The 72,089-nt window shown below is 44.7% G+C and overlaps 1 long non-coding RNA gene across 1 annotated transcript; it reads right to left on the reverse strand.

The window, feature by feature from the left end:
- Positions 1-13,170: 13,170 nt before the first annotated feature.
- On the reverse strand, positions 13,171-22,529 carry LOC123100126 (uncharacterized). Its single transcript, XR_006448358.1, has 4 exons — positions 21,911-22,529; positions 21,588-21,801; positions 20,881-20,978; positions 13,171-13,600 (listed from the first exon to the last, which is right to left on the reverse strand). It is a non-coding gene; the product is annotated as an uncharacterized lncRNA (long non-coding RNA).
- Between the last annotated feature and the right edge of the window lie 49,560 nt (positions 22,530-72,089).

Genomic DNA, 72,089 nt, shown 5'->3' on the forward strand with positions numbered 1-72,089 from the left:
AGATATGAAAGATTCTAGAGAACAAAGGAGAAGTGCTTGTGTTTTGAGGTTTGTGCATTATGCTTAAGTTCAACCATGGAGTCTTCTAGATTGTACATGTGGCAGAATCTGGTGGAATGTAGATGATATCCAACGGCTAGTAGTGCCCGGATTTTCCATCTCTGTACCGTCGGATTGGCTTCATCTGATGACCAACTTTCAAAGTTATTTACACACTATATAGGGGTATAGATATAGATGTGTCCCATGCTAGACCAAATAAAGTTTGAGCGCATGCGTGGGACGACCCCCCCCCCCCCCCGCGTGACCGTGGGCTCGCGCGGTGATAGTTGTGCATTGGAATTTTGAACATCACAGACCGCCCTTTTCACCGATATATATTTGGGCCACATACTGGTGTGGCTGTCTTCTGACCCTCTCTAACGTTATGTTTTGCTGCAAAGACTCTGATGACGCTCAACGGACACGGGTATAATATCTTAATCGTGTGCGATACAAGTGCGCTGTGAATCACCACGCCTGCGCAAGCGCGAGCAAAGGTGGAGGTACTGGCTCAACCGTGTGCGATGCAAGTGCGCTGTAAAATCATCACGACCACGCATGCACAAGCAAAGGGCGGAGGTACTGGCTTAACCGTGTGCAATGCAAGTGCGTTGTAAAACCACCACCTGTGCAAGCTAAAGGCGGGTAAGTTTATTTGGAAATTAGGACGAACCGTGTGTGATAGACCAGCTAGCTAGAAATATAAAAACAAACTACCCGCCTTGAGCGTTGCAAAAATTGGCGGTTCCGCGCCACATTTCCTTATTATCATACACGCATATTGTTATTGGACCATGCGCGATCTTGGGCACTCCCGCCCCGCATCAATTCCTTTACCCAAATTTTAGTAGCCGCCGTACTTCAACCGTCGCCCACACTCCTCCAGCACCAACCTTATATTAAAATTGCAGTAGCCGAGGCATTTGAACCGTCGCCCTCCCTCGTCCACCACCATCTCCACCCACGATTACTAAAATTTTCAGTAGCCGCGGCGTATCCTCAAACACCCCCTCCATAGCCCCCCACCCGCCCCTCCCCCCTCGAATCCTAGCTCGCGGCCACCGCCGGCGCTGCCACTAACCCCTGCCGGTCTGCCCATTCCTCCTAGATTAGATAATAAAGTTCAGGTTACGCAGCGATTCCCATACCGTCGCCCCACTCCCCTGAGTTTTTAGATGAGGCCTGCGGTGTCCCTCCCCGCCAGATCCACATCACCTGCTCCAGAATGTCGCAGCCTAAGCTTGACCACGTATCCCGGGGAGCCCGACGAGCGTTTGGCCAAGAAGAGGTTTATCATGGCCTTTCCGGCGGACGTTGGCGAGGTGGCCGCTGTTCGCCCCGACCTGTCGATCCCGGAGCAACACGTCGCCGCGGAAGCCAGCAAAGATGGTGACTACATTGCCATGTCGAAGGCTTCATGTCAGCGGGCCAGCGTATTACTGTATCTCAGGAAAGCTGGCTACGACATCAAGCTCGTCCACAGCGACGGCTTCATGCGGGCCATTCATAGGTTAAGTGGTCCATCCCCAACCCCTCTGGTTCAACCGCCGTTGATCTCTTCGACGGCCCTGCCGCTGATCTCCTTCGCCAAGCGGTCAAGGATTTACGAGATTTATACGCCATCGACCCCACTTTGTCATTTCTGAAGGACACGTTCTACGGCGGCGGCTTGGGATCCTCAATTGCCAAGTCAGATCTCATCGACCATGAACGCGACCACGAGGAGGGCACCCACGAAGGTTCTTCCAAGGTGAAACAACCCATATGTGACATCAGAGAGCGCACCATGGGTCTGTGCTCTTCCAACTGGAAGGATCCCGTCCATGAAATGTGAGGCAACATTCTATCAGCAAATCTTCCCTTTTCTAGCTTGCCAAACCGTACCCTTTGTTGTAGTAGCATTTGACGTGCGGTGCTTTAACTGTGCCTTGTTTAATTATTTCAGTTATGCAAAAATGATTGTTCAATAGGGCTATGTGATGTTTAAGTATGAATTTTCCACTTAAGTTTCACGAATGGCTATATTTGATTGTTTATAGTGAGTAGATGCCTTGTTTATCTGTATTTGGTTGTTAGGTTGGTTGGAGTGAGCATTTTTTCAGTTATTGAGCAGATGCCTTGTTTATATGTATTTGGTTCTTAGTTTGGTTGCAGTGATCATTTGTCCAGTTATCAAGCAGATGCCTTGTTTATCTGTATTTGGTTGTTAGGTTGCTTTTTAGCATTTGTCCAGTTATCAAGCAGATGCCTTGTTTATCTGTATCTGCTTGCTAGATTGGTAGCAGTGAGCATTTGTCCAGTTTTCAAGTATATGCCTTGTTTATGTGTATTTGCTTGTTAGGTTGGTTGCAGTGAGACTCTGTCCAGTTTTCAATGGCTATATTTGGTTGTTATACTGGTCATTTATGCCTTGTTTATTTCAGTCATTCACAATGGGTTGTTCATTATGTGCAAGTCAGAACTGTGCCGCTCGACTACATCAATACCAGTTTGAATGGCTATATTTGGTTCCAGTTATTCCTGGTGTAGTTAACACATGCCCTTTATTTCAGTTTTACACATTTATCCAGTGTGATGTTTAAGCATTACCTATGTTCTATTCATTTTCAACAATACCAGTTTGAATTGCAATATTTGATGGCTGTTAAGCCTGCTGTAGGTAACATTGCCTTCCATTTTATATCTGCTTTAACAACATGCTGAAACCAACACATTCAAGCTATCATTTTGAGATGATGTTGTTTACCTTTGCTATATTTGTTTCATGTTAAGGTTGTTATACTTATCATGCCTTTCCACTACTTATGCAGGACAACAACGGGAGTGGCCACCATTTTCCGCTGAGGTTAGCTTCATCCCTCGGCTTGTACTCCCCCCGGCGTTCCATAATGTAGTGCATATAGATCCAGGCCTGGACACTTGTTAGCTTCTAATATTGACTTGTTGCTTGTAGGTACATATGCCCTTGGCAAGGATCCACGCATCGACCCTTTTTGCGTATGGGGCAATGAGATATTCATGAACAAGCATCAAGTGAGGAAACTTATAAGGATTATTAGCAAAAAGATATGAATGGTGGCAAGAAAATTATTTTTTATGCTCTATTCAACACAACAGTGAGCTGTAGGATGGTAACTACAAACTCTGCAGCCTTCTCTTTTTACTGCCCATAATGAGTTGTTAGACAACAATGTCTGAATCTTTTTCGTTCGCAGTGGTTCCCGAAGCAGTTCACACAAGATTACCTCACAAAGTACATGATTGGTGGACACGCAATGAAGGTTAAAGTATTTCATCTAGACTACAATGAGCATCGAGAAGTCGTCATGAAGGCAGTGAAGGATGGGCGGGCAGCCATCACAAGGGGTTGGCCTAGAGTCGTGCGCGCATTACGCATGGAGGAGGGCACAATATCGGCACTCCGCTTCACCTTCTCCAGCGACCAGAATATCTTTCGCCTCTCTCTTTACAGTCTTTAGTACAACTGTGGTTCATCATTCTTTACTTGGTGCTTCTGTAGTTCTTCAGTATATGCACCTGTGCATCGAATTATGCATTCGTGGTTGAACCTATATTTGTAATAAACATGGTTGAATATGAAATAAGTGATTGCCTACTTTCAAATTCAAAACATGTGATTTTTAAATTAGGGATTAATTAGGGATCACACTGCACACGGTTTGCGAAAGCGAAACTTCTGCGATAGACGTGGAGATTAGAAACGTTTCTAGGATCCACTACGTGTGCGATCAATCTCCACTTCACACACGACATCCTCTTGAAAACTGTTTGTGTTAGGCCACCTTGCGCAAACGTTTACCACATAAAAACTGTGTGTGATGGACAACCTTTGCCACACAGTTTCTTCTACGCACTGTGTGTGATGCATTCAATAATGCAAACGATAAAATTCTTAATATCATGTGCAATGGCAACGCTATCACAAATGATTTAACGGGGAAAATTGTGTGTGATGTACCCGTGAACGGAAACGTTTTCCTTGGAGCAACTGTGTAGGATGTACATACAAACGGAAACGTTCAGCGGGGATTGACTGTGTGGGATGTACTTGCGACCGGAAACAATTTCACATGTATAATTGTATTTTTTAGCTCTACTATACGTATTTCCGTATTTGAGTGCTCGCCGGTTTCACACGACCTCGTTTCGCCGAGCATGTGTGCCAGGAGGGAATATCCCCGACGGTTTCTGGGTCGTGTGGGAAGGACCCCCTATCGCCATCACTCACTTGGCGACGGTTTCGAACGCCGTCGCGGAAAGGGGTTAAAAACCGTTTATATAGCACCAACGCGTACCAGTGCTTGTGGATGGCTGGTGGCCCCCCACTGGTGCTTTCTTCACCCAGTATTTTTTATTAATTCCAAAATGACTCTCAATGAAGTTTCATGACTTTTGGAGTTGTGCAGAATAGGTCTCTAATATTTGCTACTTTTCCAGCTCAGAATTCAAGCTGACTAAACCTTAAAAAATAAGAGAGAAAAGGCATAAGTATTGTGATATAATGTGTAATAACAATCCATAACACAATAAATATCAATATAAAAGCATGATGCAAAATGGACGTATTAACTCCCCCAAGCTTAGATCTCGCTTGTCCTCCAGCGAAAGCCGATATCGAAAAATATGTCCACATGTTTAGAGATAGAGGTGTCGATAAAATAAAATACAGACATGAGGGCATCATGATCATCTTTAGAACAGCAACATATATTGTCATATAATTTCTTATGCTAAAGTAACAATTCATTCACAAGGTAAAGTATGAATCGGAAACTTCATTGAAAACTAACAGATTATGATCTCAGTCATTGAAGCAATTGCAATTTATCATAACATCGAAAAGATTCAATTTAAGATCTTTTCAGCAAGTCCACATACTCAACTATCATTTAGTGTTTCACAATTGCTAACACTCACGCTATACTTATGGGTTAAAAGCCTCAGTCGGACACAGGGAAAGATAGGGGCTTATAATTTTTCCTCCCAATCTTTTACCTCAAGGGTAATTTCAACAATAATACTTTACGATAACCTACATCCAAGTGGATATATATATCTGGATCTTTCTCCAACACATAGCGCTTGCCAAAAGGAAAAAGTGTAAAAAGGAAAGGTGAAGATCACCATGACTCTTGTATAAGGGTAGAAGATAAAATTAAAAGATAGTCCCTTCGCAGAGGGAAGCAGAGGTTGTCATGCACTTTTATGGTTGGATGCACAAAATCTTAATGCAAAAGAACGTCACTTTATATTGCCGCTTGTGATAAAGAACTTTATTATGCAGTCCTTCTCTTTTATTTCTTCCATATCACAAGTTCGTATAAATCTTATTTTCTTCACACTAATAGATCATACATTTAGAGAGAAATTTTTATTGCTTGCACCGATGACAACTTACTTGAAGGATCTTACTCAATCCATAGGTAGGTATGGTGGACTCTCATGGCAAAACTGGTTTTAAGGGATATTTGGATGCACAAGTAGTATCTCTACTTGGTGCAAAGAATTTGGCTAGCATAAGAGGGAAAAGCAAGCTCAACACGTTGGAGGATATATGACAATATAACTTCTATTCGGATATAGGAAAACATAACCCATTATGTTGTCTTCCTTGTTCAACATCAACTTTTTTGCATGTCATATTTTAATGAGTGCTCACAATTACAAAAGATGTCCAAGATAGTATATTTATATGTGAAACCTCTCTTTCTTTATTACTTCCTATTAATTGCAACAATAACCAAAACTATGTTTGTCAACTCTCAACAAATTTTATTCATCATACTCTTTATATGTGAAGCCATTACTCTCCATAAGATCATTGCATGATCTTTTTATTTCTTTTTGTTCTTTCTCTTATTTTATTCCCTCAAGATCATGGCAAGAAAGAAAAGCCCTCAACTCAAAACTACTCTTTATAATATATATCTCATGGACTCGATTACATAGATAGATCTCAAAGCTAGATCATACTAAAATTTTATTCTACTAGATCAAGATATAACCAAAAGGATCAAACTAAGTGTATTTAGATCTCTTTCTTTGGCGGTGGTGATGATGGAGTTGTTGATGAAGTAGTGCCACACTTCGAGCGCAGGAGATACTCCAGTCTACGAATGATGCTCTCGAGGGTGATGGTATGCTCCTGCAACAGAATATTTTCACAAGTGAGATATTTATTTTGCACACGAACTATTTCAGTGATCTTAAAAGCTTCAATTTCAGTAGGGGTAAGATAATTGTAGTATGGTTGAAGGATGTCTTTTTCTTCTTCTGCCGGAACTTGATCTCCCGCGACCTTCTTGATCTTATCACCCTCATTGGTTTCCCCAAGTTCTTATCTCTTCACCTCCATCTTCATTAGCCAAGCATCGCCGCCCCCATTGTTGGAGGAGGGAGAAGACATGATGCCTGGCCTTGAAAGCTCTGGCAGAAAACAGCTCGAAACGAGAACAGACGATTTTGTCGTGGTACGGTGGTCGAAACCTTCGGGAGATTATATAATGAATTTTTACCGACCAAACGTAGTATTGTGCAAGAAAACGGAGAACGGAGGGCACACGAGGTGGCCACGTGGCAGGGGGCGCGCCCTCCACCCTTGTGGTCTCCTCGTGCATCTTCCAGACTACTTTTAATTTTCTAATTTTTCTAAATATTCCAAAACGGAGAAAAATTGCTATTAGAACAGTTTTGGAGTTGGTTTACTTACCGTACCACATACCTATTCCATTTCGGAGTCTGAAACGTTCTGGAAAGTATCCCTTATGTACTCCTCCGGTGTTATAGTATTAATTATATTAGTTTCAACATTTAGGGGAGTGCCTGAGATATAATGTTTGATTCTTTGACCATTTACCACCTTCGGATTTGTGCCTTCGACGTTGTTGATTTTGATGGCACTGGAATGATAGACCTCCTCGATTATGTAAGGACCTTCCCATTTAGAGAGAAGCTTTCCTACAAAAAATCTTAAACGAGAGTTGTATAGCAAAACATGATCACCTACATTAAACTCATGCTTTTGTATCCTTTTGTCATGCCATCTTTTAACTTTTTCTTTAAACAACTTGGCATTCTCATAGGCTTGGGTTCTCCATTCATCAAGCGAGCTTATGTCAAATAACCTCTTCTCACCGGCAAGTTTGAAATCATAGTTGAGCTCTTTGATTGCCCAATAAGCTTTGCGTTCTAGTTCAAGAGGTAAGTGACATGCTTTTCCATAAAACTTTTTATATGGAGACATACCCATAGGGTTTTTATAAGCACATAATGCATCATCAAGTTTCTTAGACCAATTCTTTCTAGATCTATTAACAGTCTTTTGCAAAATCAATTTAATCTCTCTATTGCTCAATTCTACTTGACCACTAGACGGAGGATGATATGGAAATGCAATTCTATGGTTAACATCATATTTAGCAAGCAATTTATGGAAGCACCATGAATAAAGTGTGAACCACCATCAGTCATTAAATATCTAGGGACTCCAAACCTAGGAAAAATAACTTCTTTAAGCATCTTAAGAGAAGTGTTATGATCAGCACTACTAGTTGGAATAGCTTTTACCCACTTAGTAATGTAATCAACAGCGACTAAAATATGTGTATATCCATTAGAGGAAGGAAAAGGTCCCATATAATCAAAGCCCCAAACATCAACTGGATCAATAACAAGTGAATAATTCATAGGCATTTCCTGACGTCTACTAATATTACCTATTCTTTGGCATTCGTCACAAGACAAGACAAACTTACGAGCATCCTTGAAGAGAGTAGGCCAATAAAAACCGGATTGCAATACATTGTAGTTCTATCTCCAGCATGGTGTCCTCCGTAAGCCTCGGAGTGGCACTTGCGTAGGATCTGTTCTTGTTCGTGCTCAGGTACACAACGTCCAATAACACCATCTACTCCTTTATAAAGATGTGGGTCATCCCAAAAGTAATGTCTTAAATCATAGAAAAACTTTTTCTTTTGCTGGTATGTGAAACTAGGTGGTATAAATTTAGCAAGAATGTAATTAACATAATCAGCATACCATGGAGTATTACGAGAAGCATTTATGACAGCTAATTGCTCATCAGGAAAGCTATCATCAATAGGCAGTGGGTCATCAAGAACACTTTCTAACCTAGACAAGTTGTCTGCAACGGGGTTCTCAGCTCCCTTTCTATCAATAATATGCAAATCAAATTCTTGTAGCAAGAGAACCCATCTAATAAGTTTAGGTTTAGCATCCTTCTTTTCCATAAGATATTAAATAGCAGCATGATCAGTATGAACAGTTACTTTGGAATCAACAACATAAGATCTGAACTTATCACAAGCAAATACAACTGCTAAAAATTCTTTTTCAGTAGTAGCATAATTTCTCTGGGCACTGTCTAGAGTTTTACTAGCATAATGAATAACATTCAACTTCTTATCAACTCTTTGTCCTAGAACAACACCAGCAGCATAATCACTAGCATCACACATAATTTCAAAGGGTAAATTCCAATCAGGTGGTTGAACAATTGGAGCAGAAATCAAGGCTTTCTTAAGTATTTCAAATGCTTCTACACAATCATCCTCAAAAACAAAAAGAACATCTTTTTGCAAGAGATTAGTGAGAGGCCTAGAAATTTTAGAGAAGTCTTTAATAAACCTCCTATAGAAACCAGCATGACCAAGGAAACTTCTTATATCTTTGATATCTTTAGGACACGACATCTTTTCAGTAGCATCAACTTTAGCTTTATCAACTTCAATACCTCTGTCATAAATTTTATGCCCCAAGACAATACCTTCATTAACCATACCCAATTCAAGACAAGATTAGTTTCTTCACATCTCTGCAAAACTCGATCAAGGTTGCTTAAAAAATCATCACAAGAAGTTCCGTAAACAAAGAAATCATCCATGAAAACCTCAATCTTTTCACAAAAGTCAGAGAATATAGCAGTGATACATCTTTGAAAGGTAGCAGGTGCATTACATAATCCAAAAGGAATACGTCTATAAGACAAAGTACCGAAAGGGCAAGTAAAAGTGGTCTTTTCTTGATCCTCTTTTGACACGGGTATTTGAGAGAAACCAGAATAACCATCTAGAAAGCAAAAATGTGTATGTTTGGAAAGTCTTTCTAGCATTTGATCAATAAAAGGTAGAGGGTAATGATCTTTTCTGGTAGCTTTGTTTAATTTGTGAAAATTAATTACCATTATATAACCTGTAACAACTCTTTGTGGAATCAATTCATTCTTATCATTAGGAACAACAGTAATACCTCCCTTCTTAGGGACACAATGAACGGGACTTACCCATCTAATATTAGCAATAGGATAAATTATACCTGCTTCCAGAAGCTTTAGTATTTCATTTCTTACCACTTCTTTCATCTTAGGATTTAACCGTCGTTGATGATCAACAACTGGTTTAGCGTCAGGCTCCATATTAATTTTGTGCTGACATAGAGTGGGACTAATGCCCTTAAGATCATCAAGAATATATCCAATAGTGGCACGGTGCTTCCTCAGAGTTTTTAATAATCTCTTTTCTTCATGCTCTGAAAGGTTAGCACTAATAATAACGAGATATATCTTCTTTTCATCAAGGTAAGCATATTTCAGAGTATCAGGTAGTTGTTTAAGCTCAAACACGGGATCACCCTTGGGTGGAGGAGGATCTCCAAGAATTTCAACAGGCAAATTGTGTTTCAAAACAGGCATTTGGTTAAAGAATATTTCATCCAATTCCTTTCTTTGATTCATAAACATATCATTTTCATGGTCTAGCAAATATTGTTCTAAAGGATCAGTAGGAGGTACGGCAATAGAAGCAAGACCAATAGTTTCATCCTTACTAGGCAATTATTTATCATGGGGTTGTCTACGAAATATAGAGAAATTAAAATCATGAGACACATCCCCAAAACTTACAGTAACAATTTCCTTCTCACAGTCTATCTTATCATTGACAGTGTTCAAGAAAGGTCTACCAAATATAATGGGACAAAAATCATCTTGTGGGGAACCAAGAACAAGAAAATTAGTAGGGTATTTTATTTTCCCACACAAGACTTCAACATCTCTAACAATCCCAATTGGTGATATAGTATCTCTATTGGCAAGCTTAATTGTAACATCAATATCTTCTATCTCAGCAGGTGCAATATAATTCATAATTTCTTGGTATAAGGTAAAAGGAATTGCACTCACACTAGCACCCACATCACATAGGCCATGATCACAATGATCTTCTATTTTAACAGAAACAACAGGCATGCCAACGACAGATCTATGTTTATCTTTAATATCGGGTTTAGCAATTCTAGCAACTTCATCACAGAAATAAATAACATGCCCATCAATATTATCGACCAAGAGATTGTTAACCATAGCAATACTAGGTTTAACTTTAATTTGCTCAGGGGGTGTAGGTTTTCTAGTATAACTCTTATGAACCACAGTTGAGGCTTTAGCATCCTTTATTCTAGCAGGAAAAGGTGGCTTCTCAATATAAGCAGAAGGAACAACAGGACCAACATTATAAGTAATAGTTTATTCTTCAACTTTAATAGGTTCTGCTACTTTTACTTCAATGGGAGGATGATATTTAAACCACTTCTCTTTAGGGGGATCAACATGAGTAGCAAATGATTCACAGAGAGAAGCTGCTACCTCAGAGTCAAGTCCATATTTAGTGCTAAATTCACGAAAAGCATCGGTATCCATAAAAGATTTAACGCAATCAAACTTAAGGTTTATACACTACTAGGAAAAAGCTTATAGACAATCGCTTACTAGTAGCGCCTATTTATTTACCCACGCTACTGCTATTTACTAGTAGCGCGCTAAAATGACCCGTGCTACTAGTAGTAAATATTCTCGACCGTGCCCCGCGGATAGACCATAGTAGTAGCATGGGTTTTAAACCATCGCTATTGCTAAGTGGATATCTGTAGCGCCCGGTGAGACACCCTGCGCTACCGCTAGCCTTTCAGTCAACCGTCCCAGTCCACCCACTCCCGCACCCCACCCACCCTCGATTCACATCCCCTCCACCTCCTCTCCTCTGCCGACGGGATCACTCCCTTTCTCCGATCCATGCCGGGATCCTCCGCCGTGTGGCCGCACACGTGCGCAGCCTCCACCACCCGGCCGACCAGGCCCATCGCAGCGGCCAGCCCGGGCTGCTCCCCGCCGCGGCGTGGGGGCGGGGCGGGGCGGCGGACCCGAGGGCAAGCCTAGTGGCGGCGCGGACGGCGATGGAGGAGGCGGTGTACGAGGTGGTGCTGTAGCAGGCCGCATTGGTGGAGGACCTGCAGGGGCGCCGGGCGGCGCGGGAGGCCGAGGCGGGCAGGCGCCGATGGCAGGAGGAGTAGCCGGAGCAGGAGGGCAACGCGAAGCTCGGTTGGGACCTCCTCTCGGTGATGCCTACGACCGCTACGGCGAGGTCTCCACCAGTACGCCAAGACCTTCTACCTCGGTGAGCCCTCACTCGGTCACTCACTACTCTGCAACTCTGATGATGCTAATAATGTACTAGTAGTTAAGCCATCTGTCTCAGCACATTCAGTCCAAATTTGCCACGTAAATGTTTGTCTGGAAGCAAAGGAGATGAGTGATACGTCTCCAACGTATCTATAATTTTTGACTGTTCCATGCTATTATATATTCTGTTTTGGATGTTTAATGGGCTTATTTATACACTTTTATATTACTAGTACAAATGCATGTGCGTTGCACCAGGCGAAATATTAAATATAACTTTTTAATCTAAATTTTGGAAATGCTGGAAATAAGGTTGCACGGAGTATTTCCTTTTTGGATGTATTAAAAAAAATTCAAGAATAATTTTTAAATAGGAATCCTTTTTATGGTGACGAACATTTTTTTTTGGAATATTATATATCATTTGTAATTTATATAGCAAAAGTGCCATGCAAAATAAATAAATATATGCTTAAACAGTTGAAAAAAATACCACTTAAACACCTACAACCATAACAGAACAACATTGTTCCAACAATTTTTGAACAATTCATATTTCTAGTTTGTAAATCCCATAGCTTTCTTAAAGAATATAATAAGTAAAACATGGATATGATCTTACTTGATGTTCCAAGTTGCATGGTCTCGGTACTGTTGGTGAACTGACACATGGCAAGTTGAAACTAATTCTGTTGTTGAAATAGAAGTAGGTTTCAAAAAAAAAGAAATAGAACTACAATAGTGATCCAAAATATTGGGATGAACTTTCTGAATAAAATGGATGAATGATTTCAGTTTAAATGGCTCACAAAACAGTGCAATCAGATTTCATTGCGGCCTGCCTAAGGCTCAAAAGCAAGAATAGCCATGCACCCAGAATGAAGAATAACCATGCAAATCATCAACAAATTCATTCAGAAAGATTGGCTGCTTGTACCTCATTCAGAATTCACAAGCACCAAGAGTCAAATCACGGGCGTTGTTAAGGTTCAAAGCTTTAGATAGATTTCACTTAGCTAGAACTAACAAAAGAAAAAAAGCAAACTAAATCGATGGATGGATGATCATGGCTGGTTATCAATTAGTGCTCAGTGTTGAAGAACAATGATACAACTAACCAACAAAAAACGGACTTGCTACTTAAATCGGTTCATGGTTAAAAGAATAGACCCCTTAGTTCTCAGATATAAATGGACATCAACATAAGGTCATGAGCCAATCCAAACCACCGCCGGTAGATTAATTAATAAACTGGAATATCTGCATATACAAAGGCCTCCTAGTACAAATCTAAAAGGATCTTCAAGACAACACTTTCTGTTATCATCCTAAACATAACAATTTAGATACTAAAAAAATTTGGTTGGTTAATACTTTGATACATGAGAAGAAGAAAGTTTCATTTTGGCACCTTCAGTTCTGTTGTGGACCATGAAATAATATTGCAGCCACTAATTAAATCGTGCAGTCAAATTAGTATGAAGGCATAATTATGAATCTGCCCGTACAAGATCAAAATGCGATATAATTCTAGGCTGACAACAATAAAAGATGCAGTACAGATTGACCAAAATGCGAAATTCAACAGAAGAGTGCAAGTTTTCAAGAACCTGGAAAGAGATTATGTAGTACAATATTTTAGGATCCTCTCAACACTACATACGAACTCAAATTTGTATAGAACTGAACAAACTTAGGACCTCCTATAGGTATGCTACTACTAATATGCTAACACACACACTATGTACCAATATGCTAGTACTAATCTAAAATGGTAGCTCCATATCTTTGGTGAATGTGTGATGCATGCCTGAGGACCTCCTGCTGTCCTGCAGGTATGCCGCTGTCTTGTAGGTATGCCCTTGGTGAGAAAGTTCTTGTTTCAGTCAAAGAGGTAGAACTGTCATCTGCATCATCTACTATCTGTACTAAAAAATGAAGCGCGTGTGCCAGCTGTTGTCACTGAATTTTTAGATGACCGGCAATGAAGTTTGCTGCTTAATTTAGACTGCCAAGTTTAAGTTTTCCACATGTGTAGGTGTAGCAAGGTAACAGTTCTGAACCCTGAAAAAAAAACAATCAAAATCAAATCATTTCTCCATGCCCTCATAATGCCTATGAATTTCACATAGTGGTCGTCTATACACCACGCACATTGTCCATGCAAAAAGAGGTGAAGTAAAATTAAATCTAAACTGAACTTGACAAAGTTTTAAAATAAGAACATTTGTATAACTGACAATGGATCATCGTATACAACACGATCTAGTAAGTAATGCAAGAGCACACGCGTACATAAGAGTCAAAAAATTGATTAGAAGGCATGACATACATGGATAGACTGAGGTCTCTGCAGTGCAAGGATTAGAAAGATGGCAGCCACATGCCAAAGACAACGACAGTAAGGATGGCTGATACGTCGTCCAACGTATCTATAATTTTTGATTGCTCCATGCTATATTATCTTCTGTTTTGGACATTATTGGCTTTATTATTCACTTTTATATTATTTTTGGGACTAACCTATTAACCGGAGGCCCAGCCCAGAATTGCTGTTTTTTTGCCTATTTCAGAGTTTCGCAGAAAAAGAATATCAAATGGAGTCCAAACGGAATGAAACCTTCGGGAACGTGATTTTCAGAACGAACATGATCCAGGAGACTTGGACCCTACATCAAGAAACAAAGCAGGAAGCCACGAGGTAGGGGGGCGCGCCTACCCCCCTAGGGTGCGCCCTCCACCCTCGTGGGCCCCACGTTGCTCCACCGACGTACTCCTTCCTCCTATATATACCTACGTACCCCAAACGATCAGATACGGAGCCAAAAACCTAATTCCACCGCCGCAACCTTCTGTACCCACGAGATCCCATCTTGGGGCCTGTTCCGGAGCTCCGTCGGAGGGGGCACCCATCATGGAGGGCTTCTACATCAACACCATAGCCTCTCCAGTGAAGTGTGAGTAGTTTACCTTAGACCTTCGGGTCCATAGTTAGTAGCTAGATGGCTTTCTCTCTCTTTTTGGATCTCAATACAATGTTCTCCCCCTCTCTCGTGGAGATCTATTCGATGTAATCTTCTTTTGCGGTGTGTTTGTTGAGATCGATGAATTGTGGGTTTATGATCAAGTTTATCTATGAACAATATTTGAATCTTCTGAATTTTTTTATGTATGATTGGTTATCTTTGCAAGTCTCTTCGAATTATCAGTTTGGTTTGCCTTCTAGATTGATCTTTCTTGCAATGGGAGAAGTGCTTAGCTTTGGGTTCAATCTTGCGGTGTCCTTTCCCAGTGACAGTAGGGGCAGCAAGGCACGGATTGTATTGTTGCCATCGAGGATAACAAGATGGGTTTTTTATCATATTGCATGAATTTATCCCTCTACATCATGTCATCTTGCTTAAGGCGTTACTCTGTTCTTATGAACTTAATACTCTAGATGCATGCTGGATAGCGGTCGATGTGTGGAGTAATAGTAGTAGATGCAGGCAGGAGTCGGTCTACTTGTCTCGAACGTGATGCCTATATACATGATCATACCTAGATATTCTCATAACTATGTTCAATTCTGTCAATTGCTCAACAGTAATTTGTTCACCAACCGTAGAATACTTATGCTCTCGAGAGAAGCCACTAGTGAAACCTATGGCCCCCGGGTCTATCTTCATCATATTAATCTTCCAACACTTAGTTATTTCCGTTGCTTTTATTTTACTTTGCATCTTTATCACAAAAATACCAAAAAATATTATCCTATCATATCTATCATATCTCACTCTCGTAAGTGACCGTGTAGGGATTGACAACCCCTTATCGCCTTGGTTGCGAGGATTTATTTGTTTTGTGTAGGTGCGAGGGACTCGCGCGTAGCCTCCTACTAGATTGATACCTTGGTTCTCAACAACTGAGGGAAATACTTACGCTACTTTGCTGCATCACCCTTTCCTCTTCAAGTGAAAACCAACGCAGTGCTCAAGAGGTAGCAAGAAGGATTTCTGGCGCCGTTGCCGGGGAGGTCTACGCAAAAGTCAACATACCAAGTACCCATCACAAACCCTTATCTCCCGCATTACAATATTTGCCATTTGCCTCTCGTTTTCCTCTCCCCCACTTCACCCTTGCCGTTTTCGTTCGCCTCTTTTTCGTTTGCCTCTTTTCGCTCGTCTTTCTTTTGCCATGTCTGAATCTGGGGAGGTTATCGCTAATGAAGGCAATAATAATAACTTGGGAACCTCTGATGCTTTCGATGATCCTCTTGAGGAACCTACTATCTTGCACACCAAAAAATTTCGAGTCGGTAGTGGCAATATTATTGGGAAAGGAGTTATTCAAGATTTCTTTACTTGTGCCGGAGCTTTGCCCGTTATGGGTGTCTCTTTTCTTCATAAAACTAGTAGCCTTGCGGATGCAATATCTTTGCTTGTAGTTGAACTTGAAAGGCAATTTCTTCATATGCATCCTTGCATACAAAGAATTTTCCTAGAATTTTCTAATATTGAGCATTCTTCTGTTAAGCGTGCCGCCACTATCTTTTTGGCTCATGAGTTTAGATTTATAATGAAAGAGGCTAGAGAAATCTTTGCGCATTATAGGGTAGATGCTAGTCATCCTCCCATAGAAGCTATCCTTTTTAATCAAAAAGACATGATGCGTTTACAATCTTTGGATCACGTTGCCTATAATGGAAATCTTAGAAAAAATGTTCCATCTGATGTTCTAGTTGATAAAATTTCCGAGCTTAATGATGATTTTGCTATCCAGAATAATGGATTAGGTTTTTCACTTGAACGAAGGCTTGTGACTTTTTGTCAAAAGAATGCTTGTAATGATGAATTGGTTGTGCAATACAAAGGGCCAAGGGAGGAACCCAGACCTCCCGAGATTGATCTTGGGGACTTTTGTCCCATTAAATTTAACCCTTTTGATTATTTTTGCTTGCCCCAAAGAAAACTTGTTGCTGAACGTAGAGAATATGAGAAAAATTTTCATGACTTGCCGTACCATTATTATGGCAACACCTAGATTTATCCTTGCTTTTATGCCTAGCTAGGGGCGTTAAACGATAGCGCTTGTTGGGAGGCAACCCAATTTTATTTTTAGTTTTTTGCTTTTTGCTTCTGTTTAGGAATAAATGTTTGATCTAGCCTCTGGTTAGATGTGTTTTTATGTTTTAATTAGTGTTTGTGCTAAGTTAAACCTATAGGATCTTCTTGGATGATAGTAATTTGATCTTGCTGAAATTTCCAGAAACTTTCTGTTCACGAAAATAATTGTTAAAAATCACCAGAACGTGATAAAATACTGATTCCAATTGCTTCTGATCAATAAACAAATTGTCTAGGACGTCCTATTTTGGCTGATTTTTTGGAGTTCCAGACGTTTGCGTTAGTAACAGATTACTACAGACTGTTCTGTTTTCGACAGATTCTGTTTTTCGTGTGTTGTTTGCTTATTTTGATGAATCTATGGCTAGTAAAATAGTTTATAAACCATAGAGAAGTTTGAATACAGTAGGTTTAACACCAATACAAATAAAGAATGAGTTCATTACAGTACCTTGAAGTGGTCTATTGTTTTCTTTCGCTAACGGAGCTCACGGGATTTTCTGCTAAGTTTTGTGTTGTGAAGTTTTCAAGTTTTGGGTGAAAGATTTGATGGATTATGGAACAAAGAGTGGCAAGAGCCTAAGATTGGGGATGCCCATGGCACCCCCAAGATAATCTAAGGACACCAAAAAGCCAAAGCTTGGGGATGCCCCGAAAGGCATCCCCTCTTTCGTCTACTTCCATCGGTAACTTTACTTGGAGCTATATTTTTATTCACCACATGATATGTGTTTTGCTTAGAGCGTCTTGTATGATTTGATTCTTTGCTTTTTAGTTTACCACAATCATCCTTGTTGTACACACCTTTTGAGAGAGACACACATGATTCGAAAATTATTAGAATACTCGATGTGCTTCACTTATATCTTTTGAGTTATATAGTTTTTGCTCTAGTACTTCACTTATATCTTTTAGAGCACGGTGGTGGATTTGTTTTATAGAAACTATTGATCTCTCATGCTTCACTTAGATTATTTTGAGAGTCTTAAATAGCATGGTAATTTGCTTAAAAAATCCGAATATGCTAGGTATTCAAGATTAGTAAAAACTTTCTTATGAGTGTTTTGAATATTAAGAGAAGTTTGATGCTTGATGATTGTTTTGAGACATGGAGGTAGTGATATTAAAGTCGTGCTAGTTGAGTAGTTGTGAATTTCAGAAATACTTGTGTTGAAGTTTGCAAGTCCCGTAGCATGCACGTATGATAAACGTTATGTAACAAATTTGAAACATGAGGTGTTCTTTGATTGTCTTCCTTATGAGTGGCGGTCGGGGACGAGCGATGGTCTTTTCCTACCAATCTATCCCCCTAGGAGCATGCGCGTAGTGCTTAGTTTTTGATGACTTGTAGATTTTTGCAATAAGTGTGTGAGTTCTTTATGACTAATGTTGAGTCCATGGATTATACGCACTCTCACCTTTCCAACATTGCTAGCCTCTTTGGTACCGTGCATTGCCCTTTCTCACATTGAGAGTTGGTGCAAACTTCGCCGGTGCATCCAAACCCCGTGATATGATACAATCTTTCACACATAAACCTCCTTATATCTTCCTCAAAACAGCCACCATACCTACCTATTATGGCATTTCCATAGCCATTCCGAGATATATTGCCATGCAACTTTCCACCATCCAGTTTATCATGACACGTTCATCATTGTCATATTGCTTCGCATGATCATGTAGTTGACATAGTATTTGTGGCAAAGCCACCATTCATAATTCTTTCATACATGTCACTCTTGGTTCATTGCATATCCCGGTACACCGCCGGAGGCATTCATATAGAGTCATACTTTGTTCTAGTATCGAGTTGTAATCATTGAGTTGTAAATAAATAGAAGTGTGATGATCATCATTTTCCAGAGCATTGTCCCAAGTGAGGAATATAAAAAAAAGAAAGAAAGGCCATAAAAAAGAGAAGGCCCAAAAAAATGAGAGAAAAAGAGAGAAGGGACAAAGTTACTATTCTTTACCACACTTGTGCTTCAAAGTAGCACCATAATCTTCATGATAGAGAGTCTCTTGTTTTGTCACTTTCATATACTAGTGGGAATTTTTCATTATAGAACTTGGCTTGTATATTCCAACAATGGGCCTCCTCAAGTGCCCTAGGTCTTCGTGAGCTAGCAAGTTGGATGCACACCCACTTAGTTTCTTTTGTTGAGCTTTCATATATTTATAGCTCTAGTGCATCCGTTGCATGGCATTCCCTACTCCTTGCATTAACATCAATCGATGGGCATCTCCATAGCTCATTGATTAGCCTCGTTGATGTGAGACTTTCTCCTTTTTTGTCTTCTCCACATAACCCCATCATCATATTCTATTCCACCCATAGTGCTATGTCCATGGCTCACGCTCATGTATTGCGTGAGGGTTTATAAGTTTGAGATTACTAAAGTATGAAACAATTGCTTGGCTTGTCATCAAGGTTGTGCATGATGAGAGCATTTTGTGTGACGAAGATGGAGCATGACTAAACTATATGATTCTGTAGGGAAGAACATTCTTTGGCCATGTTATTTTTAGAGGACATAATTGCTTAGTTAGTATGCTTGAAGTATTATTATTTTTATGTCAATATGAACTTTTATCTTGAAACTTTCGGATCTGAATATTCATACCACAATCAAGAAGAATTACATTGAAATTATGCCAAGTAGCACTCCGCATCAAAAATTCTGTTTTTATCATTTACCTACTCGAGGAAGAGCAGGAATTAAGCTTGGGGATGCTTGATACGTCTCCAACGTATCTATAATTTTTTATTGCTCCATGCTATATTATCTTCTGTTTTGGACATTATTGGGCTTTATTATTCACTTTTATATTATTTTTGGGACTAACCTATTAACCGGAGGCCCAGCCCAGAATTGCTATTTTTTGCCTATTTCTGAGTTTCGCAGAAAAAGAATATCAAACGGAGTCCAAACGGAATGAAATCTTCGGGAACGTGATTTTCGGAACGAACATGATCCGGGAGACTTGGACCCTACGTCAAGAAACAAAGCAGGAAGCCACGAGGTAGGGGGCGCGCCCTCCACCCTCGTGGGCCCCACGTTGCTCCACCGACGTACTCCTTCCTCCTATATAAACCTACGTACCCCCAAACGATCAGATACGGAGCCAAAAACCTAATTCCACCGCCGCAATCTTCTGTACCCACGAGATCCCATCTTGGGGCCTGTTCCGGAGCTCCGCCGGATGGGGCATCCATCACGGAGGGCTTCTACATCAACACCATAGCCTCTCCGATGAAGTGTGAGTAGTTTACCTTAGACCTTCGGGTCCATAGTTAGTAGCTAGATGGCTTTCTCTCTCTTTTTGGATCTCAATACAATGTTCTCCCCCTCTCTCGTGGAGATCTATTCGATGTAATCCTCTTTTGCGGTGTGTTTGTTGAGACCGATGAATTGTGGGTTTATGATCAAGTTTATCTATGAACAATATTTGAATCTTCTGAATTCTTTTATGTATGATTGGTTATCTTTGCAAGTTTCTTTGAATTATCAGTTTGGTTTGGCCTACTAGATTGATCTTTCTTGCAATGGGAGAAGTGCTTATCTTTGGGTTCAATCTTGCGGTGTCCTTTCCCAGTGACAGTAGGGGCAGCAAGGCACGTATTGTATTGTTGCCATCGAGGATAACAAGATGAGGTTTTTATCATATTGCATGAATTTATCTCTCTACATCATGTCATCTTGCTTAAGGCGTTACTCTGTTCTTATGAACTTAATACTCTAGATGCATGCTGGATAGCGGTCGATGTGTGGAGTAATAGTAGTAGATGCAGGCAGGAGTCGGTCTACTTGTCTCGGACGTGATGCCTATATACATGATCATACCTAGATATTTTTATAACTATGCTCAATTCTGTCAATTGTTCAACAGTAATTTGTTCACCCACCGTAGAATACTTATACTCTCGAGAGAAGCCACTAGTGAAACCTATGGCCCCGGTTCTTTTTTCATCATATTAATCTTCCAACACTTAGTTATTTCCGTTGCTTTTTACTTTGCTTTTATTTTACTTTGCATCTTTATCACAAAAATAGCAAAAATATTATCCTATCATATCTATCAGATCTCACTCTCGTAAATGACTGTGTAGGGATTGACAACCCCTTATCGCATTGGTTGCGAGGATTTATTTGTTTTGTGTAGGTGCAAGGGACTCGCGCGTAGCCTCCTACTGGATTGATACCTTGGTTCTCAAAAACTGAGGGAAATACTTACGCTACTTTGCTGCATCACCCTTTCCACTTCAAGGGAAAACCAACGTAGTGCTCAAGAGGTAGCAATGGCATCTCCTTCCATATAGCGTTCCATGCTCTCTGCAATCCCGGAAGAAGAACAGATCTTAAAAGGCTGAAATCAGGAGTAAAGAACATATCAAAAGGGTTCGGAGATAGAAAGGAGAAAATTCAATAGCCGGTACAAAAATAAAATAGGTCTTTGTATCATAAACTCTGTACATCCAAATCGCTAAGAAAATCCTTTGCTCTACTACTCCTTCGAGGACCCTGGCATGCTGCACCTCTTACTTCTAAACATATGAACGAATCAACGTTTATGCCTGAATAAAAAAGATCCCCACAAAACATACCAAAGGGTGATAAAAAAGAACTATCACGCTCTTTAATGATGCTTATCTCGTGGGAAATTTGGAAGGAGAGGAATGCTCGTGTTTTTTGCAACACCGAGGTGTCAGTGGGAGTGATTGTTGCTTGTGTTTTAGTCTTCAAATTTAAAATGCAAAATTGTAATATGTATGTATGTATGTATGCTGCTTCAACCAATCTAGTTCAAGGGGTCGGTCTGGTTCTTGCTATTCTGAAAATTGAACATACATGACGAATCTGCAGACTGTATATTTCAGCTTGCATTCTCTTTTTACATGAAGATAAAAAATGAAGTAAATACTTGTAGGCACTAAGTGTTACCTTGGATTTCTACTCGTAGATCCGGGCGTATTTTGTGTAGCTAGCAATTTGAATGTGTGAGATTATGTGGCTGTGGTAGGGAGCCTGTCAGCCAGAATTCAGAAACCTGGGTCATGAAAATGCATGGTTGATTGGTTGTGTACTTAGTGCTGGAGCTAAAATGGCCGTAGTTCTTCTTGTGCCTTAAGCCCTTAACTCGTCACATGCAGTCCTCCTTCACAATTCAAAAAAAGAAATAATTCACAAATTAGTACTGAGGAAGACATATAATGGTAAGATACGAACAGCTAGCTAGCCAGCGGCCAAAGGACTCATTCAGTTACCTGGCTTGTAATCACCTAGCCGGTCCCAAAATTATTCAGTACAGGCCCAAAATCACAATCGTCAGCCCTAACTACAGATGTGGAAGCTACTCTGACTCCTTAAAACTTCTGCAACTACAAACAGCAGCAACACAGAGTGTCCAAGAACATCCTCACGTGTGACGGCGAAGACATCTATCCCCGTGCGGGCAGGCAACCGTCGGAGCTACATGACGTGATGGGAGTGAAGGGGATTGGCTAGCCGGCCGGTCGCCAAACGGGTCAATAAGATGGCTCCATCTTCTGTGCTCCCCCGCTTCCGTCAGATCCACCCCTTCCCTCATGTTACCCGAGCTGTTCCTCCTCGTCCAATGGCTCCACATCTGCTGCTCCCCTGCTTCCATTGATGGCTCCACTTTGATCCAAATCAGAGAAGGACGACAACATGAGGTTGGAGATCGAGGAGGCTGATTGGGGACGCATGGGGAGGGGGTGGCGGACAAGGCGGCGAATGGCCGGAGAGGACTACCGGCCGCGCTTGGTAGCGACGGATGGCCGGAGAGGACGACCGGTCGCACGTGGCGGCGGCGACGGTGCCGTTCCCGTGCGCATCACAGAGATCCCGTGCTCGTGTGTGATCGGGGACTGACGGGGAGGGGATGGAGAACAGGGCGACGGATGGCTGGAGAGGCCGACCGGCCGCGGGTGACGGCGGCGGCGGTGCCATACCCGTGCGCATCGAGGAGAGGCAGTGCTTGTGTTTTTTTTATATGAATCAGCTCGCCCGTCCGTTTTTATGACTGTGGGTTGACTGCTCGGAACAAGGGGGCTTTATGCAAAAACGAAACGTTTACTTAGATACCCACCTAAATTAGGACTGCAGGTTACATTCTTAAAAATAGAAGGACTTTTTTGTAAAAGCGCCGCGACGGTGAACCCCACAGGCTCGATCCGTGCTTTATTATTATTAGGGAAAGATTTTTGGGATTAACCTATTAACCGGAGGCCCAACCCGAATTGCTGTTTTTTTTGCCTATTTTAGTGTTTCGCAGAAAAAGAATATCAAACGGAGTTCAAACGGAATGAAACATTCAGAACGTGATTTTTGGAACGAACGTGATTTAGAGGACTTGGAGTGGACGTCAAGCAACCGACGAGGAGGCCACGAGGCAGGGGGCGCGCCTACCCCCTGGGCGCGCCCTCCACCCTCGTGGGCCCCTCGTGGCTCCACCGACCTACTTCTTCCTCCTATATATACCTACGTACGCCCAAACCATCGAAGAGCACCACGAAAATCTAATTCCACCGCCGCAACCTTCTGTACCCGTGAGATCCCATCTTGGGGCCTTTTCCGGCGTCCTGCCGGTGGGGGCATCGATCACGGAGGGCTTCTACATCAACACCATAGCCTCTCCGATGATGTGTGAGTAGTTTACCTCCGACCTTCGGGTCCATAATTATTAGCTAGATGGCTTCTTCTCTCTCTTTGGATCTCAATACAAAGTTCTCCTCGATTCTCTTGGATATCTATTCGATGTAATCTTCTTTTGCGGTATGTTTGTCGAGATCCGATGAATTGTGGGTTTATGATCAAGATTATCTATGAACAATATTTAAATCTTCTCTGAATTCTTTTATGTATGATTGGTTATCTTTGCAAGTCTCTTCGAATATCAGGTTGGTTTGGCCTACTAGATTGATCTTTCTTGCAATGGGAGAAGTGCTTAGCTTTGGGTTCAATCTTGCGGTGCTCGATCCCAGTGACAGTAGGGAAAACGACACGTATTGTATTATTGCCATCGCGGAAAGAAAGATGGGGATTATATCATATTGCATGAGTTTATCCCTCTACATCATGTCATCTTGCTTAAAGCGTTACTCCGTTCTTATGAACTTAATACTCTAGATGCATGCTGGATAGCGGTCGCTGTGTGGAGTAATAGTAGTAGATGCAGGCAGGAGTCAGTCTACTTGTCACGGACGTGATGCCTATATACATGATCATACCTAGATATTCGCATAACTATGCTCAATTTTATCAATTGCTCGACAGTAATTTGTTCACCCACCGTAATACTTATGCTATCTTGAGTGAAGCCACTAGTGAAACCTATGGCCCCCGGGGAGGCTTACGCCAAGTCAAGTCAAGATTTGACTCCCAGCAACTAGCCATTTCTGGCGCCGTTGCTGGGGAGTCTACGCACAAGTCAAGACATACCAAGTACCCATCACAAACTCTTATCCCTCGCATTACATTATTTGCCATTTGCCTCTCGTTTTCCTCTTCCCCACTTCACCCTTGCCATTTTATTCGCCCTCTCTTTCCGTTTGCCTCTTTCCCTCTGTCTTTCTTGTGCCATGGCCGAATCAAAAAGGGCCAAGGGCTCTCTTCATGGTTTTAATACTTTGGATAGTCCCTCTGTCCTCTCTAAGCTCATAAACAATGATGTTATGAAAAGACCTACCGGGATTGTCAATGAGGGTTTGAATAATTTCGATGAAGATGATCCCAGAATTTTTCGTTATTTACTTGATGAGTCTTTGAAAGATGCGTGGGATAGGCTTTTAAGGATCCGAGCTAGCTATGTGCCCCAATATCAAATTGAGGTTTACCTAAAAAGCTTTTATGTTGGGTTGCCCGCTTCTTTCAAGCAAGTTTTAGATTCTATTTTTGAAGAGGGTTTTCTTGAGGGGGATCCCATAGATACCTATGAAAAGATGAAAACTATATTTGGGCACCCTATGAGTGAGAAAGCTGAATCCACCTCTCTTTTGTGCTTTTACCAAAACAAAATTATTAAAGAGATGAAAACTAGCTTAGATGCGAATTTCCATGGCATGCTTAATATTTCTTCCACCATTAATGGCCACGTGCTTTATCAAAATAGAAAGATAAATGCTATAGATAATAAATTTTCTCTTTTCTTTACCAACACCAAAGATGGCAAAACCTAGATCTATCCTCGCTTTTATGCCTAGCTAGGGGCATTAAACGATAGCGCTTGTTGGGAGGCAACCTAATTTTTATTTTAGTTTTTTGCTTTTTGGTTATGTTTAGGAATAAATAATCCATCTAGCCTCTGGTTAGATTTGTTTTTATGTTTTAATTAGTGTTTGTGCCAAGTTAAACCTATAGGATCTTCTCGGATGATAGTTTTTTGATCTTGCTGAAAATTCCAGAAACTTTCTGTTCACGAAAACAATTGTTAAAAATCACCAGAACGTGATAAAATACTGATTCCAATTGAAGTAGATCAATAAACAAATTATCTAGGTCTTCCTATTTTGGTAGATTTTTTTGAGTTCCAGAAGTTTGCATTAGTTACAGATTACTACAGACTGTTCTGTTTTTGACAGATTCTGTTTTTCGCGTTTTGTTTGCTTATTTTGATGAATCTATGGCTAGTAAAAGAGCTTATAAACGATACAGAAGTTGGAATACAGTAGGTTTAACACCAATATAAATAAAGAATGAGTTCATTACAGTACCTTGAAGTGGTGTTTTGTTTTCTTTCGCTAACGGAGCTCACGAGATTTTCTGTTAAGTTTTGTGTTGTGAAGTTTTCAAGTTTTGGGTAAATATTTGATGGATTATGGAACAAGGATTGGCAAGAGCCTAAGATTGGGGATGCCCAATGTAACGCCCACGATGCGGCTATATCTCCCACGTGTCGAGGCACGACTTAGAGGCATAACCGCATTGTGGTATTGTCGCAAGAAGGGTTATCTTCACACAATCCCATGTAATGAACAAGAATGGGATAACGAGAGTTGGCTTACAATCGCCACTTCACACAATACATAAATAAATTCATACATCATCCAAAATCAACACATAGACCGACTATGGTCAAATCCAAATGAAAATAAGATAACCCCAAATGCTAGATCCCCGATCGTCCCAACTGGGCTCCACTACTGATCATCAGGAAACGAAACATAGTAACGACCACGTTCCTCGTTGAACTCCTACTTGAGCTCGGTTGCATCATCTGCATTGGCATCGTCGGCACCTGCAACTGTTTTGGTAGAATCTGTGAGTCGCGAGGACTCAACAATCTCACACCCGCGAGATCAAGACTATTTAAGCTTGTAGGAAAGGATGGTGTAATGAGGTGGAGTTGCAGTAGGCACTAAGTATATATGGTGGCTAACCTACGCAAAAGAGAGCGAGAAGAGAAGCAACACAACGGTCGCGAAGCTATAAATGATCAAGAAGTTACCCTGAAACTACTTACGTTCATGCATAACTCAAACCGTGTTCACTTCCCGGACTCCGCCGAGAAGAGACCATCACGGCTATACACCCGGTTGATGTATTTTAAATTAAGTCAAGTGTCAAGTTCTCTACAACCGGACATTAACAAATTCCCATCTGCCTCATAACCGCGGGCACGGCTTTCGAAAGATAATACCCTGCAGGGGTGTCCCAACTTAGCCCATCATAAGCTCTCACGGTCAACGAAGGATAAACCTTCTTCCGGGAAGACCCGATCAGTCTCGGAATCCTGGTTTACAAGACATTTCGACAATGGTAAAACAAGACCAGCAAAGCCGCCCGAATGTGCCGACAAATCCCAATAGGAGCTGCACATATCTCATTCTCAGGGCACACCGGATTGTCCAAGCTTCCGATAGGCGAGTCAGAGTTGCCCCTGGTGGCCACCGGCTACTGACAGGTTGGACCAATACTCAGAGGAGCACTGGCCCAGGGGTTTAAAATAAAGATGACCCTCGGGCTCGCGAAAACCCAAGGGAAAAAGGCTTAGGTGGCAAATGGTAAAACCAAAGTTGGGCCTTGCTGGAGGAGTTTTATTCAAGGCGAACTGTCAAGGGGGTCCCATAAATCACCCAACCGCGTAAGGAACGCAAACTCAAGGAACATTATACCGGTATGACGGAAACTAGGGCGGCAAGAGTGGAACAAAACACCAGGCATAAGGCCGAGCCTTCCACCCTTTGCCAAATATATAGATGCATTAATTAAATAAGAGATATTGTGATATTCCAAAATATCCATGTTACAACATGGAACCAACTTCAACTTCACCTGCAACTAGCAACGCTATAAGAAGGGCTGAGCAAAAGCGGTAACTTAGCCAAACAACGGTTTCCTGGGAAAGGATGGTTAGAGGCTTGACATGGCAATATGGGAGGCATGATATAGCAAGTGGTAGGTAGTGCAGCATGGCAATAGAACGAACAACTAGCAAAGCGAAGATAGAAGTGATTTCGAGGGTATGGTCATCTTGCCTGCAAGGTTCTCAGAGCTGTCGAAAGTTTGATCCTCGTAAGCGTACTCAATAGGTTCCTCATTCACGAACTCGTCTCCCGGCTCTTCCCACATCAAGAACACAAGCAATGGAACCACAATCAATCACGGGAAATGCACAAGCAACATGATGCAATACATGCATGATATGCGAGATGTGATATGCGATGCATATGCGTGCTCCGGAAGAAAAAGGATGAACAAGGCAGTAACTTGGCAAACCAAGTATGCCACTGGAAAGATGAGATGATTTCGGTCGAAATCGATATAAAGATCACCGGAAACGGATGCATGCTTTGCAAATGGCAAGCAAAACAAGAATGACACGAATCTGCGATTAACAGCATGATAGCACTTAGAATACATCAAGTAACTATGCTACAGCACTCCAACATAGCAACAAAGCATATGGCAGTGATCTAAAGGAGATGCTTGACAAAATATGAACACTGAGCTACGGCCAGATCACACCATAACAGGTTCAAACAAGCATGGCAAAAGTGCAAAAGATAACAGGTTCACAGACGGTGAAATTACTGGACATGGCTGAAACAGCATCAGGTAGCAATGTTCAGAGCAAGCAATCAACATGCTACAGGAACTTAACATAGCAAAACAAGGCATGGTATTAATCTACTAAATGCATAGAACAAAAGTCCCTTACTGATCATGAGCCAAAAAGGATCAGAAGATATGATGGCACCCATGTAAACATAGCAAGTTTCGTTAATAGGTTTTAGATTTAGCAGAAAACAGAGCATGACATTAACAACATTATGAAGGCATCTTGGTGAGCTTGATTCACTCATCACAAAGCAATGAATGACAAAAAAAGCATACCTACAGCAAGATGGCATATTTATGAAGCTATCCATGGCAATATCAAATACATAGCATATATGGATCAACTACAACAACCTTGGCAAAATTGAATATCATGTTAACATTCTGCCAGAAATATTTTATAGCAAAAGTAGAGCAAGATTAAGACATGCTAGGGAACTCCATAATTGTAAACAGGGGCATGGATGGATAGAGCACAACTATATCTACAAAACATCCTTAATGAACATACTCAAAAGAAGCATGGATCTCTCTGTAGCCACATGGAAACATGGCAACAAAATAACAGCAGTAACAGACAGCAAAAATCCCAAGTCCCTGGAAACAGAAACATCACGAAGCCTAGTTTGCATGCTTGTGCTAGTCACCACATAGATCGCAAAAATACGTGGCATACACCTCTATAAATATGGCATGGCATAGATCGAAACACATGTAGAGCTCATGCCCATAAGATGCACACATCAAATGCAACCAAAATAACAAAACATCAAGTTCTGATAAATAACAGCAGTAAACATCATATAGCACTCTTGCACAAGAGATTTGGCATCAAAATGGACTCAAACGAACATGGCACAATGGAACAAAATGAAGACCATCTCGAGACGAACATTTTGATATATCATGCACGCAAAACGGAGCAGTATGCAATGAGATATGCCATGATGAATAGAGTAACATATTGTGAAAATATTCGGGACTTGGAAGATATTTCGGGTCAACCTCTCTTTGGATCTGGCATGCGAACCAAGGCGGCGGCGGATCTCGCCGGAGTTGGGGAAGGAGGAGGGCGCCGGCCGGAGATGGAGAGGAGGGAGAGGCGCGGTCGCCGGGGTTCGTCGGAGGAAAGGAGCGGGGCGGCGAGGAGCTCGGGCTCCGGCGGAGCCGAGGCGCGCTCGGGTGCGGGCCGGGCGGCGCGTCGGCGCCGGAGGCGGGCGGCGACCGAAGCGGAGGGGCGCCGGGCAGCGAGGCGCGGGGTCGCCGGAGGAGGACGGGCGCGGAGGGAGCCGGGCAGCGGGGTCGGGCGCGCGGGCCGGGAGGGCCCCGCGCAGGCTCGCGGGCCGGCGGGCGGAGGAACGCGGCGGCGCGCCACATGTCGCGCCCCGATTGGTCGGGCGCGGCGGCGGGATTCGTCCGGCGGCGGCGGACGTGTCCGGTGGCGCGAGGAGGACGAAGTCTAGGGTTTGGACCCGGGATTTCGGAGGGGAGAGGTGTTTATATAGGCATAGGGAGCTAGGAGAGTCCAAATGAGGCACGGTTTTCGCCCACACGATCGTGATCGTATGACCGAGAGCATGGAGGTGACTTAGATGGGTTATTGGGCTGTTTGGAGGGGGGTTTTTCTACAACACACAAAAGCCCTTTGCGGTTACCCGGTTAACCGTTGGAGTATCAAACGACCTCCAAATGGAACGAAACTTGACAGGTGGTCTACCGGTGGTATACCAAGGCAACTTGGCAAGCCTTGGTCCATTCCGAGAAAGTTTAACACCCGCTCACGAAAAGAAACAAGAAGGGTGCGCAGGTGCATGTGGGAGTGTCGGATTGCAAAACGGACAACGGGGAAAATGCTCGGATGCATGAGACGAGCACGTATGCAAATGCGATGCACATGATGACATGATGAGATGCATGACATGAACAAAATGCAAAACGAAAACAAAACCCAACCACGAAGGGAATATCATAACACATAGCCGAAAATGGCAAGAGTTGGAGTTACAAATATGGAAAGTTACATCCGGGGTGTTACACCCAAGGCACCCCAAGGTAAAATCCAAGGACAACCAAAAGCCTAAGCTTGGGGATGCCCGGAAGGCACCCCCTCTTTCGTCTTCGTCTATCCGTAACTTTACTTGGGGCTATATTTTTATTCACCACATGATATGTGTTTTTCTTGGAGCGTCTTGTATGATTTGAGTCTTTGCTTTTTAGTTTACCACAATCATCCTTGCTGTACACACCTTTTGAGAGACACACATGATTCGGAATTTGTTAGAATACTCTATGTGCTTCACTTATATCTTTTGAGCTATATAGTTTTTGCTCTAGTGCTTCACTTATATCTTTAAGAGCATGGCGGTGGTTTTATTTTATAGAAATTATTGATCTCTCATGATTCACTTATATTATTTTGAGAGTCTTTTAGAACATCATGGTAGTTTGTTTGGTTAAAATTTTAGTCCTAAAGTGATGAGCATCCAAGATAGGTGTAATAAAAACTATCATATAGAGTGCATTGAATATCATGAGAAGTTTGATACTTGATAATTGTTTTGAGATATGAAGATGGTGATATTAGAGTCATGCTAGTTGAGTAGTTGTGAATTTGAGAAATACTTGTGTTAAAGTTTGTGATTCCCGTAGCATGCACGTATGGTGAACCGTTATGTGATGAAGTCGGAGCATGATTTATTTATTGATTTGTCTTCTTTATGAGTGGCGGTCAGGGACGAGCGATGGTCTTTTCCTACCAATATATCCCCCTAGGAGCATGCGCGTAGTACTTCGTTTTGATAACTTATAGATTTTTGCAATAAGTATGTGAGTTCTTTATGACTAATGTTGAGTCCATGGATTATACGCACTCTCACCCTTCCACCATTGCTAGCCTCTCTAATACCGCGCACCTTTCGCCGGTATCATACATCCACCATTACCTTCCTCAAAACAGCCACCATACCTACCTATCATGGCATTTCCATAGCCATTCCGAGATATATTGCCATGCAACTTACCACCGTTCCGTTTACTATGACACGCTCCATCATTGTCATATTTTGCTTTGCATGATCATGTAGTTGACATCGTATTTGTGGCAAAGCCACCTTCATAATTCTTTCATACATGTCACTCTTGATTCATTGCATATCCCGATACACCCGCTGGAGGCATTCACATAGAGTCATATTTTGTTCTAAGTATTGAGTTGTAATTCTTGAGTTGTAAGTAAATAAAAGTGTGATGATCATCATTATTAGAGCATTGTCCCAAGTGAGGAAAGGATGATGGAGACTATGATTCCCCCACAAGTCGGGATGAGACTCCGGACGAAAAAGGAAAAAAATAAAAGGAAAAAAGAGGCCATAAAAAGAGAGAGAAAAGGCCCCAAAAATGAGAGAAAAAGAGAGAAGGGACAATGCTACTATCCTTTTACCACACTTGTGCTTCAAAGTAGCACCATGATCTTCATTGATAGAGAGTCTCCTATGTTGTCACTTTCATATGCTAGTGGGAATATTACATTATAGAACTTGGCTTGTATATTCCAATGATGGGCTTCCTCAAATTGCCCTAGGTCTTTCTGAGCAAGCAAGTTGGATGCACACCCACTTAGTATCTTTTGTTGAGCTTTCATACACTTATAGCTCTAGTGCATCCGTTGCATGGCAATCCCTACTCACTCACATTGATATCTATTAATGGGCATCTCCATAGCCCGTTGATATGCCTAGTTGATGTGAGACTATCTTCTCCTTTTTGTCTTCTCCACAACCACCATTCTATTCCACCTATAGTGCTATATCCATGGCTCACGCTCATGTATTGCGTGAAGATTGAAAAGTTTGAGAACATCAAAAGTATGAAACAATTGCTTGGCTTGTCATCGGGGTTGTGCATGATTAAATACTTTGTGTGATGAAGATAGAGCATAGCCAGACTATATGATTTTGTAGTGATAACTTTCTTTGGCCATGTTATTTTGAGAAGACATGATTTCTTTGTTAGTATGCTTGAAGTATTATTATTTTCATGTCAATATTAAACTTTTATCTTGAATCTTTTGGATCTGAACATTCATACCACAATAGAGAAAATTACATTAAGGAATATGCTAGGTAGCATTCCACATCGAAAATTCTGTTTTTATCATTTACCTACTCGAGGACGAGCGGGAATTAAGCTTGGGGATGCTTGATACGTCTCCAATGTATCTATAATTTTTGATTGTTCCATGCTATTATATATTCTGTTTTGGATGTTTAATGGGCTTGTTTATACACTTTTATATTATTTTTGGGACTGACCTATTAACCGGAGGCCCAGCCCGAATTGCTGTTTTTTTTGCCTATTTCAGTGTTTCGCAGAAAAGGAATATCGAACGGAGTCCAAACGGAATGAAACCTTCGGGAACGTGATTTTTGGAACAAACGTGATCCAGAGGACTTGGAGTGGACGTCAAGCAACCGACGAGGAGGCCACGAGGCAGGGGGGCACGCCTACCCCCCTGGGCGCGCCCTCCACCCTCGTGGGCCCCTCGTGGCTCCACCGACCTACTTCTTCCTCCTATATATACCTACGTACCCCCAAACCATCGAAGAGCACCACGAAAACCTAATTCCACCGCCGCAACCTTCTGTACCCGTGAGATCCCATCTTGGGGCCTTTTCCGGCGTCCTGCCGGAGGGGGCATCGATCACGGAGGGCTTCTACATCAACACCATAGCCTCTCCGATGATGTGTGAGTAGTTTACCTCAGACCTTCGGGTCCATAGTTATTAGCTAGATGGCTTCTTCTCTCTCTTTGGATCTCAATACAAAGTTCTCCTCGATTCTCTTGGATATCTATTCGATGTAATCTTCTTTTGCGGTGTGTTTGTCGAGATCCGATGAATTGTGGGTTTATGATCAAGATTATCTATGAACAATATTTGAATCTTCTCTGAATTCTTTTATGTATGATTGGTTATCTTTGCAAGTCTCTTCGAATTATCAGTTTGGTTTGGCCTACTAGATTGATATTTCTTGCAATGGGAGAAGTGCTTAGCTTTGGGTTCAATCTTGCGGTGCTCGATCCCAGTGACAGTTGGGAAAAGGACACGTATTGTATTGTTGCCATCGAGGATAAAAAGATGGGGTTTATATCATATTGCATGAGTTTAGCCCTCTACATCATGTCATCTTGCTTAAAGCGTTACTCCGTTCTTATGAACTTAATACTCTAGATGCATGCTGGATAGCGGTCGATGTGTGGAGTAATAGTAGTAGATGCAGGCAGGAGTCGGTCTACTTGTCACGGACGTGATGCCTATATACATGATCATACCTAGATATTCGCATAACTATGCTCAATTCTATCAATTCCTCGACAGTAATTTGTTCACCCACCGTAATACTTATGCTATCTTGAGAGAAGCCACTAGTGAAACCTATGGCCCCCGGGTCTATTTTCCATCATATTAATCTCCCGTCAACAAGCTATTTTTATCTTTCTTTACTTTTTATATTTATTATAAAAATACCAAAAATATTATCTTATCATCTCTACCAGATCTCACTTTTGCAAGTGGCCGTGAAGGGATTGACAACCCCTTTTATCGCGTTGGTTGCAAGGTTCTTATTTGGTTGTGTAGGTGCGAGGGATTTGAGCGTGGCCTCCTACTGGATTGATACCGTGGTTCTCAAAAACTGAGGGAAATACTTACGCTACTTTACTGCATCACCCTTTCCTCTTCAAGGGAAAACCAACACAGTGCTCGAGAGGTAGCAATGAGAAGTCAGTGAAGCAAACCATCATCTACCCTGTCTCCTCTCCTTGCACCTAGAATTTAGCACCTTTATAATTATATAGCAGTAAGACAATTTAGCACCTTTATAAATTATAATTATATAGCAGTGAAACTTCAAGTTAGGATGATGGTAGGTATAAGTTTCTTAGCCAACTGAATAAGTTTCTTATATAATTAATTTGATTGAGTTTATATAGAAAAAAATGTAAACATGGTCGAATTTGAAACAAAATACACCAAAAGGATAATTGAAAGTCTGGTTTTAAACCACCTCTTCTCCTTCAGTCGGTATAAAGAAAGAAAATCAGATCACATGAAGCACGCGTGATCGACATAGGATCCAATGAAGGATGAGTGTGCCTCTCAGTTTTCTCATCGGTGTATTTATATCTTAGCTTCTCACAGAAATACATTATTTATATCTTAGCCAACTTGAGTATTCACTATTTATGTCTGAGGTCTAAAACTATTTTTTTTCTTCCTTGCAAATTCAAGCACGTGAGCTATTTACAGAAGGAGGGGACCCGACCTTCTTCATGTCTTGCGGCAGTGTCTTCCTTTGATTCGTTCGTGCAACAAGGAGGGGACCTGACCTTCTTCACGTCTCGTGCAACAAGGAAGGACTAGCCTCCGGCTGTTACTATTGATGTATGTGCATGTGCTAAAAAGAAAGAAAATACCCTACTTGTCGTGGTTTTGTCACGGCAGATGTCTTAGAGAACGGACTTAGTCGTGGAGCCATCGCTACGGGTTAGCTTAAAGGGGTTAAATCGGACAAGGGACACAAGAGAGTTTTATACTAGTTCGGCCCCTTACGATGAAGGTAAAAGCCTACGTCTAGTTGTGATGGAATTGATGGGGTTTCGATGACCAGGGAGCGAATACGCTTGGCCTGAGTCTCGAGTTGTTGTCTGTCGTTCCTGAACCACCGCCGGGTCGTCCCCTTATATACATGGGTTGACGCCCGTCGGTTTATAGAATCCCGAGGCCGGCTCATAATCGTGTCCGGCTCGGTCTCTGCTACTTTGTATCTTACAACACAAGTTTACATATCAACGCCGGTTTATGTCTACATGCCTTAAACCGGCTTTGGGCCCTGGGCTTTCATAAAGCGTCACCGTCCGTCTTGATGGACTTCAGATACAGATGAACTACTTATGGGGTTAACCCGGCCTCTCCTGGACGGTTTACGCCCAGTGGTAATATCCCCAACATTAGGCCCGAGATTGATTTGAACTGGTTCATGTCAATCCTCAATACTTAAGAAAACTTCTTCTTCAACATCTTCACATAATCTTGTAAACCGCCGTGACATCATCTTCTAGGACCATGATAAGTCGCCGTGACGTCATCCGTTTCTTTTAAAACTGCGTATAATCCATCTTCATTAATGAGCCTCCGACAATCGAGGCGACAACTCCACCTCATATCCAAAAATTCGGCTCCTCGATTTTCACGCCTGACGTTTATATTTCTGCCCTTATAAATAGGGCCAGGGGGTCTTTCCATTTTCCCCCTCGTGCCTCTTCGCGTCATCGTCATCCTCGCGACGCCCGAACCTTCGACCTCGGCCACCGCCGCCAACCTTCGACTGTTGCACCAACCTTGGCCGCTGCATCAACCTGATCGTACCAGAGCTCCTCCGCGCGCCGCCGCTGCTCAACAGCCTCAGTAAGTCTCCTCTTTCTCTTACCATAGATCTGCACTTAGGGTTTCTGTCGTTCATCAGTGTTCGTCACCGCCCTTCTTTATCCTTATTTATATCCATGGATTAGATCCAAAAACCACATATATCTCGCGCGGTAGTAGTTTTAGCACCTGTTTGATATCCAACTCATCTCAACTTGGTGAACTTTTAGTACGCTGGAAATTAGGTCAGAATATATTTTGTTTTTCCAACGCGCGGTAGATCTGAAATTACCACGGCCAGATGTGAAACTTGTTTCTTCCTTCACTTATACACAAGGAGTACCAGATTGGGCGGTTTAACTTCATATACAAAATGATGACCCAGTAGATACCATTAGTCCCCTGTTGAACCGCCAATGCATTCATCATTGTACTGTTTCCATTGTCAGACTCCGGTTTACGAATAACCAATTCCGGTTTATCAATATGCTTGTATCCTTATACCGCTGTATAATTGTCCACGGTCAATCTTAAACCGGCAATAATCATGTTTCAGATTTCCATTGCCATGGCCAAGCAAGTCTATGAATGTAATTGGGCTCCTTCTCGAGTAACCGAAGAACAATTAAACAATCTTGTTAAAACGGGCGCTTTAGCCAAGAAAGATGTCATCCACTGGAGGGTCCCTGGCCCGGAAAGTCCTCCTACACCCAAGGACGGAGAGGTAGTCGTGTTTGCTGATCATCTCGGACGAGGTTTCAGTCCTCCCGGTTCAAAAAATTTCCGGGATGTACTGGCCAATTTACAGCTACGCCCTCAAGACATCGGTCCCAATTCTGTGTAACGCCCCGAGACTGACGCTCCAGATGCCTTCCTTGTTTTTCATTATCGTCGCGTGTATTTCTTTGTTTGTTGCATTCATCATCACATCATACGCATTGCATCCGCATGTTTTCTTAAACTCGTGGTCCGTTCGTAGTTCCCGCTTCTCCCTGTTGCCTTCGTTGTCCCTTCGAGACCAACCGCTCTTTTATTGTCTGACCGTCTGAGCCTCTCCGCACAATGCACAAAACCCCTTCTCGCGCGCGTCCGAAACCTGTCCCGAACCCGACCCGCTCAGTCATCACCGTTGCATTCAGATCATCTCCTAACATATATAAAACATCACTGTTTTCTTTGTTGGACTCCCCAACCTATTTATCTCGACCGTTTGATTTTAGTCGGAGGGTCCGATTAGCCCCTGACCAGAAACCCTTGCTATATTTACTGCCTAACCCTAGATCCTAGGAGCCTTGTCCCATCGATCCCATCACGCCGCCGCCACTCCTCCAGTCCCCTCTTCCTCGGGATCCCCTCCCGATCCAGCCCACCAACCAGCGCAAGCCACTTCTCCTCTCGATCCCGAATGGATCATGTAGCTGCTCGAGGCCCCGAGCAGGAGCGCTCCGCCTCGTCCCCTCATGCCACCACCGCTGGCAACCTGCGCCACGCCGTGCCGTGCTCCCTTCCTCCCCGTGCCGCTCTCTCGAAATCTCTCATCTCTCTCGCCTCACCCTCTCTGTCTCTTCACAGGGAACGAGTGGGATATGCCATGGCCGCCCGCGGAAGCTCCGTCATCGCCGGGATCAAGTTCCTCCGGCCCCGGCCTCGGATCCGACGTCTCCAGCCTCCCTGCTGCCTTCCTCGCCCGGATACGCCCAACTCCGGCCTCCCTCGCCTTTTCCCGCGTCACCGGAGCCCCGCATCCAAGCTCTGCAAGTCCCGCGCCTTCAGCAGCGAGCACCTGCGCCTTGGGCTGCCTTCGCCCCCTGCCGCCGCAAGATCCGGCAAGTCCAGTGCTTCCCCGACCTCGTCCCTGGCTCCAGGACGCCGGGCCGCCCCACCGGAGACCGCCAAGTCCCTCTGCTGCGTCGCCGCCTGCGACCTCCTCTACTTCACCTGTCGCGCCAAGTCCCACCGCCGCCGCCATGGATGGTTGTGCCCCGCGCCTGAGCTCCGTTGGCCACCGCCGTTGCCTGGAACCGAGGCCGGACGACTCGATCCGCCCGTCCCGTCCGGTTCCCGCCGACCCCGTCGCCAGGGCCACCTGCCATCGTCTTCTCCTTTGCCATGCTCCTGCTGCTGCTTCTGTTTCTTCAGAAACGAGAGCAGCAGTGGCTCGCCCAGTTCAGTCCCGAGCGTTGACCGCGCCTTCAGTGACCTCCAAGGCCCAGCGCCCCTCCTGCAGCCTCCCCTCCAATCGGGCCAAGGCCCATGGTGAGGCTCCAGCGCCCCTGCTCCTGTTGGCCTAGCCAGATTCGGCCCGATTCATGTTTTTTTTCACGGAACGATTTTAGCTATTTATCCAGAGACTGCCAGTTTTGCAGAATAGTCCCTCTAGATTATGCATTTAATAACTCACAAAATGTGCATCGGATTAGAACGATTTAAATATGAAAAGTGCTTAGAATTTCATCTAGTTTCATAATATGCCACTCTCATCCATGTTTAAAATGTTTAAACTTGCTGTTTATTTAATTTTGCATAAATGCCATGATAAAATGATTTATTTCATAACTAATTAACCGTAACTCGGAATTTAATAAACTTTATATGTAAATGGGGTAGAAAAATGCATAGATTAACTTGGTGCACTTTATTTTGCTGTTTAATAACATTAAAATTGTGTTTAGGGCAGAACAGTAGCAAATTCAAAATATGCATGTGGGGATTTTCCGGAATTGTTGTTTGTTGTTTCCGGCCTCATTTAAATTGCCTAGATAGGTAGTTTTGTTATGCTTCACCCCTTGCCATGTTTAATAACATTTAATATTGTTGGGTACATAAATGAGAAAGAACTAAATAATTGAATGTGGTGTTTCGTCAATACGCAAGTCGTTGCATATTGAGCTCCACTTAATTTGTAGTATTGTTTGTGCACCTTGCCATGCCATGCCTCATTAAACCGGACATGCATCATACTTGATTGTGCATCATGCCATGTTTCTGTGATGGTTGTTTACCATGTTGTTTGCTTCTTTCCGGTTTGCTTCTCTCGTTAGCTTCGGTTTCGTTCCGGAGTTGTGAGGATCCGTTCGACTACGTCCGTTTGTCTTCTTCATGGATTCGATCTTCTTCCTTGCGAGATCTCAGGCAAGATGACCATACCCTTGAAATCACTTCTATCTTTGCTTGCTAGTTGTTCGCTCTATTGCTATGCCGCGTTACCTACCACTTGCTTATCAAGCCTCCCAAATTGCCATGAACCTCTAACCTTTTTTTCACCCTTCCTAGCAAACCGTTGTTTGGCTATGTTACCGCTTTTGCTCAGCCCCTCTTATAGCGTGTTAGTTGCAGGTGAAGTTGAAGATTGCTCCATGTTGGAACATGTTTATGTTGGGATATCACAATATCTCTTATCTTAATTAATGCATCTATATACTTGGTAAAGGGTGGAAGGCTCGGCCTTATGCCTGGTGTTTTGTTCCACTCTTGCCGCCCTAGTTTCCGTCATACCGGTGTTATGTTCCTTGATTTTTGCGTCCCTTACGCGGTTGGGTGATTTATGGGACCCCTTGACAGTTTGCTTTGAATAAAACTCCTCCAGGAAGGGCCAACCTTGGTTTTACCATTTGTCTATCACCTATTTCTTTTCCCTAGGGAGTCGCGCTCCTGAGGGTCATCTTTATTTAACCCCCCCGGGCCAGTGCTTCTCTAAGTGTTGGTCCGAACCGAGCAGCCTGCGGGGCCACCTCGGGGAAACTCGAGGCCTGGTTTTACTCGTAGCTTGACTTATCCGGTGTTGCCCTGAGAACGAGATATGTGCAGCTCCTATCGGGATTGTCAGCACATCGAGCGGCTTTGGTGGTCTTGTTTTAGCATTGTCGAAATGTCTTGTAAACCGGGATTCCGAGACTGATCGGGTCTTCCCGGGAGAAGGTTTATCCTTCGTTGACTGTGAGAGCTTATAATGTGCTAAGTTGGGACACCCCTGCAGGGTATAAACTTTCGAGAGCCGTGCCCGCGGTTATGTGGCAGATGGGAATTTGTTAATGTCCGGTTGTAGAGAACTTGACACTTGACCTAATTAAAATACATCAACCGTGTGTGTAACTGTGATGGTCTCTTTTCGGCGGAGTCCGGGAAGAGAACACGGCTTTTGGGTTATGTTTGATGTAAGTAGGAGTTCAGGATCACTTCTTGATCATTACTAGTTGACGACCGTTCCGTTGCTCCTCTTCTCGCTCTTATTTGCGTATGTTAGCCACCATATATGCTTAGTGCTTGCTGCAGCTCCACCTCACTACCCTTTCCTACCCATAAGTTTAAATATTCTTGATCTCGCGGGTGTGAGATTGCTGAGTCCTCGTGACTCACAGATTCTATCAAAAACAGTTGCAGGTGCCGAGGATACCAGTGCAGGCGATGCTACCGAACTCAAGTGGGAGTTCGACGAGGACCTTGGTCTTTACTATGTTTCTTTTCCTGTTGATCAATAGTGGAGCCCAGTTGGGACGATCAGGGATCTAGCATTTGGGGTTGTCTTCTTTTCTTTTGGTTCCGTAGTCGGACCTATGTGTGTACTCTGATTGATGTATGATTTATTTATGTATTGTGTGAAGTGGCGATTGTAAGCCAACTCCTTATCCCATTCTTCTTCATTACATGGGATTGTGTGAAGATGACCCTTCTTGTGACAAAACCACAATGTGGTTATGCCTCTAAGTTGTGCCTCGACACGTGGGAGATATAGCCGCATCGTGGGTGTTACAAGTTGGTAATCAGAGCCATCCCCGACTTAGGAGCCCCCTGCTTGATCGAATCGCTGGCGTTGTTGAGTCTAGATTTTTTTTTGAGTTTTAGGATTATATATATCGGAGAGTAGGATTCTTTTTACTCCTCAGTCCCTTTGTCGCTCTGGTGAGGCCTCCTGACATAGAAGTTTTGACTCTTCTCTCCTCAAATTTCACTAAAAAAAATTTAGGATCACGCGGGTATCTTGGAATCGTTCCGATGGTTTTGTGACGAGAACATTGTTCTTGGTGCCTCCTGACATTTAGGGGTTGTGGAAGTGTCCCGGGGAGTTGAGCTCCGAGGTGTTGTCGTCACAATTTTATCGTTGCAGTTCTGGAATACCTGAGTTTCACCGACATCGAAAATCTCTTTTATGCAGCTGTTGGTGAGATCACCTCGACGCCACCCAGTACTGGGGCGGGAGTTTGGGAGTATCGCCATAACTCGTATAACGGATGCTTTTCGAAGGTTGAGGTACATGATTTCCGGAGTTTTCTTGGTTATGTGTTGACGGATGGATACAGCTGGATCTAGGGATTGTTAGTTTGGGTGAGATATATTGCGTCCCCTGTATCCCCAACACCAGATTGCATAACCAGAAAGTTTCGGGAGTTTATAAGTGGGAATTCAAGTATCTCGTAGGATATCTTTCCAACAGACATATGATACGATACGGGATTTATCATATGTTTGTTTCCAGCCTATTCTGCAAGCCAAATCCTTTGTTTTTGTTTTGTTTTGTGGTATTCAAGTTGCTTCAATGTCAAGTGTTGAATCCATACCTTTCCTAAACGGTGTTCTCATATTGCTATGTGAATACTAATCCTTCTTGATCATCGAGGTCGTCATGTTAATTCTTTTCCAACCGGCGTGCTTCTCTTCAAGTGGATCCGATCTTTTCAACATCCGCAAGATCAACTCTAAATTTTCTCAACGGTGTTTTTTTCATCCGTCCCAAGTTGCCTTTGGTTTTCCCGCCCTCCCATCCTTTTTCTTCAAGGACTCAGATTTCTTAATCAAGTATCCTCTCCATTCTTTTCCGTAAATGTTCTTATCCCGTGATTCTCAGGAAGATACTAACGGAGCCTTAACTTCATCATTATTCGTTCTCTTTCTTCTCTGGTGGTTTTCAATTCAAGCTTGCGGTGTTGATCATATTCATTTCCTTGTTTCAAATGCTTTCTCATGCCGGTGTATCACCTAATCATTCACCTCTCGTTTTCCATGTGTTCCGGAGTGTTGAAGATATCTCAGGAGATTCGTGTTTTCATTCAAGATCCGTTCAAGCTATTTTGAGGTTATTATCTCATTCAAGCCATTTAATTCGACCGGCGTAATCTTTCTTTTAAATCATTTCAACGGTGTTTCTTTTGAGTGGGCCCTAACCCACAGGTCTTTTCCCAGGATCTTACCCAACTCTTCTAATTTTCCCAGAGTTATTCTCAAATTCATTGCAAAGGAATTATCATCAGTCAAATGTCTTTCTCCAAGATCTTTCCAATTCTTTTCATCGTTCGTTCAATCTTTCTAATTGTCACTCCAGAGTGCCTCAACAATTCATGGTGGTGGTTCTCATCGTCATTCTCAACATTTGAAGACCGAAGAAGAATTTCTTTTGAATCTTGGTCCGTTCTCTTGAAAATTCATAGTTCTAGCTTATGCCATCCTCTCATAATTGTTTCCAATCGCGCAATTCTTTTCTTACCCATCCGGAGCATTTCATGAGTTGTTTCATTTCTTGATCATCCAAAGTCCATCATTTCAGAAGATTTCTTCGTTCTAAGTTTTCAGCTTCGTTCTCCAATTATTCTAAATTGATGTCTCTTCGTTCATCTCCATATTCTCCCGGTGCATCATTCAAGTATCCTCTAGTCAGCTCGTGATCTATTCGTTCTCATGTATCTAAATTCCCTCGAGTATTTTCGCGCGTTCTTTAATTCTTACGGTGTTTCGTCCTCTTTTCTTCAATTATTTCCAATTCTTACGGTGGTTCGTTCAAGATTTCTCTTCCTTCGTTATCATATCAATTTATTCGTTGTTTCAATCCTACCGGTGGTTCGGTGAAGACCTTCCCAAGTTTGCGCAATATCTATCTTAATCCTTTCTACGAGAATAAGTAGTATGCAAAATCTGTTGCTTGTCATCAATCTAAATTGGTGAAGGCTAAGCATAATGTAATTCTTATTCTTGTTTCATCCAAGTGATTAATTCCTTATTCCGGAGATTCATCAAAATTCTTGATCTCATTTGTTCATTTTTCTTTCCGGAGTTCCAAGTTTTCTCGGTTATATCATTTCAAAGCTCCACCCAAATCATTGCAAGGCTTCACCTTGTGTTGTCAACTTCTCTTTCTTTTATCATCCTTTTATTACCGGAGTTCTTCATGGAGGCTCTACATGGTGCTTCGTCAAGGATTCCTTTCATTCTTCAATTGTTCTTCAAGAATTCTCTCGAAGTTATGATCCGCCAAGCTATACTCTAAAATAAACATGGTGCTCAACACATGTTTGTCTTGAGGAGGTCAAGCATTCTTCATCTTGCATTCCGAAGTGCAATTCTTTCTCTCTTATCTTTTGAGGTGGTGTTATGTCATTCTTGATAATTTTCTTTATGTTTCATGATTCACAAAGTTTTCAAGAGTGACATATTTAAATCCATCATTTTATCTTCGTTCAAGAGATCTTTTCAACCAATCAATCTTTTTGTTGGAGTTGTATTGGGTTATGTTTCACCTATAGCCTCCCCTAAGGAATGTAGCTATTTGTGGTGTTTATCAATGATCAAGTTTTCTCCTTCTCATCTTGGTGAAGAAGTTTTCATCTCCTAGTTGATCTCAATCCAATCAACTGTTTCCGTTAGTGGCGGGTTGTCACCTCATAATTTTGAGATGTGTTCCATAAGCCCTCAACAAGCTTGTTCTTTTCGTTGTTGATTTTCCAACAACTCCGTTATAACCTTCTTGGAAGGGTGCTTTCCAAGCTCATTTGTGGCAGAAGTTGTCATTTTCTTCTCCATTCGTTATTCCAAGGATCTATCTTCTTTTACTTATTTCTTCCAGAGGCATGGTGATGTTGCTCTCTTCGCTTATCATCTCGAATTGTGAAGATCGTGTTCTTTTCGTGCTTATCCATTTAACCGGAGTGTTGTGTCATCTCCTCAATTTCTTTTCATCTTATCAAGTTTTCCTTCTCTTTTCAACCGGAGTGCTATCAAAATTATGTCATTCTTGTTCCTTGGCTATCTCGTTATACCGGTGTGGTTTCATATTCTTTTGGTTCGTTAAGCCCTTGTTTCATGTCTTTAACCCCACAAGGTTCTCATAATGTTCCTTGTTCCCCTTTTCTAACAGAGTGTTTGTAATCTCGTTCATCTTCGTTGTATTCTTTTCTAAAAATTGTTTAACCTCTCAAGGTTCGTGGTTTCACTTGTTTGTCAAAGAAGCAACTTTGTTTTACCTCTTCCCCTTCCGTTTTTCTCCGGTGCCATCCTAGATCTCGGGACGAGATCCTCTTGTAGTGGTGGAGTGTTGTAACGCCCCGAGACCGACGCTCCAGATGCCTTCCTTGTTTTTCGTTATCGTCGCGTGTATTTATTTGTTCGTTGCATTCATCATCACATCATACGCATTGCATCCGCATGTTTTCTTAAACTCGTGGTCCGTTCGTAGTTCGCGCTTCTCCCTGTTGCCTTCGTTGTCCCTTCGAGACAAACCGTTCTTTTGTTGTCCGACCGTCTGAGCCTCTCTGCACAATGCACAAAACCCCTTCTCACGCGCGTCCGAAACCTGTCCCGAACTCGACCCGCTCAGTAATCACCGTTGCATTCAGATCATCTCCTAACATCTATAAAACATCACCGTTTTCTTTGTTGGACTCCCCAACCTATTTATCTCGACCGTTTGATTTTAATCGGAGGGTCCGATTAGCCCCTGACCACAAATCCTTGCTATATTTACTGCCTAACCCTAGATCCTAGGAGCCTTGTCCCATCGATCCCATCGCGCCGCCGCCACTCCTCCAGTCCCCTCTTCCTCGGGATCCCCTCCCGATCCAGCCCACCAACCAGCGCAAGACACTTCTCCCCTCGATCCCGAATGGATCGTGTAGCTGCTCGAGGCCCCGAGCAGGAGCGCTCGGCCTCGTCCCCTCGCGCCACCGCTGCCGGCAACCAGCGCCACCAGGCCGTGCCCTGCTCATTTCCTCCCCGTGCCGCTCTCTCGAAATCTCTCATCTCTCTCGCCTCACCCTCTCTGTCTCTTCACAGGGAACGAGTGGGATATGCCATGGCCGCCCGCGGAAGCTCCGTCATCGCCGGGATCAAGTTCCTCCGGCCCCGGCCTCGGATCCGACGTCTCCAGCCTCCCTGCTGCCTTCCTCGCCCGGATACGCCCAACTCCGGCCTCCCTCGCCTTTTCCCGCGTCACCGGAGGCCCGCATCCAAGCTCTGCAAGTCCCGCACCTTCAGCAGTGAGCACCTGCGCCTTGGGCTGCCTTCGCCCCTGCCGCCCCAAGATCCGGCAAGTCCAGTGCTTCCCCGGCCTCGTCCCTGGCTCCAGGTCGCCGCGCCGCCCCACCGGAGACCACCAAGTCCCTCTACTGCGTCGCCGCCTGCGACCTCCTCTGCTTCACCTGTCGCGCCAAGTCCCACTGCCGCCGCCATGGATGGCTGCGCCCCGCGCCCGAGCTCCGTTTGCCGCCGCCGTTGCCCGGAACCGAGGCCGGACGACTCGATCCGCCTGTTCCGTCCGGTTCCCGCCGATCCCGTCGCCAGGGCCCCCTGTCGTCGTCTTCTCCTTTGCCATGCTCCTGCTCCTGCTTCTGTTTCTTCAGAAACGAGAGCAGCAGTGGCTCGCCCAGTTGACCGCGCCTTCAGTGACCTCCAAGGCCCAGCGCCCCTCCTGCAGCCTCCCCTCCAATCGGGCCAAGGCCCATGGTGAGCCTCCAGCGCCCCTGCTCCTGTTGGCCTAGCTAGATTCAGCCCGATTCATGTTTTTTCGCGGAACGATTTTAGCTATTTATCCAGAGACTGCCAGTTTTGCAGAATAGTCCCTCTAGATCATGCATTTAATAACTCACAAATGGTGCATCGGATTAAAATGATTTAAATATGAAAAGTGCTTAGAATTTCATCTAGTTTCATAATATGCCACTCTCATCCATGTTTAAAATGTTTAAACTTGCTGTTTATTTAATTTTGCATAAATGCCATGTTAAAATGATTTATTTCAGAACTAATTAACCGTAACTCGGAATTTAATAAACTTTATATGTAAATGGGGTAGAAAAATGCATAGATTAACTTGGTGCACTTTATTTTGCTGTTTAACAACATTAAAATTGTGTTTAGGACAGAACAGTAGCAAATTCAAAATATGCATGTGGGGATTTTCCGGAATTGTTGTTTGTTTCCGACCTCATTTAAATTGCCTAGATAGGTAGTTTGGTTATGCTTCACCCCTTGCCATGTTTAATAACATTTAATATTGTTGGGTACATAAATGAGAGAGAACTAAATAATTGAATATGGTGTTTCGTCAATACGCAAGTCGTTGCATATTGAGCTCCACTTAATTTGTAGTATTGTCTGTGCACCTTGCCATGCCATGCCTCATTAAACCGGACATGCATTATACTTGATTGTGCATCATGCCATGTTTCTGTGATGGTTGTTTACCATGTTGTTTGCTTCTTTCCGGTTTGCTTCTCTCGTTAGCTTCGGTTTCGTTCCGGAGTTGTGAGGATCCGTTCGACTACGTCCGTTTGTCTTCTTCATGGACTCGATCTTCTTCCTTGCGGGATCTCAGGCAAGATGACCATACCCTCGAGATCACTTCTATCTTTGCTTGCTAGTTGTTCGCTCTATTGCTATGCCGCGTTACCTACCACTTTCTTATCAAGCCTCCCAAATTGCCATGAACCTCTAACCTTTTTTCACCCTTCCTAGCAAACCGTTGTTTGGCTATGTTACCGCTTTTGCTTAGCCCCTCTGATAGCGTGTTAGTTGCAGGTGAAGTTGAAGATTGCTCCATGTTGGAACATGTTTATGTTGGGATATCACAATATCTCTTATCTTAATTAATGCATCTATATACTTGGTAAAGGGTGGAAGGCTCGGCCTTATGCCTGGTGTTTTGTTCCACTCTTGCCGCCCTAGTTTCCGTCATACCGGTGTTATGTTCCTTGATTTTTGCGTCCCTTACGCGGTTGGGTGATTTATGGGACCCCCTGGACAGTTCGCTTTGAATAAAACTCCTCCAGCAAGGCCCAACCTTGGTTTTACCATTTGTCTATCACCTATTTCTTTTCCCTAGGGAGTCGCGCTCCCGAGGGTCATCTTTATTTAACCCCCCGGGCCAGTGCTTCTCTAAGTGTTGGTCCGAACCGAGCAGCCTGCGGGGCCACCTCGGGGAAACTCGAGGCCTGGTTTTACTCGTAGCTTGACTTATCCGGTGTTGCCCTGAGAACGAGATATGTGCAGCTCCTATCGGGATTGTCGGCACATCGGGCGGCTTTGCTGGTCTTGTTTTACCATTGTCGAAATGTCTTGTAAACCGGGATTCCGAGACTGATCGGGTCTTCCCGGGAGAAGGTTTATCCTTCGTTGACCGTGAGAGCTTATAATGGGCTAAGTTGGGACACCCCTGCAGGGTATAAACTTTCGAGAGCCGTGCCCGCGGTTATGTGGCAGATGGGAATTTGTTAATGTCCGGTTGTAGAGAACTTGACACTTGACCTAATTAAAATACATCAACCGTGTGTGTAACCGTGATGGTCTCTTTTCGGCGGAGTCCGGGAAGAGAACACGGCTTTTGGGTTATGTTTGACGTAAGTAGGAGTTCAGGATCACTTCTTGATCATTACTAGTTGACGACCATTCCGTTGCTCCTCTTCTCGCTCTTATTTGCGTATAATAGCCACCATATATGCTTAGTGCTTGCTGCAGCTCCACCTCACTACCCTTTCCTACCCACAAGCTTAAATAGTCTTGATCTCGCGGGTGTGAGATTGCTGAGTCCTCGTGACTCACAGATTCTATCAAAAACAGTTGCAGGTGCCGAGGATACCAGTGCAGGCGATGCTACCGAACTCAAGTGGGAGTTCGACGAGGACCTTGGTCGTTACTATGTTTCTTTTCCTGTTGATCAGTAGTGGAGCCCAGTTGGGACGATCAGGGATCTAGCATTTGGGGTTGTCTTCTTTTCTTTTGGTTCCGTAGTCAGACCTATGTGTGTACTCTGATTGATGTATGATTTATTTATGTATTGTGTGAAGTGGCGATTGTAAACCAACTCCTTATCCCATTCTTGTGTGAAGATGACCCTTCTTGCGACAAAACCACAATGCGGTTATGCCTCTAAGTCGTGCCTCGACACGTGGGAGATATAGCCGCATCGTGGGTGTTACATTCTGTGCCCAACATCTGCCCCCTCCATGTCTTCTGTGAGGTTTATCTGCAAGAGGAACCTACAGTCGAACTGTTTAGGGATTTCTTTCACCTAAACCGTCGCACAGAGTTCTCGGATGGACCCAATACGGAACTGGGCGGAATGGCGGTTCAGAAAAGGAAAGAAGTCACCTTCCCTCATCCCAAACTCCACAGTCACCCCAAAGAGTGGAACCAGACATGGTTTTATTGCATGGATACATCTCCACTTGATGAAAACCCCCTGCCGAGTTACCGCCCTGAACGCCTGAGCAACACAAATCATTTTCCTCAGAGGTTGACTGCAAGAGAAAGGGCCAACTATGCTCCTCAATTATCAAAGCTTAGAGTCTTCATGGCAAACGGTTTGACAGGAGTTGATCTTGCTCGTTGTTGGATAAGCTGGAGTATTCTTCCCTTAAGCCGGCGCTCCGGTTTGATGTGTGAATATACGGGGAGTTTGAAGGACGCTCAGCGGCACATTGACATTCAGCTTACAGATGCAGAAGTCACTGAGGCTGTAAAAAAGATACTGAACGAACCGGAGGCTGTTTGTGCCCAAACCGGACTACTCCCTTTCTGCACCTTCAACAAACCACCAGCTGTAAGAATCATATAATCTTTTTATGTGAAGTTGCTTCTGTCCAAATATTTTCTGAAAGTGTGATTATTTCTGACAGGGTGATGATCCGTTCTGGAACAAGAAACCATCACAAGACAAACCGATGAAGCCGCAAGACAAACCGGTCAAGCCAGTTCGTCCAAAGACCAAGGTTGTTAAAAAACCTGCCAAGAGAAGGACCACTGCATCCTCCGATCCACCAGCTGATGACGATGTGGGTAATCCGGAACCAGAGGTAGAACTTGACTCTCTTGGTTCATTTTTCGTACATCTCATTGACAATGATTATTATCAGGACGACGCTGAAGGCAGTCATGCTGAGGATGTAGAGGTAATCATTCTTTCCTCCGATTCAGATCCTCTGCCGACATCAAAAATCCATCGAGCAAACCGGAAAATAAAATTTTCTCACCCCCTTGCTTACTTGGACCCAAACTTTCTTTTGAAGACGCAGCAGCACGAGGCTCGCCGTACAACCCGGCGCAGCGGCCAGGTAGTTACCTCCGCCGGTTTACCGAACAGTCCAGTTCGGAAACGCCGATCAGAGGTCTCTTATCCCATTGATACTTCATGCCCAAAAACAGGTTGTTTCCGCCAGCCTCTTAACCCGTCTGATTCAAATTACCAGGGTACTTCTCACTCATCCTCTAGCGAGTCATCGGCCACACAACTTCCACCCCTCAAAACAGTTCCTGGGTGAGCTATGCACGTGTCTTTATTCTTGATCTGTTATCTTTACATACTGTACTGATCCCTATGTCTATCTTTTCTCAGCGCCAAGCCACGACCCAGCAAGAAGGCCCGGTTAAGCAAACCGGCTGATGATAATGTAGCTGCTGAACCGGAAACAACTCCAGATCCGGAAGAAACCAACGCTGACGCCATGCTTAATGATCCGCCGCCTCAAGACCATGACTTCCTTGCCGAACAAATGCAAGTTGATGCTACAAGCCATGCAGACCGGCCAACCAGCCCTGTCCGAACTGATGATAAACCGGTCAGTCCAGTTAAGGATACTGATAAACCGCCAACTCCAGTGAAGGCTGCTGATGACAAAGATGATGACATTATGATTACTGGCACTGGCCACACCACTCCTAGCAATCCTATCGCTTTGTCAAAACATACTTCCAAGGATGAGCTCTCTGCTATCGGCAAAGGCAAATGGGATGTCGATTTATCAAGCTACGCCCATCTCAATGCTCAAGACATTCACTCTAGCTTCTTGAACCGTCTATATACCAGTCGTGACTATGAAGCTAGTTTGGTAAACTTGATGAAGGAGCGATATGAGGTAACTACTATTTTTCTCTTTTGTCCAATTGCAGTTTATCAACTCCTAGTAGCCCCCAAGTAACGGTTTATGATATCAATCTAAACCGGGACTTTTGTCATAACTTAACTTTGCATATTTAGCCTCCAGGGACCGGATTACCTTTTTAAGATGAACCGGTTCCTTAAAATTTGCCATACTGCTCTTTCACCGGTATAGCCCCCAAGGGCCGGTTTAACGTTATAAAGATGAACCGGGACTGTAGAAGAATTTCCATACCAACAGTTTTTTGCGCAAACACACATTAGCCCCCAAGTGCCAAGATTAATACTTGTATTGTGCTTGGGACTTGTAGAAATTTCTAATAAGGAGCAAATATGCATTAGCCCCCAAGTATCAAGGGCATAACTTGTGATGTGCTTGGTACTTCAAATATGTACTGTTAACTCATTATGTATCTGTCTCTTTATAGGCTGAACTGAGCAAGAAGGAAAGTCAAACCGCTGATCTGCAAGAGATCATCAAGTCCCAACAGGCTGAAACTTCCAAAGCAAAAGATGAGCTGACGAGCGCCTTAGCCGCTATGGAAAAGCTAAAGGAGAGCTTCGCCAAGGAGCGGGCGGATTGGAACACAGAGAAATCCGCTTTGCGAAAAAGAGCTAAAGACGCAGAAGCAGCTCTCAAACCAGTGGTAGACGAGCTGACTGGTGTAAAGCGGCAAGTACATGCTATGACCGCTGCTGTGTTTGGTAAGCATCCTTGCTTTATACTTTCAACATATCTTCCCATGTGTGGCTGGTTTACTGGCGTTTATAATGATGCAGGAACTTGCATTAGCCATCTGGGCTCTGATGTACAGAAGAAGTTGAAAGCGGTCTATACTCTGATAGAGCAGCTGTATACCGGCACGCAACGGATCATCTGTATCGCTTCACACAATAAACCTCCTCCAACATTGATCAAGGACACCTTAGAAAGGCTATCCATGCTGCCTGCCTGGGTTGAAGAACTAAAGAAAGCTGCGGCAAGGGCCGGAGCTCTGACCGCTCTAACCCGGGCAAAGGCGTGGGTGCCTGATCTTGATCCGGTGGACGTGGCTAAAGGCTTCCCAAGCTTAAAAGAAGATGGATCAGAATTTGGCCAGGAGGATCTCCGCGCCATAAACCGGGAAGTACATCCACTGGCTTGTCAATTGGCTGAAGAAGTTGATCTCTCATATTATCAGGCAAGCTATGATGATAAGAACAGGCGGGTTGCGGCGCTAATTCCAGAAGCGCAAAATCTGATCCCTGCAATCCGTAAGCCCACTTATGCCCCTGATATTGACGAAGCTGTGTTCCATGCTTTAACTGGGATCGACTGGACAACTGTTGACTTCCAGCCGCTGGGTAGTGACGAAGAAGATGAACCGGTGCAAGATGATCTGCAGCCGTCAGGTCAAGCTGACAAGCAATCATAATCCGGAGGCCGGTTTAGTCTTGCACTTGCTGCAATGCTTATTGAGAAACAATTATCCCTTTTGGCACTAAACGCCTTGTAATAGGCTAGTTAAAACACTTGGTATGTTATGCCGTCGTGCATATTTATCTGCGACCGATGCGTGTTAATCCGCCATGCTTAAGATACAATGTTTATAATCCATAGCTATTTATTCAAGTTGTTCCTGCAGATAAGAAGCTTAAAGCGCCCTGGCGGTTTACCACCAGGCGGGTCATGATACCCAAATATATACATGACCAAGGTTTATAACCAAGGTTATAAAAGATAACCAAATATGGAAATATATGATACCTGTGACCTTTAGGCATAGTGTTGGCTGACCAACTTTGTAATGAGGGTAATAACCCTAATCCGGAGTAAAAGTAACTCCTGTTATATGATGCCGGTTTAAAATAAAACCGCTCCGGGTTGTGGTAAACACCGGTTTATTCCATACTGGTGACTTTGAGTCAAAACCAGACCGGGCTGATAGTCTCCGGATTATAACTTGATCATGTACTGACAACTTGTAGTTGACAGCCTAACCGGGTTGATAAACACCGGTTTGAAAACATCACCAATCTTATCAAAAGAAAGAGAAACTTAGCAAAAGGCAAATAAACCCGTTGTAGTCGAGGCTTCACGGGCTGCCAGGCCCTAAATATCAGGACCCCGATTCCAAGTCACATCGATCTAGTCGGTAACACCTCATATCACTTTGTGGCCTCACGCACGGTATTCCCACGGGTGTCGCCTTACCATGGCCCGGGACCGTTTGCGCCTTTTGGCTCACGTATATGATAGTGTCGCTAGCATCCATATGACAGAGAACCCGGGCCGACATGACTAGTCGTGAACCCAAAGTGGCACTAACTTACGGGGACAGGCATACATGAATCAACATCGAGCATGTCGGTCAGCAGCGTGCGAATCCGGGCTGTAGCACTAGGCTAACAGGACTCCGGTGAACCGGGCTGTAGCAGGCTAGGCAGGACTCCGGATGTCACCGCGTGACATTTCCCCGAAGGGACAGACACAGGAACGAAGTGAATCACATGCCGGCCAGTCAAGTGTTGCGGAGCAGTAGTGCTGGGCTAGCAGGACTCCGGTGAACCGGGCTGTAGCGGACTACTATGGCTCATGGAAGCACAAGACTACATTTCCCCATAAGAGAGGCTACCAAGGATAAACAACTAGGTTGTCGGATCCCACACATACCAAGCATTTCAATCATACACACAATATGCTCGATATGTGCAAATACAACATGGCATCACAACAAGACTCTACGACTCAGAGTATTTATTCATTAGGCTCCGAAGAGCGAGATATTACAAACATAGGTCTCATGACCCAACATTCAGAGCATACAAGTCAAAGCACATGCGGAAGCTTAACATGTCTGAGTACAGACATCTACAAATGAAAAAGGCTCAGAAGCCTGACTATCTACCAGATCCTGCCGAGGGCACAAGATCGTAGCTGAGGTATCAAGCTAAACGTCGAAGTCCACACGGAACTACTAGCGAGACTGACGTCTCTCTGCAAAACATAAAATAAGCAAACGTGAGTACAAATGTACCCAGCAAGACTTACATCAGAACTATCTACATATGCATCGGTATCAACAAAGGGGGTGGTGGAGTTTAACTGCAGCAAGCCAGCTTTGACTCAGTGGCTATCCTGAACTACGACTGCAAGCAACTCTTTTGAGGTGGCGCACACGAGTCCACATATTCACCATATCAATACACCACTATGGATCCGCTCCCGTCTCCCTACGAGAACGCCATCCATAGCACTCACGCTTATCTTGCGCATTTTAGAGTATCCACTTTCACTTGTCTATGAACTGTTATAGGCAACCCAGAAGTCCTTTACCGCGGACACGGCTATTCGAAAGATCATATTAACCCTGCAGGGGTGTACTTCGTCACACACGCTCTCGCCACTTACCACCATGTACACGTCGTGTACCTCAGCAACCTTCAAGCGGAAGCCTGGCGAGGGAGTCGGCCACGACCTGACTAACCACACAAGTCTCTCGTCCAGGTTTATCGCCTATTCGGGTTCCATCCGCAAGGAGATCCGGCCGGGGTGTCGCTCACGGCCCCAAACGATGTGTACAGGGTTCCAAGCCCACCAAACGGGCGACGCTTGGCATACCTGGCCACGGTGCCTAGTCTGTCCCAAGCCCACCTGTACCGGGTGCCACTTGGTAGACTACTAACACTACCTACAAACACCAGAAACTAGTTGCAACTCCTGGACAGAGATCAAGTTGATTATTAAGTCGAGAGGGGCACTTAAGCATTCCAATGTGTGGTAGTAACTGTTCATGGATCACAAACACAGAACTCAGTTCCTGAGGACAGTTTCAATGAGACAACCCACCATGTACTCCTACATGGCCTCTCACCGCTACCTTTACCAAATCGTGTTCACACACTTAGCTCTCACACAGTAGGACATGTTCACCACTTTCCAATTCATTCCCGATGAATCAGACCTGAAACAACTCTAAGCAATAGCAGGCATGACAAACAAGCATGAATGAGTAGGCACATCAGGGCTCAGACAACTCCTACTCATGCTAGTGGGTTTCATCTATTTACTGTGGCAATGACAGGTCATGCAGAGGAAAGGGGTTCAACTACCGCAGCATGTAACAGATGAATCGTTGTTGTCCTAATGCAATAAAAGAGAGCAGGAGCGAGAGAGTGGGATTGTATCGGAATGAACAAGGGGTTTTTGCTTGCCTGGCACTTCTGAAGATAGCATTGAGTCTTCATTAGTGTCAACGATCACAACGCCGGAACATCGTCTACCGAGAGGGGACAAATACCGGCAACAGGGAAGAAATACAATCAATGCAATGCACAATATGATGCATGATCATGACATGGCAATATGAATGTGTTTTGAGCTAATGCAACTAGCAACATATTAAATGGAGTTGGTTTGAATCCAAGATTCAATTTCGAACTCCATATGTGGAAATTCAAATGCCATTTACATGATTTGTCCTAAACAGCAAGGTTAAGTTGCTCTAACATGCATGAAACCAGTGCAGATGGATAGATTGGATTTTTCTGATCATTTTTCATATATAATTTGTTTCATTTGGAGCTACGGTTGAATTTCTATAAATTTTAGATGTTTAGGGCATTTTCTGGAATTTCCTGAATTAGAATAAATCCAGAAAATGAGTTATTGCGTCAGCACTGCGTCACTGTGACATCAGCAGGTCAACAGACCGGGTTCAGGTAAAACCTGACAGCTGGGACCCACACGTCAGTGTCTCAGGGTTGGCTTGAGTGGATGACAGGTGGGACCAGTCAACGCTGACTTGGCCAAAGTCAAAACTGACACGTGGGGCCACTAGGGTTAATCTAAACTAAACGGGAAATAAATCCCAAGGTTAATTAGAGCGTGGGGCCCAGTTTCAGTGGCACGGGGCGGTGTTTAGTGGCTAATTAAGCCAGCCACATCAGTCGGTCGCGGACTAGCCGCCGGCGACGTCAAAGACGGCGGAGGCACGCCGGAATCGCTACTCCGGCGACGGTTTGGTGCGCGGGAGGGCTCTACAGGTTCCTGGTGTTGTGGCGCTTCTAGTGGTGGCGACGGGTCGTGCCGGGGTGGCCAGAAAATGGCCGGCGACGAGCTTTAGCGGCGGCAGGGCTCAGTGAGGTGCGGTGTTGCGGCTAGAGCTCACGGGCGAGGGGTCTGAGCAAGGCAGCTACGAGGGGAGGTGCTCCGGAGCACGCCTGTTGCAGGGGGCAACGAGCGGGGCACGGGGAGCACGCGGGCTGCAGCCATGGCGGAGCAGAGCTTCGGCCGGAGGTGGAGCCGTGGCTAGGGAGCGTGGAGACGTCAGGGAAGAGGGATAGTCGACGGAGGAGCTCACAGTGATCACGAGGAGGGGTTCGGCTTGCTCGTGGATGAACTGGGGCAGACGAATCGGCCGGCGGCATCTCGGATGCCCGAGGTTGAAGACGATGGCAGTGACGGCAGAGTAGGCCTCCCGGTGGGGTGTAGTTCGCCGGAGAGGGCGAGGGCGTCAAGGCGGAGCCTCTGGACTGCTCAAGGGGACGAGGGAGAGGCGATGGCCGCGGTGGTGCTAGTCAGCGGCGGCAGGAGCGTTCGGTGAGGTGGGGGAACGGCGAGGGAGAGAGCCAAGGGAGAGGGGGAGAGCTCGAGGGAGAGGCCGAGGGGGTTCGTGGCGTCGCCAGACGCGAGGGGGAGGCAGGAGGTGGCAAGCAGGGGCTGGCGCGGCTCCGCGGTGCGCTCTCCACGCAGCTGCCTCGCCTTCTGGCAGAAGGTCGAAGAAGCTGCTGCGTTGGCTGGGCTGCACAGTGTTGGGCCGGCTGGAGCGCCAGGCAAGTCAACCCAGGTAACTCTCTCTGCCCTTTTTCTTATTTTGTTCTGTTTTCTATTTTTTTCTCATCTGTTTGGTTTAAGTTAAATAATAAACAACTTAATAAAATCCTGGAAATAATTATGGATGCTTTCTGGATTATTCCAGTGACCCTTAACAATTTCCAGCATTTTTGGAGCATTTTAAAATATATATAGCATTTAAGTTGCTCCAATTCAATTATGTATTGGATTAATTCAAAAATCCAGAAATGACCTAGAAATATGTTCATCATTTTTTTGGCAGAGGTTTTCACCTTTATCAAAAATCGTGAACATTTTCAAAGGCATTTTTGGTTCATTGAAAATTATTTTATTTGAACCTACTGAGTTTTTTTTTCTGGTGCTAGGGTTTGATCAACCCCCATTTCAACTTTCTGAGTAAAGTAGACATGATGCAACAGACAAGTGCTAGCCTAGTGCAAGGTAAAGCTAGGGATGTGACACTAAATTCGACAGCAAAAAATCTCCAAACAAAATTGTGAGCTGTGCTCAGTGGGTGCCTATGTTTGAGCTGTTGTTTTACAACACTCTCTTTGGCCCCGGATTGATGTGGCTTTGAGCCGATCAAGAGGTGTGACTGTGGTTCGGATACGACCAAGCCCCCAAGTGATGCTGTGGCATTGCGCCGATAAAGAGGAGTAGCTATGGTTCGGGTACGGCCAAGCCCCCAAGTGATGCTGTGGCATTGCGTCGATCAAGAGGTGTAGCTATGGTTCGGATACGACCAAGCCCCCAAGTGATGTTGTGGCATTGCGCCGATCAAGAGGTGTAGCTATGGTTCGGATACGACCAAGCCCCCAAGTGATCTAATATGAAGCTTTGAGAAGCTAAATCAAGGGGTAAACCGGACGCCGCTTTGTAAGCTCCATGTAACCACGCATGATGTAAGAAAAACAATAGATACCCCGCTTTAGCTGAGGTTCCGGTTTATTATATTGATCATAATATATACAATGTCATAATGTGTACATAAGCAGAGCCTATAGCTCAAGTATAGTAAGGCCGAAGATGAGCAATATTCCACGACCGGTTGGTCTCCTCCTCCGATTTACATGAGTCTTTGCGCTCTCGAACATTGATTAGGTAGTACGACCCGTTCTGTACATTCTTTCTGACCACAAAGGGTCCTTCCCAAGGGGGGGATAGCTTGTGCATATCTGTCTGATCCTGGATGAGCCGAAGCACCAAATCACCTTCTTGAAAGGTTCTGGTTCTAACCCGGCGGCTATGATAGCGACGCAGATCTTGCTGATAAATCGTCGAACGGGCTGCCGCCATGTCACGTTCCTCATCTAACAGGTCAAGAGCTTCCTGCCGTGCCTTCTCGTTGTCAGCTTCAACATATGCCGCTACGCGAGGCGAATCATGACGGATGTCACTAGGAAGAACTGCTTCCGCTCCATAAACCATGAAGAATGGTGTGTACCCTGTCGACCTGTTGGGTGTGGTATTGATGCTCCACAACACAGAAGGTAACTCCTCAACCCAACAACCCGGCGTCCGTTGTAAAGGAACCATAAGCCGGGGTTTGATGCCTCTCAAGATCTCTTGATTGGCCCTCTCCGCTTGACCATTGGACTGGGGGTGAGCCATTGATGAAACGTCAAGCCGGATGTGCTCATGTTGACAGAACTCCTTCATGGCACCCTTTGACAAATTGGTACCATTGTCTGTTATAATGCTGTGTGGAAAACCAAACCGGAAGATCACCTTTTTGATGAACTAAACCGCCGTGGCTGTGTCACACTTACTAACTGGCTCTGCCTCCACCCACTTCGTAAACTTGTCAACCGCCACCAAAAGGTGGGTCTTCTTGTCCTTGGACCTCTTGAAAGGCCCAACCATATCCAGCCCCCAAGTTGCAAACGGCCAGGTGATTGGAATCATCCTCAATTCTTGAGCTGGTACATGAGCGCGCCTTGAGAATTTCTGACAGCCATCACATCTTTTGACCAAGTCCTCGGCATCAGCATGAGCTGTCAACCAATAGAAACCATGACGAAAAGCCTTGGCCACCAAAGATTTTGAACTGGCGTGGTGACCACAACCTCCTTCGTGGATCTCACGCAAAATTTCACGGCCTTCCTCAGGAGACACACAGCGTTGAAACGCCCCTGTCACACTGCAATGATGTAACTCTCCATTGATAATAGTCATGGACTTGGACCGCCGGGTTATCTGCCTGGCCAAAGTTTCATCCTCTGGTAACTCGCCCCGGTTTATATACGCCAAATATGGAACCGTCCAATCCGGGATAACATGAAGAGCCGCCACCAACTGAGCCTCCGGATCAGGAACAGCCAAATCCTCTTCACCAGGGAGCTTGACGGACGGATTATGCAAAACATCCAGGAAGACATTAGGTGGAACCAGTTTACGTAGGGAACCCAGGCGGCTTAAAGCATCCGCCGCTTCATTCTTCCGCCGTTCCACATGATCCACCTGATAACCTTTAAAGTGACCTGCAACAATATCCACCTCACGACGATATGCTGCCATTAGTGGGTCCTTGGAATCCCAAGTGCCGGACACTTGTTGAGCCACTAGATCCGAGTCACCGAAGCACTTAACTCGGCTTAGGTTCATCTCCTTAGCCATCCGAAGACCATGGAGTAAAGCCTCATATTCAGCTGCATTGTTAGTGCAAGGGAACATTAAACGGAGAACATAACAAAACTTATCACCTCGTGGGGAAGTTAGTACGACTCCGGCCCCCGAGCCCTCCAATTGCCTGGACCCATCAAAATGAATAGTCCAATAAGTGTGATCCGGCTTCTCCTCTGGCACTTGTAATTCTGTCCAATCATTGATGAAATCCACAAGTGCCTGAGATTTGATCGCTGTTCGGGGTATGTATTTCAACCCGTGAGGCCCGACCAGTTGCTTCCCTGTTCTGGATTATATCCCCCAAAGGAGTGGAGCTGACCACCGTGATGGGATGACCTTGGAAATACTGCTTAAGCTTCCGGCTTGCCATGAAAACCCCATACACCAATTTTTGCCAATGCGGGTACCTCTGCTTGGACTCAATAAGTACCTCACTGATATAGTAAACCGGCCGCTGAACCGGATATTCCTTTCCTGCCTCCTTGCGCTCCGCCACAATAGCCACACTAACAGCCCGAGCATTAGCTGCCAAATATAGCAACAATGGTTCTTTGTCCACTGGAGCAGCGAGAATCGGCGGATTAGCCAGCTGCCGCTTTAAGTCCTCAAATGCTTCATTAGTGGCGTCACTCCAGATGAAGTTATCTGTTTTCTTCAGCAGCTGATATAAAGGGATGGCCTTCTCGCCAAGGTGACTGACAAACCGGCTCAACGCGGCAATCCGGCCTGCCAGGCGTTGAACATCATTGATACACTTCGGTTTAGCCAAGGAGGTGATGGCTTTGATCTTTTTTGGATTAGGTTCAATGCCCCTGTTAGACACCAAAAAGCCCAAGAGCTTGCCTGCAGGGACACCAAAGACACACTTGGCCGGATTAAGCATCATTTTATAAACCCGCAGGTTATCAAAGGTTTCCTTCAAGTCATCAATCAATGTCTCCTTAGTCCTTGATTTTACCATAATATCATACATAGGCGTGAACATTGCGGCCGATCTGTTTATGCAGACAATTCTACACACACCGTTGATAAGTCGCCTGGGCACTCTTGAGCCCAAAGGGCATGGACACATAGCAGAAGGCTCCAAAGGGAGTTATGAAGGCTGTCTTCTCCTGGTCCTTAACTGCCATTTTGATCTAATGATAACCAAAATATGCATCCAAAAAGCTTAAACGCTCGCAACCCGCCGTAGCATCAATAATTTGATCAATACGGGGAAGGGAAAAAGGATCTGCTGGACAAGCTTTGTTGAGGTCTATATAATCCACACACATACGCCAAGTGCCATTCTTCTTGAGGACCAGCACCAGATTAGCCAACCACTCAGGATGGAATACTTCAACGATAAATCCAGTCGCCAAGAGCCTGGCTACTTCTTCTCCAATAGCTTTGCGCCTTTCTTCATTAAACCGGCGGAGAAACTGTTTGACCGGTTTATACTTGGGATCAACATTGAGAGTGTGCTCAGCGAGTTCTCTCGGTACACCTGGCATGTCAGAAGTCTTCCATGCAAAGATGTCCCGATTCTCACGGATGAACTCGATGAGCGCGCTTTCCTATTTGGGATCCAAGTTAGCGCTGATACTAAACTGCTTGGACGAATCGCCAGGCACGAAGTCAACAAGCTTAGTCTCATCAGCCGATTTAAACTTCAGGGCCAGATCATGCTCTGTAGTTGGTTTCTTCAACGAAGTCATATCTGCCGGATCAACATTGTCCTTGTAAAACTTCAACTCTTCTGTTGCACAAACCGACTCAGCATAAGCCGCATCACCTTCTTCACACTCCAGAGCAATCTTGCGGCTCCCATGCACGGTTATAGTTCCCTTGTGACCCGATATCTTGAGCTGCAGATAGACATAACAAGGCCGTGCCATAAACTTAGCATAGGCTGGCCGTCCAAATAGGGCATGATACGGGCTGGTGATTTTCACCACTTCAAAGGTCAAGGTTTCTGATCTCGAGTCATGCTCATCTCCAAAAGCCACTTCCAGAGCTATCTTACCAACAAGATATGCCGACTTACCAGGCACCACACCATGGAACACCGTATTGGACGGTTTAAGATTTTTATCTGTTAACCCCATGCGATGGAAAGTTTCATAATAAAGGATATTGATACTACTCCCTCCATCCATGAGTACCTTAGTGAACTTATAACCTCCCACCTGAGGTGCCACCACCAGAGCCAGATGACCCGGATTGTCAACCCGGGGTGGATGATCTTCTCTACTCCACACAATCGGCTGCTCGGACCAACGCAAATAACGGGGCATCACCGGTTCAGCGACATTCACCGCCCTTTTATGAAGCTTCTGATCGCGCTTGTCCAAGCTAGTGGTGAAGAGATGATACTGGCCGCTATTCAACTGCTTCGGGTTGCTCTGGTAACCTGACTGCTGCTGCTGCTGATTGCCCTGATGATTATAGCCACCTTGGTTACCCTGATTACTTTGATTGTTATGTCCACCCTGATTACCGTGGAAGCCTGAACCGGTATTTCCTCCGCCATAACCCAGCCCATGAGAGCCGGGGCCCGAACCTCCTCCTGGTCCATGATCATACCGGAAAGAATCAGAAATTTTGAACTCTTGCATGATGTAACAATCTTTCCAGAGGTGCGTGGACGGGTCCTCCTTTGTCCCATGCTTTGGACAGGGCTGGTTCAACAGATAAGACAAACGGTCCGGATTAGGACTCGGCCTTCCACCGCGCTGGGGCGGTTTACCCTTACGCCGCTGGCCCTTGTCATGTGTATTAGTGTTAGCCACAAAGTCTAAACCGTGGTCCGCCTTACGCTTGCCGCCGTTTCCATGACCCGCCGGGTTGTGGTGCTGCCCCTTGGCGTTGCCGCTCTTCTTTCCCTTCCCTCTCTTATCATCGTCAGACTCGGGATCCTTGGTACTATCAGAGTCGGCATACTTCACCAGTGCAGCCATGAGGGTTCCCATATCATTACAATGACGTTTGAGGCGTCCCAACTTCAACTTCAGGGGATCAAACCGGCAATTGCCTTCCAATGTTGAAACTGCGGTGTCAGCGTTGATGCGGTCCGATGAATGCAAAATCTCCGAAACCCGGCGCACCCAATGGGTTGTTGACTCTCCTTCCTCCTGGACACAGGCAGCTAAGTCCACAATTGACATGGGCTGCTTGCATGTATCCTTGAAATTCTGAATAAACCGGGCTCTCAACTCAACCCATGACCTGATAGAATTAGCCGGTAAGCTCTTTAACCAAGTGCGGGCTGTCCCTTCTAGCATCATGGTGAAGTATTTCGCACATGCCGCATCATCCACATCCAGCATCTCCATGGCCATCTCATAGCTTTTGACCCATGTTTCAGGGGATAAATCGGCGGTGTAATTCGGCACCTTGCGCGGGACCTTGAAATCCTTGGGCAGGCGCACATTGCACAATGCTGGGACAAGACATGGCACTCCCAAAGAACTAGAGGTAACTCCTGGTTCCACCGATGTGGTTGGACGAACCGGAGTAAGCTGACGGGCTTCATGCTGCGCCGCTAAGTCGGCCTCTCTACGTGCCCGAGCCCGGTCCACCACCTCCTGAGCATCACCAGCACCACCCGCCGGGTTATTGCCATGGGGCGGATCACGGTTCCGCGTATTGCTTGAAACTGCCGGTTCATCCATACGCCTGTTGTAACTCCGGCTTGGACGAGGAGTGGAATGAATCCGCTCGCGACTATATGAATAAGCCTCTTGTTGAACCCAGGCTGTCTGAAGAAGCTCCTTAACCCGGCGCGTCTCGACCGCCGCTGGAGAATCGCCTTTGATCGGGATGGCCGCCAGCCGTGAAGCGGCAGCGACAATGTTGTCTATCGGGTTAGAGTAATGACCCGGCGGCGTGGGGACATGCGGTGTTACAATGTTGTTCTGACGAGGCGGATCCACCAAACGTGGCTGAACCGATGCCCCTGCTCCAGGTGCCTCCGCCCGGTTTACCACCGGCGGATTACTGGTCCCTGCTCCTGGGGTGTTAAAGAGATCTCTAGCGTCATAAACCGGAGGCAGGCGAGATAGGTGCCTCCTCTTCAGGACTTCGTTCGACGCACTCTGATCCAACATAATCCGGTAAGCTTGTGCATCCAAAGCGGCCCGCTCCGCGGCTGTCGGGTGGTAGGTGCGACATATGCCAACGGGTGGCTTATCATTGTGGGAGGCAGTAAGACATCGCCGGTGCCTGGAAACGGGATAAGGCGAAGACATGCACGCCGGCGAATCTTACCCAGGTTCGGGGCTCTCCGTGGAGATAACACCCCTAGTCCTGCTCTGCGGGGTCTTCGCATGATCACTAGATCAACACAAGTGGCTACAAGTGACTCCTTGAGCTGTTCGGCTAGCGGAAGAAGAAGGGTAAGGCTAGCTCTCCTCTTCTCTCTATGTGGTGTCTAAAACTCTAAGAGATCAACCCTTTGCATGGGTGACCTGGGGGGTTTATATAGCCCGACCCCCAGGGGTACAATGGTAATCCGACTGGATGCGGGTCCAGGTCATCAGTGTCTGTACCCGCCGGCTTCTCCGCCGGCCGCTGGGGCCCGCCGACTGGTGGGTCCCGCCGGCTGCCGGCCTCTTGGCCGACAGGCCGGCCTCTTGGCCGACAGGCCGGCCCTACCGCCTGGGGGTCTTGCCGGCGGCTGGTTACTGTAGCCTTGCCCCTGATGACGAGGGCTTTGCCGAGGTAAGCATGGCTACAGTGCCGCTGTCTGGCGGACTCTCACTGTAGTCTTACGTCGTCTTGTCTCCTAAATGATGCACATACTTCGAGGGAGTGAGGTAGCCGACTATTGGGAGCCGGCTACACCCCAGGCCGACTGGGGCGGCTTGGCCGCCTTCGAGCGTCTCTCTGGCTGAAGGGGGTCGCCGCCCGCGGGCCGTACTGATAGCCTATCGTGGGTGGCGTCATGGTCAACATGGCAACAGTGCCGCGCCGGACAGGGGATGGCCGACCCGTACGGCGCACTGTGGCCATGTGTGCTCCGGGATTCGGGGGTGGCAGGCTTTACTGTAGCCACGCCCCGTCTCATCACCGTTATGTGGGTGTAGTCCTTGAGGGTGCAATCTTGGCTGCTTGCCGGGAGCCGGGCCCTCTTGTGGCCGGCATCGTGGAGTTGATCTTCTTGTGGCCGGCTTCTTGGAGTCAGCCTTCTTGTGGCTTGCTTCGGGAGGGTTTCAGGGTCGGGCCGCCTTCCAGTAGTCGGCCTGTGAGATAGCCGGCCAGGGGAAGGCGGCTTTGTGCTTTGGGTGCTTGAAGGCTCGATCGGCCCGATAATTTTTGAAGAGCCAGGGGGAGTCGGTTAGGCTACCCGTGGTCATTTACTCCGACAGCGGCTATCCTGGTATCCTCAGCTGCTAAGTCGGCTTTGGCCTGGGTGATCTGATCTTTCACTTTCACGATTTCCGCATTGTGTGCATTCTGATCCGCCGGGTTAACCTCCGCCATCAGCGTTGCCAATGCGTCAAACAAATCAGATAGAACCTGAGCTGGCGGTCGCACTGGGCCTCCTGCCCCGGCCGCTGCCACCGCTGCCGATCCGGAAATCATCGCCACTGCGGTCGAAGAGTGGAGCGCCGGTTGCGTGCCGGCCATGAAGATCGCAACCCGGTTTGGCAGATCAAAGGGGTCCGGAATACTGTCGCCATCGGAACAGCCCCCAATCCGGCCATCTTGTAACTGATATAACGACTCAGTTTCTCCAGTCGATGACTCGTCGCCGGAATAAATGACGTTCTCACCACCAGATTCCGATCTATCCTCAGATTCCCCTCCATGGATAACTTCCATGAAGGCACGCTTCATGATAGGCTTGACCCGGGCAGATCTCGCACACTGAGCCGTTTCTACGAGGTCGGTGCAGATGTCTGGCTCAGGGCCCGGTTCACCGATCTTGCCAATGAAAACGTGTATGCCATCAAAGGGGACCCGGTACCCGTACTCGATTGAGCTGGCCTTGGGGCCCCAGCCTGCATCGTCGATGTAGAGCTTGTCGCGACGACTCTTGGTCATCCGACCCACAACGTAACCCTTGAGTCCTTCGAAGTTGCCGTCCAAGAACTTGAAACCATCGTGCGATAGCCCCACGGTGGGCGCCAACTGTCGTGGTTTTGTCACGGCAGATGTCCTAGAGAAAGGACTTAGTCGTGGAGCCATCGCTACGGGTTAGCTTAAAGGGGTTAAAGAGGACAAGGGACGCAAGAGAGTTTTATACTAGTTCAGCCCCTTACGATGAAGGTAAAAGCCTACGTCTAGTTGTGATGGAATTGATGGGGTTTCGATGACCAGGGAGCGAATACGCTTGGCCTGAGTCTCGAGTTGTTGTCTGTCATTCCTGAACCACCGTCGGGTCGTCCCCTTATATACATGGGTTGACGCCCGTCGGTTTACAGAATCCCGAGGCCGGCTCATAATCGTGTCCGGCTCGGTCTCTGCTACTTCTATCTTACAACACAAATTTACATATCAACGCCGGTGTATGTCTACAGGCCTTAAACCGGCTTTGGGCCCTGGGCCTTCATAAAGCGTCACCGTCCGTCTTCATGGACTTCAGATACAGATGAACTACTTATGGGGTTAACCCGGCCTCTCCTGGCCGGTTTACGCCAGTGGTAATATCCCCAACACTACTGCATTTGAACGCTGACGCGTACTAACAAGTTTTCACTTTCCCGACATGGCCGTAGGGGTGATTGACACTGACTACGGCAACCTGGTGGGCGTCGTGCTCTTCAACCACTTAGAGGTGGACTTAGACGTGAAGCCCGGCGACCGCGCCGCACGGATGATCGTCCATGTGATCGCGACGCCGAATGTCGCTGAGGGGGAGGACCTTGATGCCATCTTTTGGGGTGAGGGAGTATCCGGGTCCTCCGGCGTCTGAACTCCGAGCCTTGGTAGATACATGTAGAGAAATGGTCTGTTTAGGCTGGTGGTGGAACACTAGGGAAGGTACCCACCTTTGGTTGTGTGCGTTTAATTTATTTTGCACTGGACGTGTCCCTGATTTCTATCTATGAATAATGCATGTAATTTTTATTTTTTAATTCATAATTTGTTAGTAGTAGCGCTGGGGGGACACTACAAGCTACTAGTATCTAGCATAGTAGTAGCGCCTAGTATACTAGAAGCGCTACTACTATTTTGTTAGTAGTAGCGCGAGTGCACCAACGCTACTACTAACCATTTAGCTGTAGCGCGATAGTAGTAGTGCGGGTACCAGCACTACTAGTAGGCAGTTTTCCAGCCCTACTACTAGCCTTTTCCCTAGTAGTTATACCTGACTCATTACCTTCGTCGATTTCCCAATCTTTAGAGTTACGTTTAATTCTTTCCAATAAATCCCATTTGAATTCAATAGTCTTCTTCATAAAAGAACTAGTACAAGAAGTATCAAGCATGGATTGATTATTACGAGAAAGCCGAGCATAAAAATTCCGAATAATAATTTCTCTTGAGAGCTCATGATTGGGGCATGAATATAACATTGACTTAAGCCTCCCCCAAGCTTTAGCGATACTTTCTCCTTCACGAGGCCAAAAATTATATATATAAATCCGATCACGATGAACCAGATGCATAGGATAAAACTTCTGATGAAATTCCAATTTCAATCGGTTGTAGTTCCATGATCCAATATCATCACATAGCCTATACCATGTCAATGCCTTTACCTTCAAAGATAAAGGGAAGACCTTCTTCTTGACATCATCCTCGGGCAAACCTGCAAGCTTAAATAATCCACAAACTTCATCGACATAGATTAGATGCATATCCGGATGTAATGTTCCATCTCCTGCATAGGGATTAGCTAGCAGTTTCTCTATCATACCCGAAGGAATTTCATAATAAATATTTTTAGTAGGTTAAGTATGTTGAGGAGCAACTCTTTGCTCTTCCGATCGGGGTGAAGATACCCCGAACAAGCCCCTCAAAGGATTATTCTCCATAGTAACAAGTGATAGTAAATTTCAGCACATAATATAAATGTTTCCTTACCAATTTCCACTCACCAAAGGTGCTTCACTCCCCGGCAACGGCGCCAGAAAAGAGTCTTGATGACCCACAAGTATTGGGGATCTATCGTAGTCCTTTTGATAAGTAAGAGTGTCGAACCAAATGAGGAGATGAAGGAAATGACAAGCGGGTTTCAGCAAGGTATTCTCTGCAAGCACTGAAATTATCGGTAACAGATAGTTTTGTGATAAGATAATTCGTAACAAGTAACAAGTAACAAAAGTAAGTAAGGTGTAGTAAGGTGGCCCAATCCTTTTTGTAGCAAAGGACAAGCCTGGACGAACTCTTATATAAAGCAATGCGCTCCCGAGGACACGTGGGAATTACTGTCAAGCTAGTTTTCATCATGCTCGTATGATTCGCGTTTGTTACTTCGATAATTTAATATGTGGGTGGACCGGTGCTTGGGTGTTGTCCTTCCTTGGACATGCCTCCCACTTATGATTAACCCCTCTCGCAAGCATCCGCAACTACGAAAGAGGAATTAAGATAAATCTAACCATAGCATGAAACATATGAATCCAAATCAGCCCCTTACGAAGCAACACACATAAACTAGTGTTTAAGATTCTGTCACTCGAGCAACCAATCATCTACTTATTACTTCCCAATGGCTTCCCCTAGGCCAAAATCATGGTGAAGTGTCATGTATTCGACGTACACATAACACCACTAGAGGAAAGACAACATACATCTCATCAAAGTATCGAACGAATACCAAATTCACATGATTACTTATAACAAGACTTCTCCCATGTCCTCGGGAACAAACGTAACTACTCACAAAGAATATTCATGATCATAATCAGAGGAGTATTAATTATCATTAAGGATTTGAAGATATGATCTTCCATCGAATAAACCAACTAGCATCAACTACAAGGAGTAATCAACACTACTAGCAACCCACAGGTACCAATCTCAGGATTTGAGACAAAGATCGGATACAAGAGATGAACTAGGGTTTGAGAGGAGATGGTGCTGGTGAAGATGTTGATGGAGATTGACACCCTCTCGATGAGAGGATCATTGGTGATGACGATGGCTTCGATTTCCCCCTCCTAGAGGGAAGTTTCCTCGGCAGAACAGCTCCGCCGGAGCCCTAGATTGGTTCTGCCCAGGTTCCGCCTCGAGACGGTGGCGCTTCGTCCTGAAAGCTTCCTTCAGATTTTTTTCCAGGTCAAAGCACACCATATAGCAGAAGATGGGAATCGGAGGCCTGTCAAGGGGCGCGCCCAGGTGGGTAGGGTGCTCTCCACCCTTGTGGATGGCTGGTGGCCCCCCTCTGGTGCTTTCTTCACCCAATATTTTTTATTAATTCCAAAATGACTCTCCGTGAAGTTTCATGACTTTTGGAGTTGTGCAGAATAGGTCTCTAATATTCAGTGGCGGAGCCAGCGCCCAGCGACCCTGGGCAGTTGCCCGGGCTCGCTAGGACGCGCCAGCTACGATGGCCTCCTTAGATCAAGGAAAAATCATCAACGCAATCGTGTTTTACCCGGCCAGTTGGGTTGGTTATGGCTAACGCCCTCTAACATGGTGGTAGTGGTACTCAGATGAGAAGTAGGCCCACTAGTTTACCGGCCTAGCAAGCAGCCTGTTTGGGATTAGCAGGACCGTGATCTTTTCTCAAAAAAAAAAAAGGATCATGATTGGTCCATCGCTCCACCTCGCCACGATCTGCATGTTCGGCTGTTCGACAGACTTACTAGGGGTTTAAATTTTGAGACCTCGCTATAAATTAAATTTGTATGACTACTTCATTATTAATGTAGATTGTGGTTTGGGATTTTAGTACTATTTTATATGTTGCATACCTGAATCAAGGTTTTTTTACCGGTCAGAATTTTTAGAAACCGACTGGATATTTTGTCGGACCCATATTTTTTTGTTACACGCTCACATAGTGTGGAATAGAAGCCGCATGCATAATTTAACACAAAATAGATCCTAGCATGGTGGAAGTGTTTTCGATGTCACAAGATCGACTATGTCTTGCAAGCCTGATTTTAAATTTTAGTAGTGTTTAAAAAAATTATGGCCACGATGGATTAGGGAGGACTCAAACCCGCGCATTAGGGAAAGGATTGTCGCTGGAAGTGTTTGAACTCAAAATTCATTTAAATGCTTTCAAGTGAAAGTGTCGAATATTTGTGTTTTTTTAAACAGTTCTTCTAGTGCCTACCGGAAAAATCGATATCAGGCAAAAAATAGACTTGATCCGAATACCCGATTTTAATTTTTTATATTATATACTTATGATAAAACTTGCCCAGGCTTCACAAAATTTCTGGCTCCGCCCCTGCTAATATTTGCTCCTTTTCCAGCCCAGAATTCCAGCTGCCGGCATTCTCCCTCTTCATGTAAACCTTGTAAAATAAGAGAGAAAAGGCATAAGTATTGTGATATAATGTGTAATAACAGCTCATAATGCAATAAATATGAATATAAAAGCATGATGCAAAATGGACGTATCAGTGTGCGTGTGTGTGTGTGTGTGTGTGTTAGTCATTTTTTCTCGTTTCTATATGGATATATTTGGGATGTTAGGTGAGTGTAAATGTATATACACAATTGCTACACAATATGTGTGTAAATTACTATTATATGCTTATTCGTTGCCTATTACAACAAGTGCAATTTTAGTGCAAAGTTGTGTGCAAGTTTTTTTAAAGTTATTTTTATTTCACTTCTTCTTAATGGGTAGTATCAATGTCACTAAGAAACTTTATTATTTTGATTTTATTTAATTTTATTTATTTTATGGGTAATATGAATGCCGCTAATTCATTCATTCTTAGGAGACTTCTTTTTCTGCAAAAAGTTTACTATTATATGCTTATTATTGCAGATTATAAAAAACATTTTTCATGTAAATCGTGTGCAAATTGTGTCATTTTTTATTTCTTTCTTCTTGAAAGGAAATACCTATGCCACTAATTCATTCTTCATTTGAAAACTTCCTTATTTTGTTTTTTATTCATTTTCGTTCTTCTTTAAGGGCAATATCAATTTCACTAATTCATTCCTTCTTAGGAAGCTTCTGTTTTACGAAAATTGCACTACTATATGCTTATTCTTGCATATTATTAAAAATCACAATTTTCAGCGTTAATCATGTGCAATTTTTGTTTTAAGTTTTTTATTACTCACTCTGTTCCATAATGTAGTGTGTATAGATTTTTCAAAAAGTTAAAGTTCACGATCTTTTGACTAAGTTTATAGAGAAAAATATCTACATTTCGAATACAAATAAATATCATAACATAAGTCATGAGAAATATTTTTGACATTTTGTATGTTAATATTTTCCTCAATATATTTTGTCAAAGTGTACAAGGTGACTTCTGGAAAATTTTATACACACTAAATTGTGGGGTGGAGGTAGTATTCCATTGAAAACACCATTTTTTATTATGTTTTAGTTTTATTTTATTTTCTTCGTATAGAAAACTACACACATTATAGGTCTGCCAACGCTTTTGCTCATCATCCTCATACGAAGGTTAATTGAACGCTGACTTCGTATATATCCACAAACCTCATACCATAATTAAGTTTCACTACATCGATCGATTAAAACTTACACATAAAAGATATATCTATGAACGCCTAACACTTATGTGTAGTTTTTATGATCTGTTCGACAAAATATACTAGCTAGCTATTTTGTGCTGTGAGCCGAGGAAGACGTCTCAAGTATGCACCTCATCACAAGAACTCAGGATGGTCGCCATTGGCTAGTACGTATGTGATGTTGGTCCAATCCTATCAGCTTTGTATTCCTTTGAACTCTGAATAAACAATAAAGTGGGGTTGTTTCCAAAAATAAAGTATGCACATAATGTTGGAATTAGGCCCAAAAGCGCGCGTTACCCCCCCCCCCCCCCCCCCAAACCCCAGCTATATAGCGGCCCAGTACAAGCTTTCTACTCTTTTTTCCTCTGATTTTGAGGAAATTCTAGAACCTTCTTCAGTTGATATTATTTACCTTATCCATGTTTTTTCTCTTACGGTTTTATTTTGATTTTAATGTTTTGTTTGAATTTTATTTTTTCCTTTTCCTAATTTTTAAAACATGTAAATTATCAAATTTGTGAATATTTATTGCAATCTGATAACATTTATGAAATTTGTGAACATTTTGAAAATTTGTGAACTTCAAAAAAAGGAGTATTTATATTTTTTTTGTTAAATGCTATTATATTATCACTTTTGTATGATTTATACGTCATTTATATTATTTTTCCGGACTAACCTGTTAATTTAGTGTCCAGTGCCAGTTAAAGTTTTTGCATGTTTTTGGTTTTGCAGAAAATCCATACCTCTGAAGGTCCAAACACGATGAAAATTTACGAGGAATTTTTCTGGAACATATGGAACACTAGAAGCTCCGATGAGAGGCCAAAAGATCCACGAGGCTCCCACAAGCCCTAGGGCACGCCGGCCAAGCTTGTGGGGCCCATGAGCACCTGTTTGCCCAAATTCTTTGCCTATAAATTCCGTGATTTCTTGAACCCTCAGAAGCGAACCCGGAAAAAATTTATCGCTGCCGCAAGCCTCTGTTCCGAAGCGATCTCATGTGGAGTTCTTTTTGTTGGGAATCATAGCATAATTTTAAAATTTTCCTACGCTCACCAAGATGCATCTATGGAGTCTACTAGCAACGAGGGGAAAGGAGTGCATCTACATACCCTTGTAGATCGCGAGCGGAAGCGTTCCAATGAACGTGGATGACGGAGTCGTACTCGTCGTGATCCAAATCACCGATGACCGAGTGCCGAACGGACGGCACCTCCGCGTTCAACACACGTACGGTGCAGCGACGTCTCCTCCTTCTTGATCCAGCAAGGGGGAAGGAGAGGTTGATGGAGATCCAACAGCACGACGGCGTGGTGGTGGATGTAGCGGTTCTCCGGCAGGGCTTCGCCGAGCTTCTGCGCGAGAGAGAGAGGTGTTGCAGGGGAGGAGGGAGGCGCCCAAGGCTGTAGTATTGCTGCCCTCCCTCCCCCCCTTTTATATAGGCCCCTGGGGGGGCGCCGGCCCTAGAGATGAGATCTCATGGGGGGGGGGGGGCGGCAACAAGGGGGGAAGGGGTTGCCTTGCCCCCCAAGGCAAGGGGAAACTCCCCCTAGGGTTCCCAACCCTAGGCGCATGGGGGGAGGCCCAAGGGGGGCGCCCCAGCCCACTAAGGGCTGGTTCCCTTCCACTTTCAGCCCACGGGGCCCTCCGGGATAGGTGGCCCCACCCGGTGGACCCCCGGGACCGTTCCGGTGGTCCCGGTACAATACCGGTAACCCCCGAAACTTTCCCGGTGGCCGAAACTGGACTTCCTATATATAATTCTTCACCTCCGGACCATTCCGGAACCTCTCGTGACGTCCGGGATCTCATCCGGGACTCCGAACAACTTTCGGGTTTCCGCATATATATATCTCTACAACCCTAGCGTCACCGAACCTTAAGTGTGTAGACCCTACGGGTTCGGGAGACATGCAGACATGACCGAGACGCCTCTCCGGTCAATAACCAACAGCGGGATCTGTATACCCATGTTGGCTCCCACATGTTCCACGATGATCTCATCGGATGAACCACGGTGTCGAGGATTCAATCAATCCCGTATGCAATTCCCTTTGTCAATCGGTATGTTACTTGCCCGAGATTCGATCGTCGGTATCCCAATACCTTGTTCAATCTCGTTACTGGCAAGTCTCTTTACTCGTACCGCAATGCATGATCCCGTGACTAACGCCTTAGTCACATTGAGCTCATCATGATGATGCATTACCGAGTGGGCCGAGAGATACCTCTCCGTCACACGGAGTGACAAATCCCAGTCTCGATCCGTGCCAACCCAACAGACACTTTCGGAGATACCCGTAATGCACCTTTATAGTCACCCAGTTACGTTGTGATGTTTGGCACACCCAAAGCACTCCTACGGTATCCGGGAGTTGCACGATCTCATGGTCTAAGGAAAAGATACTTGACATTGGAAAAGCTCTAGCAAACGAAACTACACGATCTTTTATGCTATGCTTAGGATTGGGTCTTGTCCATCACATCATTCTCCTAATGATGTGATCCCGTTATCAATGACATCCAATGTCCATAGTCAGGAAACCATGACTATCTGTTGATCAACGAGCTAGTCGACTAGACGCTTACTAGGGACACTTTGTGGTCTATGTATTCACACATGTATTATGTTTTCCGGACAATACAATTATAGCATGAATAATAGACAATTACCATGAACAAAGAAATATAATAATAACCATTTATTATTGCCTCTAGGGCATATTTCCAACACT

Source organism: Triticum aestivum, chromosome 4D (genome assembly GCF_018294505.1).
Source record: "Triticum aestivum cultivar Chinese Spring chromosome 4D, IWGSC CS RefSeq v2.1, whole genome shotgun sequence".
NCBI classification, from domain to species: Eukaryota; Viridiplantae; Streptophyta; class Magnoliopsida; order Poales; family Poaceae; genus Triticum; species Triticum aestivum.